The sequence below is a fragment of the Hordeum vulgare genome, chromosome 1H (genome assembly GCF_904849725.1).
Source record: "Hordeum vulgare subsp. vulgare chromosome 1H, MorexV3_pseudomolecules_assembly, whole genome shotgun sequence".
NCBI lineage: Eukaryota > Viridiplantae > Streptophyta > Magnoliopsida > Poales > Poaceae > Hordeum > Hordeum vulgare.
The window spans coordinates 211,929,036-212,001,124 of record NC_058518.1 but is presented as its reverse complement, the minus strand read 5'-3'; positions in this window follow the sequence as shown (position 1 = coordinate 212,001,124).

The following is a 72,089-nucleotide window of genomic DNA, read 5'->3' as shown; positions in this document are numbered from 1 at the left end:
ATTGTTTGCAAAAGTTAGATCTGAAGGTGGAAAGTGCAACAAAGTGAAAACTGTAAGGCTGAACATATGGTGTGGAGTAGATCTGGGGGCCATAGTGTTAACTAGAGGCTTATCTCAAAATAGCAAATATCACGGTAGGTGAACAAGTTATTATGGAGCGATTGATAGAACCGCGCAAAGTCATGACGATATCTAGGGCAATGATCTAGCATATATGCATCACGTCCGAGACAAGTAGACCGCTATCCAGCATGCATCTAGTGTATTGAGTTCAAGACGAACAGAGTAACGCTTTAAGCAAGATGACATGATGTAGAGGGATAATCTCAAACCAATGATTAAAACCCCATCTTTTTACCCTTGATGGCAACAACACGATACGTGCCTCGCTACCCGTTCTGTCACTGGGTGAGGTCACCGCACGGTATGAACCCAAAACCAAGCACTTCTCCCATTGCAAGAATCATAGATCTAGTTGGCCAAACAAAACCCACAACTCGAAGAGAATTACAAGGATATGAAATCATGCATAAGAGAGATCAGAATAAACTCAACTAAGATTCATAGATAATCTGATCATAAATCCACAATTCATCAGATCTCGACAAACACACCGCAAAAGAAGATTACATCGAATAGATCTCCATGAAGATCATGGAGAACTTTGTATTGAAGATCCAAGAGAGAGAACAAGCCATCTAGTTACTAGCTATGGACCCGTAGGTCTATGGTGAACTACTCACGCATCATCTGAGAGGTCATGGTTTTGATGGAGAATCCTTTCGTGTCCGAATCCCCCCTCCGGCAGGGCACCAGGACGTGCCCCAGATGGGATCTTGCGGAGACAGAAGCTTGCAGCGGTACAAAAGTGATTACGATGCTCCCCTCATTTTTTGGGAATATTTGGGAATTTATAGTCACAAGATCTAGGTCAGGGGACCTCCAGGGGCCCCACAAGCCTGCATGGCGCGCCCCCTGGCCGCGGGGTGGGGGCTTCTGGGGGCCTTGGGGCTCTTCTGGCTTGGCCCCCAAGCTCTCCGATCTTCTTCCGTTCGAGAAAAAAATCTTTTCGGGGATTTTCTTCCATTTGGACTCCGTTTCAAAATCTCCTCTGAAAGGGGTCAAAAACATGGAAAAAACAGGAACTAGAACTTGGCACTGAGTTAATAAGTTAGTCCTAGAAAATAAATAAAAGCCATGCAAAACATCCCAAGTTTGACAAGATAATAGCATGAAACCATCAAAAATTATAGATACGTTGGAGTGATCCATGGTGGGCGCCAGTTATCGTGGGAGTGATACTAACAATAATACCAGGGGTATGAATGAGAGGTGGAGCCTAGCTATGGCGCAGTGGATACACTCAGATGTACGAGTTCAAGCCCCACTTAGGAGTGGTAACAACCCTACGTCTCGAGCCCCAAGTCTAGCATTTGCTTATGCGGGGTGTGAGATTACAAAATGCTAAACCCTTGTTCATGAGCTGAGGTGCGGCTTATATAGAGTGTGCCACGACTGGCCGAGCGACATTTCAAGGGTGAGTTAATGCTAATAACTAGGGAAGTTACTCATAACAGCACCTCTAACTCCAGCGTTACTGGTAACATGCTTCTTCACTGCACTTCATGTGGTAGTTTAAGTCTGTAGCCGTACCAGTCCCTTCTCGTCCATGCCTTCCTGTAGTCCAAGTGTGAGGCATGTCCGACTGACATAAGATGATCCAAGTGGCCTTGAGCAAACTAAGTGAGAACCTATTTGCTCGAGTGAGACCGTGACTACGCCGGTGATCTTGGGGACATTGATGTTCATGTGTGGTCTTAGGCGGGCCCTAGGAGGTAGGTACGTGGGCATACCCTGAATGTACAACGTTGTCACGCACCACCATCGAGAGGTGGCTGCAGACACATCACCAATCGAACGGTCGCACTGATCCAGTCATTGATGAGCCAACATTGGGAGAACATGACAGCCTACCTTAAGAGGTTGGTCGCGTGGTGTTCACCCGCGAGCTGCAGCAAGTGTGCTGGCCTTCTAGCAAAGCCTTCAAGCCAGAGCTGCCGGACTAATACGATGGCGAGGTCAGTCCATCAGAGTGCCTTAGCATCTACACCTTAGCGGTGCAGGCTGCAGGGGGCGCGATGAGAAAGTGCTCGCCAACTACTTCCCGTAGGCACTCAAGTCCAACGTGAGGAGTTGGCTGATGAACTTGCTGGAGGGGTCTATTTCCTCCTTGACGGATCTGTGCTACCAATTCGTTGGTGTGTATCATGGGGGTAACAAGCTCCGAGGGTAGCCCAGTGATTTGCTTGTGATTCCCCATAGAGACAGCGAGACCCTCCGCAAGTACATCCAAAGGTTCAAGTGTGTACACCACAACATCCCCGACATCCACCCTACCGCCGTGGTCACTGCATTCCATACGAATGTACGCAATTTCTAGATGCGCGAGGAGACAAGTATCAACAAGATACATGATTTGTCAAGATCTATTCACTGGCTGAGATATTTGCACGGGCTGAGGAGGGAAGAAGGCTTCCCGGAGAGATCGCACACGTGGAAGTCGACTGAGAAAACGACGAAAACTCGTCCGCCTCCAAGGGGAAGGGTCGGAAGCGGAATGGAAAGGTAGTTATGGCTGTCGAAGGCACCAACAACTCCACTGCCGGCCAGAAGGCCAAGTCCGAGGTGACAGGCAAGGATGTTGCCGCCTGCTTCGGAGATGACGAGGCCGTGACAGGAGAGAAGACCAAAAGGCCATATTGCAAGATTCAGCTCACCAAGGGCCACGACATCACCGAGTGCCGCCAAGTAGAACAGCTTGTTGACAAAAAGACGTAAGAGTATGAAAGGCGTGACAACGAAAAGGGCTAGGACAATGTAGGTGGATCAAGCAAGAAGAACCGCAACGACCTCAACAGCAAGGCTAAGCAACAGAAAGAGAACCTGCTCAAGGCCAAGACAAAAACATTGATGTTGAACAAGGAGGTGACGATGAGGACGAACAAGGATTTGATGGACAGGAATTACAGAAGGTTGTTGATGCTATGTGTGTCGACCGATGCACATCTCTGCGCTCCTCCCACACGCAGCTCATGTAGTGGGCTTCTGAAGTCAATGCAGCAGAACCAGCGGCAGAGGCAAGGAAACCACTCAAATGATCCAACACTCCCATCATCTTGGACACAGAGAATCACCCTGACCGCACCACTGTTGTTGGGTATGTGTTGTTGTTGGCCTGGAAAACAATTAGCAACCTCAAGGTGACAAAGGTGTTGGTCAAAAGTGGGGCCGGTTTGAAATTGATCTCACCTGATTTGATCAAGCAACTGCATATTCCTGATACTGATTTCAAATCGATAAGGTGCCTCCAGGGGGTCAACCCAGGGGAATTGGAGCCTAAGAGGTAGATAAATCTCTCGATGACATTTGGGAACGAGCCCAACTTCAGGATGGAAAGGGTCACCTACGACGTTGCTAAGATGTCCATGCCATACAATGGGATCCTTGGCCAAACGGCGTTGGCGAAGTTCATGGCGGCATTCCATCACGCCTACAACATCCTCAAGATGCTAGGGCCGACAAGCATCATCACCATCCATGCAGCCAACAAGGACGCATTCCTCTGCATCAACAAGTTGTACCGAAAGGCAGTTGGAGCATCTGCCGACAAGGCACTAGGTCCTGCCGGCATAACTCCCGGGGGGAGAAGAACAAGAACAAGAATTCTCGCAAGGACTGTGACAAGGACTCTGACAAGGCACTAGCTCATGCCTAGTGTGTTACACACCCGTCGATGACTTGCCTAATACTTCCGCTGCTAGGAGCAAGAAAATAAAAGTGACCATCCCCAAAATGAAGCAAGTGGTCGCGTGGGAAGATGCCAAGGTCAACACTTTGACCATAAGTGTCACCCTCAACAGCAAATAGGAAAGCGTGCTCGTCTCCTTTGCGCGGGCGAATGTCGATGTATTTGCCTTGCAACGATATGATATCCCCGATGTTCCAAGGGAGGTGATCGAGCACCACCTTGCCGTCTATCCCCACGCATGCCCCCTCAAGCATAAGGTCTGAAAGCAAGTACTAGAGCAGTAAGAGTTCATTGTCGAAGAGATCAAGAAACTGGAAGCAGCAGGCCTGGTTAGAGCTGTCCGTCACCCAACATGGTTGGCGAACCCTATGGTAGTGGGCAAGGCTAACGGGAACTAGAGGCTTTGGATCGACTTCAGTGATTTCAACAAAGCTTGCCCGAAGGATCCCTTCCCTTTGCTGCACATCTACCAGATAGTGGACTCGACCACCGGCTACGAGCATTTGTCCTTCCTTGATACCTATTCCGATTATCACTAGATCGTCATGGCCAAGGAAGAGGAAAAGAAAACAACATTCATCACTCCTTGTGGAACATACTGCTTTAAGAGCATGCCATTTGGAGTGAAGAGTGTGTGGGGACCCCAACTTCTAAGTCGAGATCGCCGAATTCACGTGTACAATAATCCCAGAGAACAATGATCACTGGACACATGGATACTGAATAACAAGAGTCTTACATACATACACAACGTAATAATACAAATAGGGCCATTAAGGCCAAGTCATTACATAAATACGGCCTCGAAGGCCGACACACCAAATCATACTACAGGAAATAGGATAACTTGGTTGATAACATGAACCCATGCCATCTGCCTTAACCTACAGGCATTCTCACTAGGAAGCACCCTAGATCACATGCTCGTCCCCGATGAACTCCTGTTCGAACTCTAGATCTTCCATGCCTAGCCAATTAAATAACCAGTGGCAAGACAATGAGTACTTTGAATGTAATGGCAAGCAACCCATGATATGGAACAAGGCATAACGAAGTATGGCATAATACTAGTATGCTGATTTTCCGGAAAGCTTGTTTTTCCTAGTGCAACAACATGATGAATTCTTGGGCGACACGCACAACAAGACATAGCGGTAACCCATTGAACATGTTACATATATCAACATCAACTGAGGGTCGGACATCCCATGTCCATCCATCGTGCCAAGCCACCTGACTTAGCCTCATCATCGTATTGCCTTATGTCACCATCTCTTCTTATTTTACCCCCCCCCTCCACGCACACTTGGTTTATGTGGAAACCACTAAACGTAGTTTTATCAGCACCACCCAACTGTACTTGACTGTGGACACGGCTATTTGAATAGTTTCACACACTGTAGAGGTTGCACGTTGTACCCACAAGAATAGGGGAACTTCCTTGTCATCCATGACTCGCGCTATTTAACATACCCGAGGTAAGCACCCGAACAATGCCTTTCCCATGGCGACACTAAACAATGAGTCCATACCTCATGATGTACATCATATGAGCCTCTCTCTAGATCGTATCATCCATGAGGGCACACAACGTGTGACCAGAACCTGTAAAAACAGCATGGTCGCCAAATCCGGTACGACCCCGTCACAAGAGTGACCATGTCACTCCCTCCACTAGTAATGCAAGCTATGTACTAGTATCGACCAAGGTGATCAACAGAGCCTCATATCGTAAGGGGTATCGTGGTCGCACATGTAAGGTTGGGATGGTCCACAAATCTTAATCTAATCCCCTTTTCAGAATCACGCACACAAAACCTTTCTTTGTACACCACTTCTTTCTCAAGTGGTCATCCATCTCTACACCATCACCCTCGGGTATTAGTGGCACCCGACGTGGGTTTCGAAAAGAATTTGTAACACACCCTTAATCGTCTCCAAGCGTGTTCCCATCCCTTCTTGCGTAGCAACTACTAGCAACTAACTACATCCCACATGCACAACCCTCATAGGTGGTAGGTGTCATGACCAAATGCAAGTTTAAACTAGGTGTCCTTCGGGGATAACCCAACAAGGGGGTCTCTGGTCCAACAAGAATGCATGCCTAAGTAATGCATCATATGATATGCAACTAAAAGTTGCTTAGGCATGGTCAAAGGGCGGCTTGCCTTGGTCAGGAAAGTCTCCCGGTTCTTTGAAGTCTTTAGGTCCAACTCCTTTGTCAACCGCGTGATCTATCATCGCGATAGTAATAGCAATTATAAGAACCAGAACAAACACATACCACAAAACTCACTCTGAAAATGTTGACCTATTCTGTCAAATACTAATTTCACATCTAAAATATTTGCTCCTAATTTTGGAGTGAAGAAGGTTTTAAAACTATATTAACAAAGGCTGAAAATACTGAAAACAAGTTTAAAAAACAGCGTATAAAGTTTTTGTAAAAAATACACAAGTAGTTTTATTATATTCTACATATTTTTACAATATTTATGGTGGAAAAATAATTAAATTTGGGGGAATATTTCCCCCTATGGAATTTTTGGCAAAAGCCACAAAATAGGAAAACGAAAAGGGCTTAGTGCCCTAGGCCAGACTCAGCCAGCAACTGGGCCGGCCTAGCCACCCAACCAGCGAGCCAGCCATCCACCCCAGGCATGCGCACGCCCTCAGGTTTGAACCTCACGCGTGGGGCCCAATGACGAGTGACTGAGAGAGGGGGAGGAATAGAGGCTGAGACCAACAGGTGGGGCCACCCTTTCCGGGTCGTCTTCAACCTCGCGACAGAAGGAGGAAGAGCTCACCAGCGTCAGCTCTGTCAATGGCGAGCGGAGATGAGCATGGGAATGGAATCCTTACACTCCTGCCATTCGGATGAGGGTCGAGCAAGCGGTTGAAGTGGCCGGAGTCACGGTGACAAAGAGGTCGTGGCGTAGGGCGTCTGGAAGTGGTTGGTGTCGAGGCTCGGCGATGGAAATGAGTGGGGAAATAGTGGAGGCAAATCTAGAGCTTGTTGTGTTCACGATGGAGGTGGAATGGAGGTTGGAGCGGGCGTGTGTCCCGAGATCGACGGAGCCTCGACGCGGCGGCGCCTCGGTCGATCTCGAACACTGGTTCTCGGGGAGCTCGAATGGCGTGAATGGGTCGTCGATTGAAGGTGGGGAGGCGTTCAACGGGGGAAGAGAGAGTCCGGTTGGCCTGTATATAGGTGTGGCGCAGTCCATCGAAGAGTGGTGCACCGGCAAGGTCATGGCAACGGCTAGAGAATGGGACAAGGCTCTGGAATGAGCCCATGGTCTTTGTGGGTGATGTTTACGCCCGAATGAAGGATTGAGGAGGAGCGGGGCTGGCTTACACGCGTGTCATGGTGGCAAGCTCCACCTGAAGGCTTTGGGCATGCGCGGGAACACAACGCCAAGGGCAGGAGAAAGGGAGAGATGAGGGGCCCGACGCGGCACTAGCACCAGTTGTCGAGGCAGTCAAAGCCAGACAGCCTATGGGGGCGAGGCCTGGACGGGGATGGACTCCTTTGGCTTGGGCGTGCACTGTGGTGCATCCAGAGCGCAGTTTTGGGATGCCACGACATGGTGGCGCACTATGGCGAGCCCCCACCATGTCTAGTAGTGCTTGGGTGTTTGGAGATGCCCCTGGGATACTTTGGAGAACAAGGGAGACGTGGAGGTCAAAGCAAAAGTGAGAGGCGGTCTCTGCTAGTGATGAACCAGAAAAGGAATTGGGGATTTTGTCTTTCTCCACATTGAATTAGAGATGGGGATCGCAGGTGGAGATGTGGGGCTAAAACACATACCTGTGATTGAAATTTGCAGTATAGGAAGTAAGGGGATGGGATGAAAGTAGTTGTTTTACTAAATCATCAGAAGGTGTTTGATACTATTTTGAGCAAGTTAAACCTCACCAAATGTAGTGAGAACTAATATGATTAACTCATGGGTAAAAATCATAGGATTCACCAAGTTTGATCTCATTTGAGAAAGGTTGGCAATGTAGACATGGAAACCCCAAAAATGAGCAGAATCAGATTTCTGTGAACCAAGGTGAGTAAACCAACTCCCACAAATGCAAACATAGGTGTGGCATCCTTATTTGGGTGTTGGATCACTCCTACAAAGTTTGAGAGAAATTAGGAAAACTTGGCAATGTAGACTTGTTCCAACTTGGTTCTGGACAGGAAGGGTATTGTGTTTATTGGGTGAACCAAATCAACTTGGATGAGGACGACACTTTCCAGAGTCACCTCATATAATATCTGGGACATGCTAGAATTTTCCTGGGATTTATTGAGAATATTTCCTTTAAAAATATTTCAGAAGTTCCAAATAGGCAAAAACAGTTTTGAGGGGTTTTTCCCATTACATTGAACATAACCATCTGATGAAACTCGCATATATGGAAAATATATGACTTTTGGGTTTCCCTTAATTTTCTCAAATATTTTTAAGGTGGGAAAATAATTTTTCCCTATGAAATACCATTTCTGGCCTCAAAAAAGGGCATTTAAACAAAATAGGAAAATAACTTTTAAAATAATTATTTCCTGGTTTTGGGAAGTTATTTTAATAATAGAATCTAGGAAAAACCTTTGGGGTAAAACATCTCTCCTAAATTAGCGACTTGTAGTGAAAATCCCTATTTAGGGGTTATGAAGCTTTAAAATAAATAAAATGGTTTTTGCTAAAATAGTATTTTATTAAAATAGTTTCCGGTCCTATATACATGGCATGATCATTGGGTAAGGGTTTGGGGTCAATGAGAAGATTTTGGAAAGAAAGTTGTTTTGGTGAACTAAAACACAATCAAGCACTCAATCAAGTTGCAATCAAATCAATCATCTCAATCACTCCAAAAGTTTTAATTGGCTCTAAATTTTGTAAAACAGAAGGTGACAAAGTGGTACAAACACTGGGTGTGACAATCCTACCCCCTTATGAGAATCTCGTCCCCGAGATTCCTAGGCTAAGCGCTGAAAAAGATGAGGGAACTCGGTTCTGAGGTAGTCTTCACGCTCCCATGTTGCTTCTGCCTCGGTGTGGTTGCTCCACTCGACCATGATGTACTTAATGGTGTGGCTTCGAGTGCGACGCTCAGCTTTATCGAGGATGCGGATCGGTCTCTCGCGATAAGTAAGGTCTAGCTGAATGTCGATGGCGTGATGATCGATGTCCTTATAGAAGTCCGGGCGGTTGGGAACCTCGAAGCACTTTCGGAGTTGTGACACATGGAAAACGTTGTGCATACCCGAAAGCTCGGAAGGTAGCTCGAGCTGGTAAGCAACTTCTCCTCGCCTTGCGTTGATCTTGAAGGGGTCATGTATCTCGGTGCGAGCTTCCCCTTGACGTGGAAGCGCTTCGTTGCCTTGAGAGGTGTGATGCGGAGGTACACATAGTCTCTGGTGTTGAGTTCAATTTCATGACGGTGTGACTCTGGACCAGTTGAGGGGTGTGCAACACTTGTGTCCATACAACACTTCAAAACGTGCCATCTAAAGGTTGGACTGATAATTGTTGCCGTGAGATAACTCGATGAAGGGCAAACAGTCCTCCCATTTGCCTCCATATGCCAAAGCACAAGCGCCTTTCATATCCTCGAGTGTCTTATATACCCGTCCGTTTGTCCACCGGTCTGAGGGTGGAAGGCAGTGCTGAAGGAGATCTTGGTTCCCATGGCTTCTTGGAACTTCTTCCATAATCTTCAGGTGAGCTGCGTGCCTCGGTCGGACACGATTTCTTTTGGAACTCCATGAAGACTCAAGATGCAGTTGATGTAGAGGTTGGCTAGCTCTCTACCATCATAGGTGGTGTTGACGGGAATGAAGTGGGACACCTTGCTTAGGTGATCGACAATGACCAAAATGGAGTCATGTCCTTCGCTTGATCTGGGCACACCGATGATGAACTCCATACCGAGTCTGTCCCACTTCCATTTTGGTACCTTGAGAGGTGGTATCAGCCCAGTGGGTCGCTGTTGCTCATCTTTGACCCTCTGCCATATGTCGCACTTAGTGACATACAAAGCTATTTCCCTCTTCATGCCATGCCACCAGAACCATTCCCTAAGGTCTTGGTACATCTTGGTTCCTCTACGGTGAGTAGAATATAAAGTGTCGTGTGCTTCTTGCAAGATAGGTTCTTCTGTTCAGCTTTGTTGGGTACGAAAATGCGTCTCCCAAACCACACGACTCCCTGCTCATCTATGGAGAAACTTGGGGCCTTGTTGTCCTTGATTTTCATCTTGATACCTTCTATGCTCTCGTGTCACTTCTAGGCCTCCTTAATATCGTCCATCAGCATAGGCTTTGCTTCGAAGTTGGCTAGGAATCCTGGTGCGACTAGCTCCAACCTGAAGAACTTAAGCTTTTCATATAAGGCGGGTAGCCTTTCCTTGATTACACCATTCAAGATGCAAGCCTTCCTGTTCAAGCCATGTGCTACCGTGTTAGCCTTTCCTGGGTGCTATTGAATACTGAGCTCATAATCTTTAATTGATTTGAACCATCTCCGTTGCCTCATATTCAATTCTTTTTGAGTAAAAATATACTTCAAACTCTTGTGGTCGGTGTAAATATCACATCGCTTCCCTAGAAGGTAATGCCGCCATGTTTTCAAGGCATGAACTACTGTTGTCAACTCAAGGTCGTAAGTGGCATAGTTCTCCTCATGGGGATGCAGCTGTCGAGACAGATATGCCACCACCCTACCTTCTTGCATCATGACAACTCCGAGTCCGGTCCTTGATGCATCGCCGTATATCACAAACTCCTTGTGGATATCAGGAGAGGCCAGAATTGGGGTTGTCGTCAATATTTTCTTGAGCTCCTGGAAGCTTTCTTCGCATTTTGGCGTCCACTCAAACTCCTTTCCCTTCTTCAAGAGCTGCATCATAGGTCGGGCGATGCTAGAGAATCCATCAATGAACTTACGGTAGTATCTCTCGAGTCCCAGGAAGCCTCTAACTTCCTTCACATTGGTTGGTGATCTCCACTTCGTCACTGATGTTATCTTGGTGGGATCGACTGCTAACCCATCCACCGTCATTACATGACCCAAGAATCCAACTTCATGCATTGAAACCTCGCATTTGTTGAAATTGGCGTAATGTTGGTGCTCTCGAAGTTTTTCCAACAACTTCGTGAATTGTTGTGCATGCTCTTCTTCATACTTGGAGAAAATGAGTATGTCGTCAACGAAGACGAAGACAGACTTGTCTAGATACTCCATGAAGACTTTGTTCATGAGGTACATGAAGTATGATGGGGCATTGGTTAACCCAAATGACATGACCGTGCACTATACAGGCCGTATCTGGTTATGAATGCCGTCTTCGCAATATCTTCGGGTCGGATCTTTAGTTGGTAGTACCCAAACCTAAGGTCGATCTTGGAGAATAATTTGGCACCATTCAACTCATCAAACAGGTGTTCAACCTTGGGGAGTGGATACTTGTTCTTTAACAAGAACTTGTTTAGGGAACGGTGGTCAACAGGGAGTGTAATAGTTCCCTCCTTCTTGGACACGAATAGAATAGGTGATTGATACATCTCCATTGTATCTACTTTTCCAAACTCTTTTGGCCTTGTTTTGGACTCTAATTTGCATGATTTGAATGGAACTAACCTGGACTGACGCTGTTTTCAGCAGAATTGCCTTGGTGTTATTTTTGTGCAGAAAACAAAGTTCTCCAAACGTCCTGAAAATTTACGGGGAGAATTTTTGGAAAATATGAAAAATATCAGCGCCAAGTTCCACCAGAGGGGGTGGGCCAGTGGGCCACAAGCCCTGGCTCCGCCACCCCACAGGTGGCGGTGGGCAGGCTTGTGGGGCCCACACAGCTCTGCCGCCCCCCAACCTCAGGTGCATAAGTTCACTTTCGTCCTAGAAAAAATAAAAAGAGAAGATTTCGTCGCGTTTACGATACGGAGGCACCGCTACAACCTGTTCTTCATCTGGAGGGCAGATCTGGAGTCCGTCTTGGGCTCCGGAGAGGGAAAATCGTCGCCATCGTCATCATCAACCTTCTTCCCTCTCTAATTCCATGAAGCTCTTCGTCGTTCATGAGTAATCTATTCGTATGCTCGCTGGGCGGTGATGAGTAGGATGAGACCTATCATGTAATCGAGTTAGTTTTGATGGGGATTGATCCCTAGTATCCACTATGTTCTGAGATTGATGTTGCTACTACTTTGCCATGCTTAATGCTTGTCACTAGGACCCGAGTGCCATGATTTCAGATCTGAAATTATTATGCTGTCACCAATATATGTGTGTTTTAGATCCGATCTTGCAAGTTGTAGTTACCTACTATGTGTTATGATCCGGCAACCCCGGAGTGACAATAACCGGAACCACACCCGGTGATGACCATAGTTTGGGGAGTTCATGTGTTCACCAAGTGCTAATGCGTTGGTCTAGTTCTTTATTAAAAGGAGAACCTTAATATCCCGTAGTTTCCTTTTGGACCCCGCTGCCACGGGAGGGATGGACAATAGATGTCATGCAAGTTCTTTTCCCTAAGCACGTATGACGACACATGGAATGCATGCCTACATCACATTGACGAACGGGAGCTAGCCACATATCTCTCCGTGTTATAACTGTTGCATGATGAATATCATCCAAACAAATCACCGACCCATTGCCTACGAGTGTGTCCTACTGTTGTTGTTACTTGTCTTGCTCTGCTGCTGTTACTGTTGTCACTACTGCTGTTACTTGTCTTGCTCTGCTGCTACTGTTGCTACTACTGTCGCTTGCTACTGTTGCTACTTGGTACTGCTGTCACTACTGCTGTTCCTTGCCACTGCTATTGCTCATTACACTGCTGCTACCTGCTACAATCTTGATTCGCTTGTCGTTGACGGGAACTGAAAATTTCCGTTAACGAGGCAACTTGGCGCCATTGATACAATGTTTAGAAATAGTCTGCGGTGTCAACAGATCGTTTCTGACACCGTTCTTATCATACTACTTTGCTACTGATACTTTGCTTGCAGATACTAATCTTTCAGGTGTGGTTGAATCTGACATATTCAGCTCCTAATACTTGAGAGTATCCTCTCACCTCCTATAGGCGTACCAACAAATTTGGGTCGAATACTCTACCCTCGAAAACTGATATGATCCCACGCGCCGCTGGGCCGTCAACATCATTCTTCTAGTTTCAATTGCTGGAGAGTGCTAGCAGCATTCTTCTGGTGCCGTTGCAAGGGAAGGTCTGCTGTTACGGAGTCAGCATTATTCTGGCGCCGTTGCCGGGGAGGTATTGCTATATTCTCTGAGTTACTTGGGATTTATATCTGCTGATCACGATGAAGAATCTTAAGGATCCGAAGACCAAAGTCTTGCCCTCAACTACGAGGGGAGGTAAGGAATTGCCATCTAGCTCTGCACTTGATTCACCTTCAGTTATGAGTAAGGTTGCGACATCACCTCCTCCTAGAAATCTTGATATGTCGCCTGTGCTTGATGATGCTTATGATGATACTGCTAGAGATCCTATGCTTGATACTGCTTTGCCTGATACTGCTAGAGATGCTATGCCTGATGATACTATGCTTGATACTTATAGAGATGTTATGCTTGATACTGCTTTGCCCGATGATGCTAGAGATGCTATGCCTGATGATACTATGTTTGATACTGCTAGAGATGCTACGTTTGATACTGCTTTGCCCGATGATGCTAGAGATTCTATTATGCCTGATGATGTTATGCTTGATACTGCTAGAGATGCTACTTTTCCCGATGTTCCACTAGGGGTATTCCTTGATGCTCATATTGCTAGAGTTACTTCCAATGCTCGTGATGCTTCTGAAACTGCCGATACTATTGAGATAGAACCTGCTTTTGCTCCTGCTAGATCTAGCTCTCCTAGATATGAATTGCCTGATATACCTGAGGGTTACGTTATGGAGGGAGAGATAGCTGAGGATTTTCTTGCGTGTAAGGACGCATATGACGCTGAGAAATAACTTCTCAAGTGGAAGGAAAAATCTCTAAAAGCTAGGCTGAAATACGACCCGAAGATTGCCACTTCACCTATCTTTATCACCGATAAGGATTATGAATTCTATGTCGATCCTGAGATAATATCTCTAGTCGAATCTGATCCTTTTCACGGTTATGAATCTGAAACGGTCGTAGCCCATCTTGCCAAACTACACGATATAGCCACCCTTTTCACTAATGAGGAGAAGATTCGTCACTACTATATCCTTAAGTCGTTTCCTTTCTCTCTAAAGGATGACGCTAAAGCCTGGTTCACCTCTCTTGCTCCTGGATGTGTGAGTAGTCCCCAGGATATGGTCTATTACTTCTGTGAGAAATATTTCCCTGCCCATAAGAAGCAAGCTGCCTTGCAGGAAATATACAACTTTGCTCAACTCGAAGAAGAGAGTATCCCACAAGCTTGGGGGAGGCTCGTCCAGCTACAGAATGCTTTGCCTGATCACCCTCTTAAGAAGAACAAGATACTTCATATCCTCTATAACGGACTTACCGATGCCTCTAGAGACCACCTAGATAGTTGTGACGGTTGTGTTTTTAGGGAACGAACTATAGAACAAGCTGAGACCCTACTGAATAGCATCTTGATCAACGATAATGCTTGGACTATTCCCGAACCACCTCCTAAGCCAACTCCGAAGAAAAGAGGTATTCTATTCCTCAGTCCTGAAGATATGCAAGAAGCCAAGAAATTTATGCAAGAGAAAGGCATTAGATCTAAAGATGTCAAAAATCTACGACCTATCGAAGAGATCCATGGTCTCGATAACCCGATACAGGTAGTAGAAGTGAATTCTCTGCATAGGTTTGATGAGAGTGATATTCCTTTTGATAAACCTGCTAGCCTATGCTTTGATGAATTTGACAACTTTGTTGCCAAAAAATAGAGTTTCAATGATTATGTTAGCAGACATTTGGAACAAAGTACTCGTATGCTTAGCCATTTAAGTGCTTGTATAGACAGAAATGGCAATGATCTTAAGCTTCTGAGTAAACATGCCTCTATGATTACTACTCAGGTAGAACATGTACTTAAAGCTTAGAATGACCTGCTTAATGAATTAAATGACAACTCTGTCACAGTCATTACTAGAGGAGGCAAAATGACTCGGGAACCTTTGTATCATGAAGGTCATCCTAAGAGAATTGATCAAGATTCTCAAGGAATCAATGCTGATACACCTAGTCATCCTAAGGAGAAGCAGACGGATGATAGAAACCTACACGCTAGTTCACCAAATACTGTCACACCTGAAGAACCTAATGATATTTCTGCGTCTTATGCAGAAACACAATCTGGTGATGAACATGAACCTGGTGACAATATGGACAGTGATGTTCATAATAATGCTCAACCTAGCAATGATAAGGATGTGGAGATTGAACCTACGAGATACGATAAGAATGACTTTACTCCTAGGAAGCATGGTAAAGAAAGGGAGCCATGGGTTCAGAGATCTATGCCCTTTCCTCCTAAGCCATCCAAGAAAAAGGATGATGAGGATTTTGAGCGCTTCGTTGAGATGATAAGACCCATCTTTTGCAGATGCGGTTAACTGATATGCTCAAGATGTATCCGTATGCCAAGTACATGAAAGATATCGTGACAAATAAACGGAAGATACCAGATCTTGAGATCTCCACCATGCTTGCCAATTACACTTTCAAAGGTGGAACTCCTAAGAAACATGGTGATCCCGGAGTGCCCACTATACCTTGCTCCATTAAAGGAAACTACGTAAGAACTACCTTATGTGACCTTGGAGCTGGTGTTAGTGTTATGTTGCTCTTTATTTATCATAGACTTGAATTGGATAAGTTGACACCCACTGAAATTTCTATGCAAATGGCCGACAAATCAACTGCTTTCCCTATCGGCATTTGCGAGGATGTGCCTGTTGTGGTTCCTAACACCACTATCTTAACAGAATTTGTTATCTTGGATATTCCCGAGGACGATGCCATGGCTGTCATCCTCGGAAGACCCTTTTTAAACACGGCAGGGGCTGTTATAGATTGCAACAAAGGCAATGTCACTTTCCATGTCAACGGTAATGAGCACACAATGTACTTTCCAAAGAAACGATATCAAGTACATTGCATCAATACTATCGAAAACACTTCATTGATTCTTATTGGGAGCTTTGAATGCCCTATTCCTCGTGGCAAGATGAAGTATGATTTGCTTGTTGGGGAGATACATATCCCCATTAAGGTGACTTAGTGGCTATTTGAAAATTCTCCGTTCTCTCTTGCAATTCGAGAAGGTTTTGTCATGAGGACTTGATCAACCCCAATGACGGATTTCTTTCGATGACCATGAAATGGATGAATCAAAGAGTCACATACCTCTGTTTTGAGCTTTCATTTTCTGTTGCTTAGAAGAAAAATGATAGAATTAGTTTAGTTTTTCATGTTTTCTATTTTAGCGTCCCGGAGAAAAATACCTCGAAAATAAAAGTTCTCTGATGGTCCTGAAAATCTAGTATGATTTTTTCTGGATTTTTTGAAAATTACAGGGCCTCAGAGCTGGCCTGGGGGCCAGACCTGGCGGAGGGCAAGCTTGTGGGGCCCACAGGGACCCCCTCCACTCATTCCAGCTCCCAGCCTCTTCTTCCACCTCTAGAAAAAAATTGTTTCGCAGCTCAAACCCGTGTTCTTGCTCATTTGGCTGTGATTTTCGATCTTGCTCAAAGCATCATTCTCCGAACCATTTTGGGGAAATTACTCCTTGGTAAGTGACTCCTCCATTGGTCCAATTAGTTTTTGCTCTAGTGCTTTATCTTCGCGTATTCTTGCTACCTTGGTGACCCTGTTCTTGAGCTAGAAATGTTGATTTTAGCTGGTCCCAAGCAGTTTTAGCGCGTGATACAGTCTCTAGGCACTAGTAGGAGTAGTTGCTACAAGTTGGGTTAATCTTTATTCACTTTTATTTCGAAGTCTCTAAAAATTTCAGAATTTTTAGAGCTAGAAAAAGGTAAAGATGAGGAGGTTCTTGAGAGGCTCTTCAAGCCGTAACCCTAAGGAGGATGAGAAGAACCACCCCAAGTACGTAGTCCCTCAAGTCACAGAAGTTTGAGCATGCGAGTGGCCAGGTGATGAATTTTTGCGCGCCGCTGGGCTTTATGAAGACTTTTATTACTTGGTGGAGAACGCAGGTCTTACCGCGTTCGTTGAAGATAAGTGCTCATAATACCTCCTCCTCACCAATATTTTTGTTCAAAGCTTCAACTTTTATCCGAGGAAGAATCCTCCCATGGTTGAGTTCATGATATACGATGTTCCCCAGTGCATGGCACTACAGGATTTTTGCGATGTATGCAAATTACCTTATGTTGGGGATATCCGTGACCCTCGTCCACGGGACTTGGAGGATTTCATTGGTTCTATTGTTGTTGGAGAGGAGAGAGGAGTGTCTCATGCTAGAATTGCTAGCATACATTTTCCTGTGCTTCGGCACTTCTCACTATTTGTGGGAAAATGTTTGATTGGCCATGGGAGGCTTGATCACTTAGTTCTCCAGACTTTGCGGTTTTGCGCAAGGGCCTTTATAACGATAAGATTTACAGCCTAGGTGCTATAGTGGCCCAGCAGTTGAACATTAACCGTTCCAAGGGTGTCGTCTATGGAGGTATCTATGCTACCCATCTTGCCAGACACTTTGAGATACCCATTAGACTGGGAGAGGAAGGAGAGATGCTTCTCCCTGAGAAATATCTGGATTATGACAGCATGGTTCGCCATGATTTTCTGGATAGAGATGCTAGTAGACGGATGATTTATAACCTGGTATTTAGTCAGGGTACTCGAGAGACTATCACTTTGCCTGCTCCTTCTTTGTTCGATCTTCATGCAGGCAGGTACACTATTATGCCCTCGGACATCTATGCATATTGGGGCTTGGCCCAACCACAGGCGTCCGTGCCCGAGCCACCAGTCGAGTACCAGACGCCAGCTTATCAGTGGGAGCCGCATGAGCTCACACAGCAGTGGCATCCACAGTCTGCTCCGGAGTATCCTGGAGCTGGTGATTTCCCACCATGGGAGTAGACCAAGCTAGGTCAAAAGCCTAAACTTGGGGGAGTACGTGTTCTCATCGACTTTTACATTCATGCTTATGCTTTCACTTTGTTAGTCGGTGTTTACACTTTGCCACTGTATTATCCATGCTAGTTTATTTTTGTTTTCTTGTTTTCTTGTTTTGTGTCCTTTTGAGAAAACCCAAAAAGGTTTTTCTTTCTTCTTTTGCTTGTTGGGAGCTTTCCCGTGTAAATAGTTTTCTTTTTCTTTGGGTCAAGGTAGAAAATATTGGTTACAATGTTTAGTGGCTCTTGTATGCATACCTGTTTAGCTTTCAAAGAGCCATATTACTTTGTCTTCTCCTTTGTGTTTGTCTGCAGATTCATCTTAGTCCAATGCACGAGCACTATAATTATTGTTCACATCGTTCGATCGTGCAAGTGAAAGGCAATAATGATGATATATGATAAAGTGACTGAGACAGAAAAGCTGGTATGAACTCTATCTATTTTGTTTTTGTAAATATGACTAGCTTGTCGACCTAGATTTAGATTTGTTGTGAGAGAACCATGTTTGCAATGAGAACTTAGAGATCATAATTTCTGATGCCATGCTTATTTAGCTGAGAGTTTATAATGGTTTGTCTTGAATGCCAACATAGATTTTGAGATGACTATGATGTAGTATGATAGGATGGTATTCTCCTTTGAATGTTTCAAGTGGCTTGACTTGGCGCATGTTCATGCATGTAGTTGAAACAAAATCAACATAGCCTCTATGATGTTTGTGTTCATGGTGATTTATATCTTGCTCATGCTTGCATTCAATGTTAGTCAAACTCATTGCATCTTGATGACTGTTGTCGCTAGCTAGTTGGTCGCTTCCCAGTCTTTTGCTAGCCTTCACTTGTACTAAGCGGAATACTACTTGTGCATCCACTTCCATAAGCCAAAAAGTTTCTCCATGAGAGTCCACCATACCTACCTATTTGCGGTATATACCTGCCGTTCCAAGTAAATTTGCATGTGCCACTCTCTAAACCTTCAAGAAATAATCTGTTTTGCATGCCTGAACCGCTCATGTGGTGATAGGGGGCTATTGTTATCTTCCATGCTAGGACTGTTATCCTCGACATGTGTTTATTCACTGTCATTCACGAGAAAGGGGCTGGTAATTGGAATGCCCAGTTCCACGCTTAAATCGAAAACATTACTGTAGAACAAGACTCCCCCGGATTGATGTTAGTATGGACGGTACCCGAGGATTCCGCTAGCCGTGGAGTGTGATTGATTGGTGGTGGGGGAGTTAAAACTTTACTTTTCTGTTTGGGAACCGCCTATATCATGAGTAGCATGGAAGATATTGAGAACTCTTGGTCATTGCGTTGACAATGAAACCATGCCACCCAAAATTATTACCTTTGTTTTCAAAGCTTGACCTCTGGCACCTCTGCAAATCAATGCTTCCCTCTGCGAACGGCCTGTCTATTTATTTTTCCTATCGAGTCATCCTCCTCTTATATAAGCACAAATTAGGGAGCACCTCTGTCATTTTTATGCTTTGCTTTTGATTGATATTGAGTATGACTATGACTAGATCTTCATTGCTATGAATTACAATGTTTAGTCAGCCCTTGATCTTTGAAAGTGCTCTGCATTTATGTTTTGCGGTCTCAGAAAGAGCTAGCGAGATACCACCTATTCATATTGCTCCATTCTTGTTTTGATTGAAGTGTTGGTATTTGAAACTCATTATTATTTGCTCATTAGCTGATTATGCCATTGATATTAGTTTACCGTGAGGCCTTTGTGTCACTTGCTTATGTGGTTAACTTGTGATCTTGCTAAAATTCTGGTTATGAGTTAGACATAGTTGCAACAACAAGATCAAACAGAGTTTGTCAAACTTTTTCTTTCTCTCTCAGTTTTTCAACTGAGTTGCTTGAGGACAAGCAAGGTTTTAAGCTTGGGGGAGTTGATACATCTCCATCGTATGTACTTTTCCCAACTCTTTTGCCCTTGTTTTGGACTCTATTTTGCATGATTTGAATGGAACTAACCTGGAGTGACGCTGTTTTCAGCAGAATTGCCTTGATGTTATTTTTGTGCAGAAATCAAAGTTCTCCAAATGTCCTAAAAATATACGGGGAGCGTTTTTGGAATATGAAAAATATGTGCGCCAAATTCCACCTGAGGGGGTGGGCCAGTGGGCCACAAGCCCTGGGTCCGCCACCCCCCGCCCTCTGGTGGCGGTGGGCAGGCTTGTGGGGCCCACACACCTCTGCCGGCCCCAACCTCAGGTCTATAAGTTCACTTTCGTCCTAGAAAAAATAAAAATAAAAGATTTCGTCGCGTTTACGATACGGAGGCGCCGCCACAACCTGTTCTTCATCTGGAGGGCAGATCTGGAGTCCGTCTTGGGCTCCGGAGAGGGGAAATCGTCGCCATCGTCATTATCAACCTTCTTCCCTCTCCAATTCCATGAAGCTCTTCGTCGCTCATGAGTAATCTATTCGTAGGCTCGCTAGGCGGTGATGAGTAGGATGAGATCTATCATGTAATCGAGTTAGTTTTGATGGGGATTGATCCCTAGTATCCACTTTGTTTTGAGATTGATGTTGCTACTACTTTGCCATGCTTAATGCTTGTCACTAGGGCCCGAGTGCCATGATTTTAGATCTGAAATTATTATGTTGTCACCAATATATGTGTGTTTTAGATCTGATCTTGCAAGTTGTAGTTACCTACTATGTGTTATGAGCCGGCAACCCCGGAGTGATAATAACCGGAACCACTCCCGGTGATGACCATAGTTTGAGGAGTTCATGTGTTCACCAAGTGCTAATGCGTTGGTGCGGTTCTTTATTAAAATGAGAACCTTAATATCCCGTAGTTTCCTTTTGGACCCCGCTGCCACGGGAGGGATGGACAATAGATGTCATGCAAGTTCTTTTCCCTAAGCACGTATGACGACACACGGAATGCATGCCTACATCATATTGACGAAGGGGAGCTAGCCACATATCTATCCGTGTTATAACTGTTGCATGATGAATATCATCCAAACAAATCGCCGACCCATTGCCTACGAGTTTGTCCTACTGCTGCTGTTACTTGTCTTGATCTGTTGCTGTTACTACTGTCACTACTACTGTTACTTGTCTTGCTCTGCTGCTACTGTTGCTACTACTGTCGCTTGCTACTGTTGCTACTTGGTACTGCTGTCACTAATGTTGTTCCTTGCCACTGCTATTGCTCGTTACACTACTGCTACCTGCTACAATGTTAATTCGCTTGTCGTTGACGGGAACTGACAATTTTCGTCAACGAAGCAACTTGGCGCCATTGATACAATCGTTAGAAATAGTCTGCCGTGTCAACAGATCGTTTCTGACACCGTTGTTATCATACTACTTTGCTACAGATACTTTGCTTGTAGATACTAATCTTTCAGGTGTGGTTGAATCTGACATATCCAGCTACTAATACTTGAGAGTATCCTCTCACCTCCTATAGGCGTACCAACAAATTTGGCTCGAATACTCTACCCTCGAAAACTGCTACGATCCCACGCGCTTGTGGGCCGTCAACAACATTCTTCTACTTTCGATTGCCGGAGAGTGCTAGCAGCATTCTTCTGGTGCCGTTGCAAGGGAAGGTCTGCTGTTACGGAGTCAGTGATCCCCAAGGAGAGGCACTAGGGCGAATAAATCATTTTCTGAACTGCTCAACCACTTGTTTCTTCAATTCTGCCAACTCCTCGAACCCCATACAATATGGCTTCTTATTTATTGGTCTTGATCAGGGCATCAGTTCAATAATGAACTCGATGTCTCGTTCCGGAGGAATCCCGGGCAATTTGTTAGGAAAGACATCTGGGTACTCACATACCACCAGCACCTTGTCCAGCTTAGTTCCCGAAACGTAATTAGCTTGAGGGCTTGAGTGGAGGTGGGTTTGGGAATTTACTTCACCTCGACTCCTTGGTCGCTGATCATAGTAATAGTCCTCTTGGCACAGTCCAACACATTTTGGTACTTGGCTAACCAATCCATACGAAGGATCATGTCCAAGCCTTGCGACTTAAGGACGATGAGATCTTCTATGATGTCTACCCCGTTGATGCTGATCCCAACTCCTTTACACCCTATATTGGTACTCAAAACTGCACCCGGGATTTGTACACACATATGACCATTCAGGAATGTAGGCTTTAAGCCACTCTCAATCGCAAATTTTTGGGTGAAAAAAGAATGTGAAGCACCACAATCAAACAGTACTGTTGTTGGAGTTGAGTTGACAAGGAACGTACCCAGTATGCAATCTGGGTCTTCCTGGGCTTCCTCTGCGGTGACGTGATTCACACGACCCTTGCCTTTGTAAGGCGGGTTGCGGGGGGCTTGGTTCCTGGTTATTTCTCCACAACCTTGTCCTTGATTTGGTGCATTGAGGCACGATGTATCAGGGTTCTTATTGGGGCACTGCTTCGAGATGTGTCCGGGTTGACCACACCCAAAGCAGGTGACCTGCCGGAAGTTGTTGGTCTTGCCGCCATTGTTTTTCTAGGAGGGTTCTATGCCGGCTTGGAGTTGGCATACCGCTGAGGCTGATAGCTTGGCCTTGCCGGGGCTGATTGCCACGGGCGAGTGTTCTAGTTGCTGGAACCATCGTTGTTGATCAGCTTGAGCTTGTGCGTTACTTCCATGGCATGAAGCTTATCTTCAAGAATGAGGGCCATATTCACCAGATTGCAGAAGTTTCGACAATCACAGTCAACCAGTTGGTATTGCAGCGACTGGTGAAGCCCTTCCATGAAGCGTTCTATCTTGGCTGCCTCAGTCCTGACATCATCAGGTACGTACCTCGATAAGAGGTTGAACTTCTGAAGGTACTCCTTAACTGAGCCACTTCCTTGCTTCAGCGTGTGAAAATCCCACTTCTTGATAGCCATCATCCTAGAGGGAATGTGGGCAGTATGGAATCCTTCCTCAAACTCAACCAAGGTGACCACATGCTCACCTTGCATGACTTTGAATCCATCCCACCAAGCTCAAGTGGTACCTCCAAGACAGTGAGAGGCATATCGAACCTTCTCATGGTCATCAGTGCAGTTGACTAGTGCAAGGATGTCCTCGATGGTGCGGATCTACTCATTAGAATCCAAAGGCTCGGTTGTCTCAGTGAAAGTCAGGGGAGAACTCCTCATGAACTCCGACAGAGTGGAGTGACCATTGTCGTTTATCGGCATTATCGGAATGGGTGTATCCAGACCTTCCTGCTTGCGGCCCAGGGCCGGTCCGCTTCATCGACCGAAAACAGGTAGGCCGACATCATTCAAGGCAAGTCCCCCACCTGACGAGGGACCAAGCCTCGCGAGGAGGAACAGTATCAAGACCCGCAGGGGGCCTCCTCAGGACCACTCTAGAGCGGCGGAAATTCTGAGGCGGGACCCAGCCTCAGGAGAAGGTGACGTGGGGGAAGAACAGGCGAGTAGCGGACAACAGGAAGGTGCAGTTTCCCCTTCAGTGCAAAGGGGCAAGGACGCGCTGGTCCCCAAGGCATCTCCCAAAGGTTTCCATTCTGGTGCAAGAATGCCACCTCCGCCCGCCGGCAAGATGGACGTCATCCCTCGGCCAGCCCCTGCTGCATCGGCGGCCACTGTGCAGGCGAAGACTACTTTTCGATAGGGAGAGCATGTTTCCCTTCCCCCTTTGAAATTAGCCTTTGTGGGATCCCTTCCCGCTGAAACGATAAGGGAAGAGGACTGGGGCCGCCACTATATATAGAGGATATGTTACTTCGTAGAGGAGAGGGATCCATTCATTTCACCCAGCGGCGCCACAAAAAGGCCATCCAGCCTCCGGAGGCTCCCGAGCACTGTACTAGTACATCCACCCACCTCCAAGAGAGGCAATCCACCAAAGCAGGAGTAGGGCATTACACATCTCAACGGCCCGAACCTGGGTAAATGGCCGTGTTCTATGTCTTCCTCAGCATCGAGTGAGTTCTCCGCCTTGTCCATTGAGTAGCAAGCTAGGTGAGGTGAACCCAAGAGAGATCTTCGCACATGCCCCTGAGTTTGAATATTTAGGGTTTTGCGTAGTCTGAAATCCAATATTTGGCGCGCTAGGTAGGGGCGTGTCAAGGTCTTCTCGGGGCTTCATCTTCCCTAAGCCCCGCTGCTCCGATGGTCGGCGACCAACAAGATTCCTCGAGCCTCGTCGAGTTGGCTTCTAACCGTCATACCCCGGCGGCCGGAAGCACGTGTATCGGCGTTATGGTACCAGGCGGCTCGTACAAGATCGTCAACATCGTCTCCACTGCCACAACCACCAGCTCCGCCAAGGCGCACGGCGGCTGGGAGGCGCCCCCGGCATCCACGACACGCCGCATCAACTTGGGGGACTTCAGCACCCACGACACGCTGCTGATGGCAAGCCAGATGCTCCACGAGCAACCGACGGAAGGGGGCTTCGAAGCATGGGTGCACCACATCATGGAACTGATGGCCATCGACCAGAAGGCCATCTGATCCCACTCTTCCCCAAGACCACAGGAGACAGGCAGCGGGGGCTCACACCCTATGCCGGCCCTCGGGCCTCCAAACGGCGCGGCCCCACCGGCGCTGGACGGGACCGAGAGAGATGCGTCGCATGCCGCCCTCCTCCTCCAGATTCAAGCGGTCGGCCTCGAGGCGTAGCATGCCGGCAGCCACCAGGGATGTGAAGGGAATGGCGGGACGTTCAATGCGCACACCGGCACGCATCACCAAGACCAGGACGGCCCCCGACAACCTGGGCGGTCAGACGAGAGCGCTCCCTCACGCGCATCCAGCCGAAGGCGGAGGCGTCGGCATGGGCGAACTACGATGATGGAGACACGTCAGCGTACCAAGGGAGGAGTGTGCATTGATCAATGCTAGGACCAAGCAACGGTGGCAACAGGAACAAGCGACTTCGCGCGGAGGCCGTCGCAGGAAGATCTTCGAGCAACACGGCCGGGGGGATCCCCCTTGCCGCTGATAGGGACCGCCACCGTCGGGATGCTGAACAGCTTTGGAGGTCGATCGAACGCCTACATTGAGCCTTACGTACCGGAGTATGTGGTACCACCTGACCATCTCGACAAAGAAGAGCCTCAAGCGTCCACTTCAGGAGTAAGGAAAGCCCAGAGGCCCCCAACGCCCCCAGGCCGCGGGGCATGACACCAACCGCTGCCCCTAAGGGGGAATTGCAAAGAACCGGACCCCAGGCCTCAAGAGGACAAGTCATCTGAAGCAACGAGACACAAGTGGCGCGGGCCACCTGCGACAACCATGGAGCTGGAGCAGGCGCCGAGGGCCGGGCATCACGAGGCGCCCCTCATACGCGAAGAAGCTATGCGATGTAATTTTTTGGGTTCACTGCTCTAGGGAGTGCCTTCCAACCATAGGAACTACAAGTGTTCACAACATAATCTCTATAACTTCTGCTACAACCATTCGGCGACCTCACATCTTGCCTTGATTGCATCTTCGTGCGATCTATCCCCCCCCCCCCCCCGCCCCTGCTCAGGGGCTCCGGCCGGTGCAGGACGCCCCGTCGCGGGACCTGGGGAGGCCTCATGACTGACCAGGGCCACAATCAACAGGAGGAGATGGGGGCCGCTTGAGCGTCAAAAGGTGGCTCCTGAGCATTGCGCCTCAGGGGCCTTACCGGTCATATGGCCACCTGCCACCCTTGATATCGTCGACGGACATTTGGTCGTTATCAGGGGTGGCAGGGCTTGACCCCGTAGCTATGTTCGTTCATTCGGTCGCATGCAACGGTGGTTGGGAAATGTGCAGAACTGGATCTTGCGGTTGCAAAGCCGCTCGAATGTTAAAGGAGGCTCCTGAGCATCATGGCTCAGGAGCCTTACCGGTCACAAAGCCACTTGGCCACCCTGGTGCCGTCCAGGAACATTCGCTCGGTATCAGGGGAACGAGGTCCTTGCCCCGTGAGGCGCCTCACACCGGTAGGGAAATGTGCAGGACTGGGACATGTCGATGTAGAGCAATAGAAAAGCCCTCAACCGGTCCTAGGAGAAGGAGTGTGCAAGACATGCCTCAACATGTCGCACCTCTCCATCGTCCTTCAATTCTTCCGGAACCTACTTCATCCCGTGACACTCTCACGTAATAACGAGCCGAGGCTGTATACGCCCAGGGCCCCCCGAGGACGCGGAAGGGGTCCACCCCACGCCTAGTGGAATCCCTATGCTCCACGCTGGGAAGGAGACGGTGAAACTCAACATAGTCCACCAATTACTTTTGTAAACAGGCGCCTATGCCTCGGGGGTAGGGACACTCGCGAGGCCAAAGTGTCCTCGCGACCTCCCAGATACACCCCCACCGTGACACTCTCACGTAATAACGAGTTGAGGCTGTATACGTTGAGGGGCCCCCGAGGACACGGAAGGGGTCCATCCCACGCCTAGTGGAAGCCCTACACTCCGCGCTGGGGGAAGACGGAGGCAATCAACTCGGTCCATGACTATGCCCGCAGCTGGCAAGGAAACCCACATAGTCCACCAATGACTATGCCAGCCCAGGTGCCGGACGCGGCATTTGCTTGTTTCTTCCTGGATATTAAACTATCTTCTGTTGGACTCAAATTTGTCGATTTCAAAAGTTGATATTTGAAAAACAAAAAGGGGCATGTTTCATCTTGCGCTTTCTTGGCTTTGAAGCCTCTCTTTCTGGATTATCTGAGGAGCTCCCCTAGGCACCAAGGAGCATGAACGCAAGGAGTTGCCGTGCCGGGGGCAAACTTTTTCAGCTGTCGACCCCCGCTCGGGGGATCGGATCGAAGCACGATACCACCACAAAGAGTCTCATGAGGCCTCGGGGCGTCCTAGGGCGATGAACAAAGGAGCGGGAAGAGGAATCGCTCAAGCGCCAAAGGGGGCTCCTAAGCATCAAGCCTCAGGAGCCTCACCGGACATAGTGCGGGACCGGGACCTGCAGACATAAAGTGCCGATAGGGTGTCCACCCCGTCCCACCTACAAAGCAAGAGCAGCTCAGGAGGAGCCACCGACGGGACCGGCACAAACCCACGAGCTAAGTACCCCGCAGGCCCACATGGGGGTCATTTGGTTTCACGCCAAACTAACAATAAATTAAAACATGCATACTAACGAAGGGAAGCAGAGCCTAAGGATTCAGCTGCGGTGATGAACGAGGCCATGAACCAAGCGTGCAGCGGCACGAGCGGTGCCTCGGGTGGACGGGGCCTCCTGAGGGCCCTGGACGCCGTTACCCCCGAGCAATGGCTGGGCAGCGACGGGCCCTATGCTTTGAAGCCAAGCCGCAATGACCACCAACAAGCAAACTATCAATTCAAGAGCAAAAGGGAAAAAGGCGGACGACAAAGGTAATAACACAAAAGCTTAATGCCTGACAGTGCAGAGTTCTTGATCCTACATCGCAGGAGCAGGTAAGCAGAAGTTGGGGGACGCCTAAGGGGAGAGGTTGCCGACGCTGCCCTTGGCGACCGCAGGCTCGGCGTCGGAGCCCTCCTCATCACTAGAGAGGGGCACCCGGACGTACTGCTCCACCAGGACATCCACGTACGGGCGGACTTCGTCCCGGAGAAGACGACATGACTCAGCGGGCATCGGCTCGACGATGTGTTGGAGGTCGAGCTGCGGGATAAGGCAGGGCAGGTTGGAGAAAGTGAGTGTCAAGGCAAGGCCCAGAAGCTCGCGCGCATCGGCCCTCTTGTCCTCCTCCATATGGGACATGCCAGCCTCCAGCGTCCCCACCACCTTTTGGAAGAAGGCGAGGTAGCCCCCTTCGCTTCTCACATTCGGCAGCGCCGGGGCGTCTCCCACGAAACGCCGCGCCGCGCCTGCCGCCGTGCTGGCGATGCCCTCGAACTATTTGGTGCGCTGGGATGCCATCATCCGGGCATACGCCGCCTCGTCCTGGGCGTCCTGAATGGCGTCCTTCGCCTCCTGTACCTGCTGATGTAGTGACGCCAGCTCTAGCTTGGTTTCCGCTTTGCCCTGGTGGGCGGCCTGGAGGGCGGCCTCAGCCCTCTCGAGCTGGGCCGGCAGCCCCTCCACCTCCTCCTGAAGCTCGCCAAGCTTGGGTTTCTTGGCGGTGGGTGCACTGGAGAAGGGGAGAGATCAACCACCAAGCAACGGACGGAATAACCAGGAAAAGAGGCGCAGGGGAGGGACTTACTCATCGGCTAGAGCCTAGCGGCGACGGACGCGCGGAGACCCTAAGGGCCCTCCAATGCTACTCCCGGTGGCGGACGGGGGCACGGACTGAGTCACCGCTTTCCCCTGCCAGGTTCGCCTCTCGGAGACGCCATAGAAGACACAGAAACGAAGAGGAGAGGAGTTTTTCTCGATGGATCAAAAGGAAGCAGAGAGGAAGCACAAGATTGCAGTGCCTCCCCCTTAGCAGGGCGGCGCACATTTATAGGCGAACCAGGCCACCAACCGTCGTGGGGGCGCGAGCATGACGCGTCCCATGGGGGTCGCGAGGTGGGCCTGCGGGAGCGTTGCCACCCACGTCGCTTCACCTGTCAACCGAGCGGTCACATCCGTGAGGGCCGTTGGGTGAGGTCAGGCCGCACCGATACACTTCAATGGGAACAATGATGGCATGCACGGTACTTGGAGATCACGCCATCGTGGTCTCACGCACCCCGAACGCTTCGAGGAGCGAGAGCGTCACCACATAGATGTTGGACACGTGTGCCGCCTCGCTCGCAGGCAAATAGGGCCCGCGACGCTTCAGGCCGCCCTCAACGCTTCGCCAAGAAGCCAACCCAGGAGCGCCTTTGGCCCGGGGCTACCGTCGGCGTTCTAGGAATGGGGTACCTAGACCTGCCTGTCTGCAGCCCAGGGCCGACCCGTTCCATCGACCGAAAACCGGTAGGACCGGCATCACTCAAGGCAAGGCCCTCGTGAGGGACCAAGCCTCTCAAAGAGGAACAGTATCAAGACCCGCAGGGGGCCTCCTCAGGACCCCTCCGAAGCAGCGGATATTCCGAGTCGAGACCCAACCTCAGGAGAAGGGTGATGTGAGGGAAGGACCGGCGAGCAGCGGACAACAGGAGGGTGCAGTTTCCCCTTTAGTGCAAAGGGGAGAAGGACACATGCAGGTCTCCAAGGAATCTCCCAAAGGTCTCCATTCTAGTGCAACAAGGCCACCTCCGCCCGCCGGCAAGATAGACGTCATCCCTGGGCCAGCCCCTGCTGCGCCGGCAACCACTTTGCAGGCAAAGACTACTTTTCGATAGGGAGAGCATGTTTCCCTTTCCCCCTTCGAAATTGGCCTTTGTGGGATCCCTTCCCGCCGAAACGATAAGGGAAGAGGATCGGGGCCGCCAATATATATAGAGGATAGGTTACTTCGTAGAGGAGAGGGAACCATTCATTTCACCCAGCTACGCCACGAAAAGTCCATCCAGCCTCCCACCCACCTCCAAGAGGGGCAATCCACCAAAGCAGGAGTAGGGTATTACACTTCTCAATGGCCCGAACCTGGGTAAACGGTCGTGTTCTGTGTCTTCCTCACCATCGAGTGGGTTCTCCGGCTTGTCCACCGAGTAGCGAGCTAGGTGAGGTGAGCCAGAGAGAGATCTTCGCAGATGCTCCTGAGTTTGAATCTTTAGGGTTTCGTGGAGCCCGAAATCCGACACTGTTCTAGCCCTATTGCGCGTTCTTCACCAGGACTTGAGCCACCTACTGGATATCGGCATTGTTGGCTTGGCGTTCCTCTCAGAGAACTTGAAGAAACTGAGCCATGGTGAGGTTCTCCGGAGGAGGTGGCGGCGGGGAAAGCCGCCTTGTGTCTGCTCCTGGCGATCTCTCGCTTGAGCAGGCCCACCGACTCCTGGCTGCTAGCTAGAGTTGCTAGTGCTGGGGTGGTCAAAGGTACAAGCGCGGGTTGCAGTCACCATCTTTTTTGGAGCAGCCAAGTCAACAATAGGAATAGATGAATGAACAACACAAGAGGGGAACGTGCCTAAATAGGGAAGGGGGTTTGTACGGTGCAAGTGTGTCAAACAAAAGGGCCAAAAGACCCAACACATAGTCATTAAGTGAGACAAGCGATGCAGGCATTTACATGTTGCATAAGATACAAACAGAAAAGCAAACAATAAGCACACATGGTTTCATCTGAACCATCATACGGACTCGACTTCGCATGAGGGGTTCCTAGCCTGTCCTACCCTAAAGGTCCTTGGACTCAAGTTGTGGAGTGCTCGATCTCGTACTCGCGCTCCTCTAGGTCTTCCTTCTGGTCATCATCCACGCAACATTGTCTCCTGTCTAGGGTGTCGGGGACCAAGGAGGCCCATCATGACGACGCTTCGTCGGGGGAGCGGTGAAGAGGTCTCGATACTCCTTGGCACTCATGCAACGACTACGAATGGGGTGACCTTAAGCGGTGGCATTACTCGTCTATATGTGATAGGAGGCTGTCCCTCGGGGGCTCGATCCTTCTTGATCTTGCCCGACTTCATATTTGCTTGGCGGAGTAACTCGCGGAGGTGGTGAAGTTCCTGGCGAAGCTTCACTCACTCCTTATCAGGTTGTGTGACAGATTATAAGCTGAGAGGCTCAAGAAGGTCTGGTACCTGAGCAGTGTTCCTTCTTCCAAGGATGGGGTCAACGTCCAACTCCCACCAACCTCATCTTTAACAAAACGCAAGTGACGGGTAGCCGGTTCATTGGCCATCTCAGGTAGGATGTCGCGAAGGTGGATTAGTGCCTTCGGCACCACTGTCTCATCTGCCAATACCAGAGTTTCCATCTGCGGTCCTTGAGAGAACCAACTAATCAGGAAGTCATTTACCTTCACAACCACATCAACATGGTACTCCTTCATGGGGGAATTGACCCAGTACTCTTGGTATAGAAAACCTGGTGATCGACGTACTCGACACTTCTTCAGGTTGTCCTCCAAGAGTTGGGGAAAGCCAGACTCTAGGAAGTTCCCACGTACAACGACCATCTACAAGGTTTAGGGAGAGGTGTCAGTAAAAGGTGTTTCAACGGTATAGAGGAAAAGGTGAGGGATGCGTAAAACCCTAAGTGCAAAGGATAGGTGTGGTTTTTGAGAGGGGCTTCGTCTCATCTTACGTCCATGCTATCGAAGGCTTCCTACAGTGAGGATGGCTCTGATACCAGCTCTGTGGGGACCACGACTTGTAAGTCGAGATCGCCGAATGCATGTGACCAATGCTCAATGAACACATAGATACTGAATAACAAGAATCTTACATCCATACATAACATCTGAATACAAATAGGGCTATTGAGGCCAAGTCATTACATAAATACGGCCTCAAAGGCTAACACACCAACACATACTAATGGAAGCGGATAACTTGGTTGATAACATGAACCCATGTCATCTGCCTTAACCTACAGGCATTCTGACTCGGAAGCTTCCTAGATAGCATGCTTGTCCCTGAAAAACTATTCTCTGAACTCCGGTTCTTCCATGCCTAGCCAATTAAATAACCAGCGGAAAGCCAATGACTACTTTGAATGTACTCGCAAGGAACCCATAATACGAAACACGACATAACAAAGTATGACATAATACTAGTATGCTGATTTTGCGGAAAGCTGGTTTTTCCTAGTGCAACAACATGATAAATTTCTTGGGCGACATACACGAGAAGGCATAGCGGTAACCCGATTAATAGGATACATATGTCAATATCAACTGAGGGACGGACATCCCATGTTCACCCATCATGCCAAGCCACCTAACTTAGGTTGATCATCATATTGCCTTATCTCACCATCTCTTTTTATTTTAACCACCCCCCCAAACACACACACTTGGTTTTTGCGGAAACCAATAGATGTAGTTTAAGTAGAACCACCCAGCTTCCCTTAACCATGGACGTGCTATTCGAATAGTTTTACACTCTTCAGAGGTTGCACGTTGTGCCCACAAGACTTAGGGAACATTCGTGTTATCCACAACTCGTGGTATTTAACGTACCCGAGGTACGCACCCGAACAATGCCTTTCCCATGGCGACACTAAATAAAGAGTCCACTCGGTGGTGCCATCCCACATGATGTACATCATACAAGCCTGCTCTAGATCATATCATCCATGAGGGCACGCAACTGTGTGCCCGGAACTTGTAAAAACAGCATTGTCGCCAAATCCAGCACAACCCCTTCATGAGAGTGACCATGTCACTTCCGCCACTAGTAATGTGGGCTCTCCACGAGTATCGACCAAGGTAATCAAGAGAGCCCCATCCCATAAGGGGTATCATGGTACCAAATGTAAGGTTGGGATGGTCGACAAATCTTAAATCTAACACCATTTCGGAAACCACGCAAACAAAACCTTTCTTGGTACACCACTTCTTTCTCAAGTGGTCATCCGTCTCAACACCATCACCCTCGGGCATTAGTGGAACCCGACAGGGTTTTCGAAAAGCCTTTGTAACACACCCTTCATCGTCTCCAAGCGTGTTCCCATCCCTTCTTTCATAGAAACTACTAGCAACTAACTACATCCCACATGCACAACCCTCATAGGTGGTAGGGTCATGCACAAATGCAAGTTTCAACAAGTTGTTCTTTGGGGACAACCCAACAAGGGGGTCTCCAATCCAACATGGATGTGTGCATAAGTAAGGCATCATATGATAGCAAGTAAAAGTTGCTTAGGCATGGTCAAAGGGATCCTTGCCTTGGTCAGTAAAGACTCCAGGGTCGTCGAAGTCTTTGGGTCCAACTCCTTCGTCAACCACGCACTCTTCAAATGTTAACCTATTCTGTAAAATACTAATTTCACATCTAAAAATATTTTCTCATGGTTTTGTAGTGAAAAAGGTTTTGAAAACTATTTTAACAAAGGCTAAAAATACTCAAAACTAAGTTTTAAAATAAAACTGTATATAAAGTTTTTGTAAAATTTACACAAGTAGTTTTATTAAATTATACATATTTTTACAAGATTTATGGTGGAAAATAATTAAATTTGGGGAATATTTCTCCCTATGGAATTTTTGGCAAAAGCTAGGAAATAGGAAAAAGAAAAGGGTCAGTGCCCTAGGCCAAACTCGGTGAGCAGCTAGGACGACCGAGCTAGCCAACCAACCAGCTAGCCCAAGCGCGCGCTTGCCGTGTGGTTTCAAACTGACGCCCGGGGCCCAGTGGCCAGTGACTGAGAGAGGGGGAGAGGAAGAGAGACTAAGACCGATAGCTGGGGCCACTCTGTCAAGGTCGTCGTCAACCTCGCGAGAGGAGGAGGAGGAGCTCATCCGTGTCAGCACCATCGAGGCCGAGGGGAGATGAGCATAGGAATGGACTCCTTGCACTCCCGTCATTCGGATGAGGGTGGAGGGAGCGGCTGATGTGGTCGGAGTCGTCGGTGACGAAGAGGTCGCGGCAGAGGGCATCGGGAAGTGGTTGGTGCTAACATTGAGCGATGGGGGGAAATGGTGGAGGTCAAGCTTGAGCTTGATGCGGTAACGATGGAGGTGGAATGGAGGCCGGAGTGGGCGTGTGTCCCGAGATCGACGGAGCCCCAACATGGCGGTGTCTCGGTCGATCTCGAGCACTGGTGCTCGGGGAGCTCGAATGGGGTGAATGGGTCGCCGATTGAACATGGGAGAGGAGTTCCGGAGGGTGAGAGAGTGGTCGCGGTGGCCTTTATATTGACGGGGCATGGTCAAAATAAAGGGTGGTACGCGGGCGAGGTCATGGCAATGGGTAGAGGAGGGGAGAAGGCTCGGGAATGATCCCATGGTCTTCATGGGTGAGGTTTACGCCCGAATGAAGGACGACTAAGGAGGAGCGGGGCTGGCTTAGAGGCGCATCGCAAGGCAAGTACCCCATAACTTCTTCGGGCGTCCACGGGCACGCATCGCCAAGGGCAGGAGAAAGGGAGAGAGGAGGGGTCCGACGCGACGCTAGCACCGGTCGTTGAGGTAGTGAAAGCCAGACAGTCTGTGGGGACGTGGCCTAGTCGGGGCTGGCCTCCTTTGGCTCGGGCGTACACTATGGCGCATGCACAGCGCAATATTGGCATGCTTGTGCACTCTGGCGCGCATCCACCGTGTCTAGTAGTGCCTAAGCGCTTTGGAAATGCCCCAGGGATACTTTGGAGCCGAGGAGAGACGTGGAGGTCAAAACAAAAGTGAGAGGCAGTCTCTGCAACTGATGAACCACAAAAGGAATTGGGGATTTTTTGTTTCTACACATTGAATTAAAGATGGGGATCTTAGCTCCGGATGTGGGGCTAACCCACATACGTGTGATTGAACTTTGGAGTAAAAGAAGTAAGGGGAAGGGGTGAAAGTAGTTGTTTTACTAAATCACCAGAAGGTGTTTGATGCTGTTTTGAGCAATTTAAACCTCACCAAATGTAGTGAGAATTAACAGGATTAAATGATGGGTAAAAATAGTAGGATTTACCAAGTTTGAACTCATTTGAGCAAGGTTGTAATGTAGACATGAAAAACCCCAGAAATGGGCTGAATTAGATTTCTGTTACCAAGGTGAGTAAACCAACTCCCACAAATGCATGAATCGGTGTGGCATCCTTATATGGGGGTTAGATCACTCATGCAAAGTTTGAGAGCAATTGGGCAAACTTGGCAATGTAGAGTTGTTCCAAGTAGGTTCTGGACACGAAGGGTTTTTAGTTTATTGGGTGAACCAAATCAACTTGGATGAGGATGAAAATTTGCAAAGTCACCTTATATAATAAGTGGGACATTCTAGAATTTTCCTCGGATTTATTGAGAATTTTCCTCGGATTTATTGACAATATTTCAAAAGTTCAGAATAGGCACAAAGAGTTTTGGGTGGTTTTCCCCATTAATTTGAATATGACCATGTGATGAAACTCACATATATGCAAAATATATGTCTTTTGAGTTTCTCTAAATTTTCTCAAATATTTTTAATGTAGGAAAATAATTTTCCCCTATGAAATACCATTTCTGGCCACAAAAACGGCATTTAAATAAAATAGGAAAATAATTTTTAAAATGATTATTTTGTGGTTTTGGGATGTTATTTTAACAATAAAATCCGAGAAAAACCTTTGGGGTAAAATTACTCTCCTAAATTAGGGACTTGTAGTGCAAATCCAATTCAGGGGTTTTGAACCTTTAAAATAAAAAAGGCTTTTTGCTGAAATAGTATTTTGTTAAAATAGCATCTGGTCCTATACACATGGCATGATCATTGGGCAAGGGTTTGGGGTCAAGGATGGAATCTTTTAGAAAGAAAGTTGTTTTGGCGAACTAAAACACAATCAAGCACTCAAGCAAGTTGCAATCAAGGCAATCATCTCAATCACTCAAAAAAATTAATTGGCTCCAAAATTTGTAAAACAGAAGGTGACAAAGTGGTACAAACGCAGGGTGTGACAGAGTGCAAGATCAACATTTACGAGGGTTGTCCAGATCGGTATTGGTCCACAGCTGCACAGGAATGTAGAAGCCTATATATATGACATTGTGGTAAAGACCAAGGACAAGGCGAGGATGGTCTTCGAAAGAAGAGTTCTTCTTATCTAGCCATACAGCTACTCTTGTCTACTTTTGTTCCACAAGTTAAACCTAAGAACACTAGTAACAAAGGCAAGAAAGGTTCCTTATCTAGTAACAACAATGCTAAAGTTAAATCAAATGATTTTGTTGCTAGTAGATCTCTTGATTCCACTAATGATTCTCTTAGCCAAGTTACACTTGAGCAATAAAATGACTTATTTAAAGGTATTATAGAGAGAGGTGTCTTCAAGAGTCTTGCGGGAAGTAAGCAATTTTAGGAAATTGTGCGCAAGCAAGGAGGACATCAGAAGAAACAAGGTGTTCGCTACTTCAATTTCAACAGAGACGTTTGGGAAGAAGGTCTATATCCCATTCCCAAGTTTGTTCCTCATGAGGAGAAGTATGATCCTACTCATCCCAAGGAAACAAGCTCACAAGACAACCTCCTACCACAAGACCACAAGGGCACGGGAAAGCTTCAAGAGGACATTGACTCATTCGAAGAAGAGCCCCAAGCTAAGGTTGAGTGGATTCTCAAGTACACTACTAGTACTACCCCATCTAGTGCTACCATAACTCCAAGGATTCCCATCAAATTGATGTGGGTCCCCAAGAGGAAGAACTAGAAAGTTCTTGAGGCGTGAGTCCGCCAATGAAATTCACACTTATTCATTTCGGCAAGAACTATATGCAATCAACCTCAACCATATGCAGTAGTTGAAGGAGTCACACATTCCCTCATAGGTAAGTAAGGGACAAGGTAATTAATGTATCTTTGAACATCATCCCACATGTGCATCACTTAATGTCCATTGATATACTTGCATATGTTCCTTGTGTTTGGGACTAACCAATGGAGCTGAGAAGAGTAAGAAGCAACAAGGATTTCTCCCAACTCAAGATGATCTTCATCAACATTGAGCATCCACCTCTACTTCACCTATTTGAAGTCTTCTACGGCAAAACCGGGTTAGTCTATCCCTCCTAAGGCGGAATATCATATCAAGACGGAGCTTTACTCTACATGTTGAGTATAAGCATCTTCTAAGGATATGAACACATTAATGGTTATGTAAAAGTGGCAACCTCACTTGTGCTTAATCGATGAGTATGACCTATGATCAAGTATTCTTACTTGGCTCCTATGTCAATATACTCATATATAGATGACTTCGTCATCCCCAAAGTGCTTGATAGATGCTAGAATGTTAGTGCATGTTCATTTTTTATTGTGTGAGCATGTTGGTCTGCACATTTTGCTCATTCAAGGGCATCCAGTTGTTGTCATTTGGCTTTTGGATTTATCTTTGGCCAATTGGATGGACAAGAATGCCTAGGATCCTCCTCTAGCTATCAATGCTTTCTTGTCTCAAGTTCTATTCATGCTTCATCAAAAACTTGAACAAGCATTTCTCGATCCTCTGTGTGAAGGAGCACTCAAAATTCTGTATTGACAAAGGCTGCATTCCAAAAGCTCTTTGAGAATCTTGGTGAAACCAACCCCAAAAACTCAATTCCATCTCATTCCCAAAGTTGATCAGTGTTATCCATCTCGGTACCAACGATATCATCTTCTCGGTTACACCGAGTTTCCCTGTCAACTAACAATAGAGGAAGTCGGTGGCACCGAAATTCTCATATCGGTGACACCGATAGTGACGGGTATAAAGTCTAGCGAACCGAGCGTTTTGAAAATACCTCTTCAAACGCCTCAACCCCAAACCCTAATCAGCCGCACCTGGACCCCCGGTTATCGCCATTGCATCCTCGAGCACCTGTGTCGTTGGGATTCACCGCCGCCGATGAATTCTTCGCCGTCGTAGTCGGACCGTCACCATGCTAGGCTACGGCTCCGTTTTTCTCTTGCGCTCCATTGTTCCAATTCATACGCATTGGAAATTTTTATCCATAATCCACCATGTGCAAACCCTCCTCTCCACCAGAAGATCCCGTAGCATAGTGAATGATGAAATTTTCAATCTGATCCTCCGTAGCATGCATCTCAGTGATACCAAGTTGGTGAACTCGGTTCCACCGATTTCTGTTTTAGGGTTCCTGCGAAACATCTCGGTGAGACCGAGTAGATCTTTTTGGTGACACCAAAAACACTACAAATTCTCTGTTATGTGAATGATTCATCTCGGTGACTTCGAAATGCCCAACCCGGTGCTACCGATTTATATTATGCATAATATCATACCCTAAGTTTCTGAATTCAATTTTGGAAAATCTTCTGTGTTTTGTGATGCTCAATCCTTCTTCCCTTCTATATCTGTTTCACACGGCTCCTTGCATGTTGGTATGTTGGTTGCTAGTCTGCTTTGACTATGAGGATGTCAGTATATAAAGATAGCCAAAACAATTTCGACACTCTTACTTATCAAAAAAGGCTACAAATGATTCCCTATACTTGTGGGTTATTAAGACCTTTTTTGGTGCCGTTGCTGGGAAGCAGTAGTGTAGCGTTTGATATTCTTGTGTGTGCTTGTTTGGTTTATCACTAAGTATTTTTTGTTTTCTGTTATAAGTTGTTTTATATCTTTATTTATGGATATGCAATAGGAATCACAAAAAAATAGTTGTACTTGCTACTCATGGAGATGGGCAACCTCCTAAAACCCTCGATGTTCGTTTTGTGAAAAACATTAAATACTACTTTGATAATCCTAAGAAATCCCATTCTACTTGATAATGGGAGTCATTTTGGATCAACGTGCGTACTTTAGGGATTATCTCTTGTCTCAAAAAGATAAACACATATGGGATCAGATTAAAATGTTGCATTGATATGCTTAGAATTTATGCTTGAGATGTGATTATACTTGTTGCTCTAGGATTAAGGGTCTACAACTTCTCTTTGAATGTGAATTTAATGATAATAAAACCTTGTCTCCTTACGATAAAGGTATATATGATCAATATGATGTGGAACAAATAGAAGAATTTTTTGCTTTTAAGGGTGCTTACGAAATTGAATTATTCTTTGGAAAGACTGATAACTATGATGGTGTTGTTTACAAACCTGAAAATTTTGCCATACTTCAATGTTGCTATGACAATTATGAATAAAATTCCTATATTAATGAATTTATTGAGAGAATGTGTGCTTCCTTGAAAGAGATTAATATTTTGCAGGAATTTATGGAAGAAGAAATTGTCGAAATTGTGAGCTCACTCGATGAAAAAGATGAGGAAGAGAGCGAAGAACAAAAGGAGGAAAAGTGGATTGATCACCCGTGTCCACCTTTTAATGAGAGTAACTGTTCAACTCATACATTATATAATTTCCCTTTTCACATACTGAAGGTTGGATGCTATGATGATTGCAATGATCCCTTGGATTCTCTTGAAATATCCCTTTTTGATAAACTTGATGCTTGTTGTGCTTGTGGCCATGATGACAATATGAATTATGCTTATGAAGATGAACTTTCTATAGTTCCATATGTAAAGCATGAAATTATTTCTATTGCACCCACACATGATAGTCCTATTATCTTTTTGATTCTCTCAACTGAACTATATGGGAGAAGTTTGCACTTATTCGGGATTCTGTTGATGGGTTGCGTTTTACGATTTTTTTTTGACCGGGTACTGTAGGGAAAAACCCCCACAGCCATTTTCTGTATTGCAACTAAGAAAACTGTATGTACAAGAGGTGGTATGGAATGTACAAAGAGAGGGGGGGGGAACAGGGAGATACACACCTCAAGGAGGCAAAAAGGAAATCCACTTAAGGAGATCATCCCTGAAACTAGCCTTAATTCTATGAGCTAATAAAGAAATATCATGGATAAATCCAGCTCTCCATTTCCTGAACTTTGGCTGTGCCTGGTTGAAAACTTTTGCATTTCTGGTGGTCCAGATATTCCAACAGGCAGTGAAAACCACCTCAGCAAAGAACGGATGGGGGGAGTTCTTTCGAGCTGCAGCAGTAGCCGTCCACATAGAAGACCCCTGCCAACTGATCTGTAAGTAGTTCCAAACCCTGATACTGAACACGCATGTGAAAAATAAATGATCTCTGTCTTCCTTGACTCGGGCATGACATAACACACAAAGATTAGTATCAGAAACTTTCCAGTGACGCCGTTCCAGCATGTCCTGTGTGTTCAGCCTGTCCATAATGAGCATCCAGGCAAACATCTTAACTTTCATGGTACAGCAACTTTTCCATATCCAGTTAAGCAGAGGGTTAGGCACAATACTGCTATGAACATGAGCATAGTAAGCCTTGGGTGTATAACCCTTAGCATCCTTGCGCCATACCCATCTGTCAAAGGCATGGTGATCCAGATCTAGACCCAGAATTAAAGATTGGATAGCAGTCAGCTCCTGATAAGCTTGAGCGGATAGTGGGAGGTGAAACAGAGAGAGCAGACAATCTTCAGAAAGAGCAGCAAAAACTTCTTGAGCTGTGCAAAAAGGATCAGCTACAAAGGAGAACAATCGCTGGAATCAAACTGCCAAAGGCATAGTGGAGTTGCCAAGTAGCCAGGAATCAGACCAGAACAAGAATGAATCACCCTTACTAGGCAAGACATAAGTAACAGCTCTGAATTGGTCAAGACGCTTGCATATGTCCTTCCACCAAAAAGAGCCACAAAGTGCAGTGCCCTGAGGTACAGTGTGGTGGTAGTAAGTGTTCCGTTGCGTTTTACTATAACACATGATGATTTTATTGATTATAATATGTATGTGCTTGCTTATACTACTTGCAGTTGTTATGAGAGAGGAACCATATCTTCATCTATCTATGTTTCCAATATGATGAAATTGCAAGAAACTACGTATGCTATGTATTGGCCTTTACTTGATGTCCATGAATTGTTCTTTTATAGCATGCTAATGCATAGGAAGAGAGTTAGACTTTGTTGCTACAAGATATATATCACTCTTTGCTCACTACTAAATTAAAAATCATTGTTGATTTTATTTGTCTTTGATATACCTTGGGATCCGGCTGGATCAATTACGTGAGCACTGTATGCCTAGCTTAATGGCTTTAAAGAAAGCGCTGCCAGGGAGACAACCCAGAACTTTTAGAGAGCCATTTATTTCGATTATGTGCTTTTAAAATAATTGAAAAAAAGGTGGGTAACCTAAAACATTTTAAAAAATAAAAGTGAAAGTGACAAGGACGAGCACTGCTGAAGTAGGGGCTAGCTTTGAACTTTCTTCATGCCCATGGAAAGCTTGTGAATCTTGATTACAACAACTTTTCAACAAAAATAATTATAGATTGCTTTAGGATGTTTACCCAACAACAATAATTACCCAATGTATTACAAAATAATGTGCCAATATATTACTTTAGGATGTTTAGATTGCTTGTTTGATTAGTGATGTGTAAAAACAGAAACTTTGGTGTAGTGTTTGAATTTTCCTATTTTACTAGAACGTCAAAAAAATCTCGAAGTTTGAAACAGTATTTTTATACAAATTACTTACCACATCCTAATTTTTCAAATGTTTCAAAGTTACAAAATTATACATTTCATCTACATCTTTCTAGACTATCATGTTTTCACATATTGTTGTTATAGTTGCTTTATGTGCTTATGTTTGAATTCTTTTGAGCCCCATTGACATGGGAGCCATAGAATTGTGATAGAATACAGTAGGTAATGTTGTATTATAATTACACAACAATGTTATAGTAGGACATATTGGGATTTTATGTTATTTGTACTAACCTTTCTAATATAAGTTTTATCAAGTTTTCGAAGTTCGAGGAGGTGTCCATATGAAAAGAATAAGGACAGGTGTGAATTCAAGCTTGGGGATGCCCAAGGCACCCAAGTAAATATTCAAGGAGACTAAAGCTTCTAAGCTTGGGGATGCCCCCAAAAGGCATCCCATATTTCTTCTTCAACAATTATCGGTATGTAAATCCATGGTTGATTTATAGAATGCTCCTTGCGCTTCACTTATATCTTTTGAGTATAGAACATGTGATTCACTTATATCATTTGAATTTGGATGCATGTTTCTCTACATATACAAAATCGTTATTTGTAGAACGCTCTTTTTCTGCACTTATATTTGTTAGAGCATGGTCTTTTATAGAAAAAATTATACTCTCATGCTTCACATATACCTATTTAGAGAGTCAATAGGAAATGGTCATTTACATGGTTAGTCATAAAATCGTGCATAAAACTTTTAGATCATTGAAGATGATATGTTTGATTCCTTGCATTAGTTTTGCAATATTAAGATGGTAATATGTGGGGATACTAGTAAATGATTCTGGTCTATAAGAATCTTGATGTTAAGGTTTGTGATTCCTGAAGCATGCACGTATAGTCTCTAATTGTGCGATGAATTTGGAGCATAATGTATCCTTCATTGAAATCCTTTGTGATGTTATAATCGGGGGGTAGTTAAATCCTACCAACCTCCCCCCTAGGGGCATGCGAGTAGTACTTTGCTTCAAGAGAGCTAATAAAACCTTGTGATTAGTATGTGAGTTCTTTATGAGTAATGTGAATCCATAGATGTACGCACTCTCACCACCTCGTATTTGCTAGCCTCTTCAGTACCCTGCATTACCAATTCTCACCTCGAGGATTGGCGTAAACTTCATCAGTGCATCCAAACCCGCGACATGATACTCTCCCTTGCACATAAGCCACCTTGTATCTTCCTCAAAATAGCCACCATAGCTACCTATCATGGCATTTCCTTAGCCATTCTCAGATATATTGCCATGCAACTTCCATCATCAACATACACATGACTAGATCATTCATTGTCATATTGCTTTGCATGATCTAATATAGCTAGCATGATATTTCCATGGCTTGTCCATTTTTTGATATATTTGCTACGCTAGATCCTGGTACACTGCCAGACGCATTCATATACAGTCATATCATATCATCATTAAGTTTTTATATCAAGTTGCGAGTAAATAAAAGTGTGATGATCATCATTATTAGAGCATTGTCCTAGTGAGGAAAGGATGGTGGAGACTATGATTCCCCCACAAGTCGGGATGAGACTCCGGAGGAAAAACAAAAAAATATGGGGGAAGTCAAATGAGCCCACCAAGAAAAAATGAAAAGAAGAAAAGAAGGGAAAAGATAGTAGGGACTTTCTACTATCCTTTACCACACTTGTGCTTTAAAGTAGCATCGTATTCTTTATATAGAGCTTATCCTATTTTGTCATTCTCATATACTAGTGGGAATTTTTTGATTATATAACTTGGCTTGTATATTTCGATGATGGGCTTCCTGAAATGCTCGAGGTCTTCATGAGAATGAAAGTTGGATGCACACCCTCTTAGCTTCATTTGGGATTTAATACACTTATATCCCTTAGTGCATCCCTTGCATGGTAATCCTACTCCTCACATTGATATCTATTGATGGGCATCTCCATAGCCTGTTGATACGCCTAGTTGATGCGAGACTTTTCTTCTCCACTTTTACTCCTTTGAAACATACCACCATACTCTATTACACCTATATGATATGTCCATGGTTCATGCTCATGTATTGAGTGAGCCGTAAAATATTGAAGCACGTTAAAAAGTACGATCCAATTTCTTGGTTTAACACCGGGGTGCTCATGATTTGTACTTTATGCTAGGAAGACCACGCATGACACGCTATATGATTTTCTAGGGATAATATTCTTTAGCATTGTTATTTTGGAAGGACATGATTGTTTGCTATTAAACCTGAGTATGGATGTTTTTTTGTCAAATGATAGACTACTTCCTTGAATCACTTGTATCTTAATATTCATGACATGATTAGACATTAGTTAGAGATTATAGGAGGTAACATTCCACATCAAAAGTTACCTTTTTATCATTTACCTACTCGAGGACGAGCGGGAATAAAGCTTGGGGATGCTGATACGCCTCCATCGTATCTATAATTTTTGATTGTTTCATGCCAATATTCTACAACTTTCATATACTTTTGGCAACATTTTTTATTATTTTTGGGACTAAATTACTTATCCACTGCCCAGTGCAAGTTCTTGTGTTTTATTTGTTTTTTGTTCCCCAGAAATTCCATATCAAACCAAGTCCAAACGCGATAAAAATTTGTGGAAAGTTTTTTTGGAATATATGTGAATTTTGGGAAGAAGTATCAACGCAACCCGGTTCCCGGGGAGGCACAAGCTAAGAGGGCACGGCTAGGGGGTGGTCGCGCCCTAATATCTTGTGCCTACCCCTTAAGTTGGTTGGGGCCCTACTTTCTCCACACAAAATATAATTTTCTGATAAAAATCCCGTGAAAATTTCAGCCCGATCGGAGTCACTTATCTCCGAATATTTAAGAAACGGTCAAGGCCCAGAAAACATAAGCGAAAACATGAGAGAAATAGAGAGAGATTAAATCTCAGAGGGGATCTTGCCCTTCGGGAGCCATGGCGGACATGGACCAGAGGGGAAACTCTCCTCCCACCTAGGGGGATACCAAGGAAGAAGAAGAAGGAGGGGGGCTCTCTCCCACTCTCTCTCGGTGAAGCCGGAGCGATGTCAGGGCAACCATCATGACAACTATCTACACCAACAACTTTGCCACCGTCACCACCAACTCTCTCCTCCCCTATGCAGTTGTGCAAAACCTCTCATCCTCGTTGTAATCTCTACTTAAACATGGTGCTTAATGCTATATATTATTATCCAATGATGTGCAGCTACCCTATGATGTTTGAGTAGATCTCTTTTGTCCTATGGGTTACTTGTGGTGTTGTGTGATTGATATGAGTTGTATTTTGATATGGTCCTGTCCTAAGGTTCCTTACGTGCCGCACACACGTGAGTGATTCACACTAGATGGTGTTGCAATACATTCATGATTCACTTATAGTGGGTGGCTAGAGTGACAACAGCTTAAACCCGAGTAAGGGGATTATAAATATATGATAAAACCCTACCGGACTGGGAGGGTTAAGAATGGAGATATCGATGTCGTCCTCCTCGGTTGACCAAGTCTTATGTGTCTTAAACAACACATTCCAAAATTTCTCGTGTGTAGTGCGGAAAAGGTTCCGCATAGTGGCCAGATCATCCAGATTGTGAGCCCATGTTGGAGTGGCCCGATGTTGACAGGGGAGGAGGTGTCGATGTAGCATTAATTGGACTACATTGGTAAGCTCGATTTCCTTCTCAAGTAATACGGAGATGTGCTTTGCAACTCCTTCACCTTTGCGGCCTCTCCCCAATCTAACGAGAGCCCAGGACACTAGTCGGGTGGGGGCCATATCTGTATGTCGGAGGTGTTGCCCCTTCCGCATCACGTGGCTCGTCGATATAAAACCACTCCTTCTACCATGCTTTGACGGTGTCCATGAAGGTACCCTTCTACCATTGAACCCGCGCAAGCTTGGTAAACATTGCCCCCTACATTCCGCCTGCTCGTTGTTGATCAATTTGGGATTGATGTTGACGACCTTTAGCCATAGGACGAAGTGGGGGTGGACCCGCAAGAAGGCCTCACAAACTATGATGAAGGCTAAGATGCGTAGGCAGGAATTTGGGGGAAGAACATGAAAGTCTAACCCATAATAAAACATTATGACCTGAACAAAGGGGTGGATAAGAAAACCTAGATCTCAAAGAAAATGGGGAATGAAAACCACCCTCTCGCCGTCTTTTGGCGTGGGGATGACTTGGCCCTTCCCTAGAGCACGATGGACGATGTCTTCCGACCAATAGCCGGAGCTCTTCGACTCCTGGATATCCTTTTCACTAAAGCAGGAGGCCTCCCACTTGCCTTTTGAACCTGATCTGACCATGGCCGGACTAGGAGAAAGGTTCGAGGAAGTGGAGAGTAGAGAGCTTGAAGGCAGGAGCTTTGGAAGCTAGGAATGGCAATGGCGGTGCAAGATCTAGAATGCATGAGGAGGCTGTAGTGATGGTTTTTCCTTTTATAGAATGTTAAAATACCAAGAGCCCCACTACTAAGCCATAAACTTTTCCATTTCCTGAGAAAACCATGTAATCATGCGCATGCGGGATAACCCAAAACATAAACCATATCCCTAGAAGAAGGGGACACGATCTCCATAATGGAAGGTGCATTAAAGGTTGTCTCGAACCGCGTTTTTATAAGAAGTAATAGGCCTTGACCAACCGCGACCTTTTGTTAGAAAGGGTGTCACGCAAAAACATTGTTCACGGTCAAACGGTTAGCTTGGAAGTTAAATTTCATCTTTTGGAAGAGGGCAAGTCATCGGTAATCGAACTATTATCGGCTAAATGTAAGAAAGGGAGAATTCGCCCCGCAAGCCAAAGACTTTGGACACATAAAGTTGTTGAAGGTCGAGAATACGGCGTTGGAGGCTAGTTCGGGGGCTACTGATGGAGTCACGGACTAAGGGTTCCTCGGGCCGCTTACCTATTTCCATGGACTGGACTCCTCGGTCGTTCTATCGGCATTGGAATTCGAATAAATAAAGTGATGTTGTATTCAAGATGGACTCTTCCCAAGACTTGGCGTCTACTCTATGGCCATGTAGTGATATGCATGTTCCCTCCTTGATGTATAACCGACATCGTGTAATCCTAGCACCCCTTGTACCTATATAAACCAGAGGGATTTAGTTCGTAGTGTAGATTAAGCTCATTACTCCTAGGGTTTAGACCACTACATACAATCTCAAAGTAGATCAACTCTATATTCGATACTCCACCATAAGTGTAAACAACAGCATGACGTAGGGTTTTACCTCCATCGATAGGGGCCGAACCTGGGAAAACATCGTCTCCTTTGTCTCCTATTACAATCGATTCAAGATCTACAGTTCGGACCCCATACCTGAGATCCTCCGGTTTTGACACCGACAGTCGCTTCGTGGGCTGCACGCAAACTCCCCATGGTACCCCGATTTCCACTTGGCCAACAATTCTGCCCGGGCATCCCCTCACAGGGTAAACCCAAAGTCCTGGGCGGATCAGTGAACGACGCTCACACCCAAGCACAACTTGAGACAGCTGATTGGATGGCCCTTGGGGAAGTCGACAAGGGGACAACATGATCCAGCTATAGCGGCCGAAATAACCCAGGGTAGGTAGAACACAACAAGACAGGGGACCCAGACAACAAAACCCACATAAAGCAACGCCCTAGAACTCACTCGCGCAGGGGCCGACATCACCCCATGATGGTGGACCTGAGCGCAACATGATGGTCCATTCATCATTTACTGCCTCGCCGGGGTGCCCGAGTCCAAGACACAGGGCTTAAGATGGCTCGAAGGTGACCTTACATCACATATGATTGTAGCGATCAAGCTAGCCCACCATCGGTCGTGCAGGCCAGAACTTCTTCACACAACAGAAAGCACGTGGTGCCTCAACCGTGTGCGTGCCAGATGCCGCCTAATGACGGTGGCCCGGGGTATGCTGGTGAGTCCAGCCGTCATGGACAATCCAGCACCGTCGGATGGGTTCGATCTATTGGGGTAGATCGGACGGCTCGGAGTGCGCCCGGGTAGCTCCTGACGCAAGCCGTCGGCCAACAGATGGCTAGGAGGATCTTCTCACATGCGAAGAGACTAGGAAGGCGTGTATTCAACCATCCTTTATAGGAGTAGTATTGGAATGCTTATAAGGCTTCCTAGTGATGAGGGAAAGAGGGACGACTTTTTCATTGCTCACCTTGTGGATGATTGGTTGCATCCGTGTATCAAATATTTGATTTATAGCAGTTATTATTGCTTGTGGAGGTTGCCTTTCTATCAGGGAGAGGCTAGACAGTAAATGGATAGTATCACATCACACACAGTCTTGTGTAGAGCTAAGTGTCACCCATGCATGCATCTTTGAAAACATTGTTGTCAGGATTCATTATAAAAATGTATATATGGAAAATCAATCGGTAGCAAGGGTTCAGTAATGCATGTAGTTCAAAAGATACTTCAATACTGGTAGCAAGTATTCAGTAGTGCAAGTGCTCCCAAAGAAACTTCAGTATTGATTAGGAGAGTCCCCTATTGACGATCTAGACTTATATAAACTTGATCTAAAAGTCGTTCATTTTGTTCTATATGCCTTTTTCTAGCACAAATGGAAAAAATTAGAATAAACAACAAAAAGAATCATTACAAAGAGGGAATAATTAAATTTGGTGTACAAATCTTGAATATCGAGGAGAGGATTATCTTGAGTTGAAAATAATTCATTGTAGCTTTCATGGACTGCTTTAGGCCAAAAAATGTGTACTTAGGCCTAGCCCACTAGGCCAAGAAACGGTAATATGGTTTACATGTGTATACCCATGTTGAACATGCAGAAAACTTTAGCATTCGTGAAGAGAGTGACTTAAATTGGGATCTTTCCATAGATACATTCCATGGAAGATTTGCCAATTTTGTCACGTATTTTTATTTTTGAGAGGCTTGAGCAGATGAGAGGTTGTATACCTTAGTGATGTTCTTGTTGGTTCTGTCGATTGGCATTTATATTCTATACTTGTGATTATTGTGCACAACCCATGAAAGCAAAAAAAAAGTTTGTCAGAGTAGAAACAAAGGAGGAACTATGAAGAAAAGTGAAAATAAGGACTTGTTAGCAGCCGTAGTAAGGGCGGTTAATTGACGATCTACTATCTTTATCCTATATATCCTTCAAAAAGCTTAAGATACCCTCCATTTTTGTATACAAGGCCACAAACACTAATCGAGGCAAAATTGATGGGGTTTGCCTCGTAATAGCAACCAAGGACATTAACATCACTTGCAGGCATGTAGGATTGAGAATGTTGGTTTGCATGCGCTGCATTAATCAATCAATGAAGAGTGAGTGGGTTGGCTTGTTGTGCGTTGATGAGAAAATACACATTAATTAACACGTCAAACAAGGAAGAAAGCTCAATTTCAATGATGGTTTAAACTGACAGTAATGTTTACCTTGGTACGTGTAATATGGGTTTGTGGCTATGTATACAAAAACGGAGGGAGTAAGTTTAAATGAAAACATAGAGTTTTGTAGCTTTGTATAGAAACAGGTATATATGAATTTCTGCGGGGACATTAAGGTCGTAATTTCCTTTGCTTTTTGTAGAAATTGGAAAGCTCTTATCTGAGAATTATAAGGTCCTTTTGATATGACACAACATTTTTTTTCATAAATCCAGCATAAGTTAATTGCTAAATTACTCAAGATAATTATACAATATGTATTCAATATAACATTCCTACACAAAAAATTAACACTTCCTATATATGTGTGATGTGTATATAGTTGTTGTCTAAAACCATGTAATATAGTTATGAATGCATGTGAAAATCCCATGTACAACGAGATAGCATCAAACAAATAAGAGCCGTGGATAAATACATTAAGAGTCCTTGCATATATTTTATACCTAATATAAATAAGAACCTATAGGATCTGAAGTATGTCTAGAGGGAGTGATTAGACTACTTGACAAAATAAAACTTAGTATTTTCACAATTTTAGTTATGGGCCAGTTTTAGCAAGTGTAGCTTGTCAAGCACACCCTACACATGCATATTTACGAGTATTGCAGTGGAAAGTTAAGACATGCAAATGTAAGTAGAGGGAAGGGATGTGAAGATCAAACGCAAAGGTTAACACGATGATTTTTCGCGTGGTTCTAATAGGTGGTGCTATCGTACATCCACATTAGTGGAGACTTGAACCAACAAAGGGTAACGGTTGAGAGAGTCCACGAAGAGCTCCACCCATAAGGAGTCCAGGAAGAAGCGGCCTTCTCTATTCCACCATGGCTTACATCCACACAGGACTAGCTCACTCATTGTAGATCTTCATGGAGTAGGTGACCTCCTTGCCCTTAAACCTTCTTGGTTCCGCTCCACAACACAAAGTAGGAGGCTCCTAAGCTACACCTAACCAATATAGGAGGCACCACCATAAAAAACGTAATAGATGCGGTAGAACGACGAACCCCTTGCTCTTATGCTTCAAAAGATAGTCTCCTCAACACTCAATCACTCTCTCATAGATTTGGCAAGGGAAAAAGAGATTGATTTGGTGGAAAGCAACTTCGGGAAGCTAGATATCAAGTTTCTAATGGATGGATTGGAATATCTTGATCTCAACACATAAGTAGGTGGCTTTATCTCAGAAAAATGGATATGGAAACTATGTGTGTGTGTTCGGAGTGCTTCCTCTATGAACAGAGGTGGTGGAGGGGTATATATAGGCATCTCCAAAAATCGAACCACTACAACATTATTGCCAACTGAGTGACACCGACATGAATCTCGGTCGTACTGAGTTCCACTAAATGTGAAAAATTTCGAATTCTTGGTGAGACCGATAGAGTAATCTCTGTAGTACTGATAAGGTGACCTAGGGCAGTTTCCAAATCTCAGTGAGACCGATTTCGAAACTCGGAAATTCCGATTCTTGAAATCGACGGACTAGAAAGTTGGTCAGTGATTTTCAGTAGCACCAAAATGAAAGTTGGTGGTACCAAGATTCTAGGGTTTGGCAAAGGTTGTGTCTGTGAAAAATTGGTAGGGCTGAGTGGAAATAGTTGGTGGCACCGATTTTGATCTTTAGGCTTCGGACAGAGAATTTTGTCGAATAATGGCTGGTTATTTTTCGTGGCTATCTCTAAGAACCTTAGAAACCAATTCATCATAGATACATCATCCCCATTTAATGGTATTGGCATTCCTACGAACTAAAAAGTGATTTCTCACAAATATAAAATGCAGAGTCTTGTAGGTTGAAGCTTGGCCAATCCTATTCATTTCCTTGCATCAAGGGGTTCTCCTCACAACCTTTTAGCCAATGCATCTTTTAATTTTTCAGAAATCTGCTCGGATAGAACCATTAGTTAAATGACACATATGTTGTTACTAATTACCAAACCCACCTTAGGGAGTGTCGGAATTGGGGCTTCACACACCCAAGAAGAGGTTCAAACTCTACGGTGCTCTCGCACTCCTACCCTAGTTTACCTCTCAACTTCACTGAGGCTCTCCGGTGGCACGAACTAAGGGAAGCGAACTACAATACACGACAGTTAACCCAGGTTCGGGCCACCTTGTGGTGTAAAACCCTACTCCTGCTTGTATAGATTGCCCGAGGTGGAAGAGGAGTACAAAGGAGGATTCTTGGCCAAGTCCCACACACTGAGCCTCGGATCCCTCACTACGGAGGTCGGGCCTCTCTTTTGTACTAGCCTTGGTCCTCTTCCCCGAAACCACTGTTGGCGGGAAGGGTAGCCACAACGGCCATTTTGAAAGGGGACAAGACTGCGGCCTCTCCTCACAAAGGTGGTCTTCACCTGCAAAAGCCTCTCTTCATGACACGTTGGTGGGATCAAGGGTGACCTTCATCCTGCCAAGCCCCCATCCTTAGTCCTATTGCATTGGTCGGGCAAACTTTCGGGGGTTGCTTTGGGAACCCGCAGCTGGCTTCACTCCCTTAACACCAAACAAGACAGCCTCTCCGTTTGTGCCCGTTGGCACTGACCCGGGCGTCGTGCGACATTGCTCACGTCATCCACATGAGGAGGATGAACCGCGCGACCTCGGCATGTCGCCCTCGCTTAGTCTTCTCCTTGAGGGGAGGAGCGTTAGGAGGTGCCTTCTTCCCATGAGCCTCGCGGGGAACGTCCTGGGGAGAACCCCACGATCCGCCCCTCACGAGGAGTGGCCCTCACTAGGGCCGAACCCTTGGGCCTCCCGATCTAGTGCCGAATGGACGGCACCTCCGCGTTCCGCACACGTACGGCTCGATGATAATCCCCGCCTTCTTGATCCAGCAAGAGGGGCGGATAGGTAGATGAGTTCTCCACCACGGCGGCGTGGTGGTGGTGGTGGTGGTGGACTAATACAGCAAGGCTTCGCCTAAGCACCGGCGAACTAGACTAGAGGAGAATCAGATCTAGAGAGAAGTAGAGGGAGCACGTGGCAATTAGGGTTATCCCTCACCTCTAAACCTCTAGTATATATAGGAGGGAGGGAGGGGAGGAGGCAGCCTCAAACCCTCAAGGTTTGGCCGAAATTGGAGGTGGAGGAAGCAGCCTCAATAACCTCATCAAGTTTCCACCATGCTCCCACTCAATTATTTTGAGAGAAACTTTCCCTTGAGAAAGGACCCGTTTCGAGAAACAAACATTTTGCTTCTAGATCTGAGATAGGAGGTATACCCAACTATTTTGGATGTCCTATGAAGATGCATTTATCTGCTTTGGGTTCGATCTTATCAGGCTAAAACTTTTTCACATAAGCATCGCAGCCCCAAATTTTTAAGAAACGACAGCTTAGGTTTCTCCAAACCATAGTTCATACGGTGTCATCTCAACGAAATTACGTGGTTCCCTGTTTAAAGTGAATGCGGTTTTCTCTAATGCCTCACCCAAAAACGATAGTGGTAATTCGATAAGAAACATCATAGTATCCACCATATCAAATAGGTTGTGGTTACGACGTTCAGACACACCATCGCTATGGTGTTCCAGGTGGCATTAGTTGTGAAACAATTTCCACAATGTCTTAATTGTGTACCAAACTCGCAACTGAGATATTCATCTCTACGATCATATCATAGACATTCTATCCTCTTGTCACGATGATTTTCAACTTCACTTTGAAATTACTTGAACCTTTCAATAATTCAGACGTGTGTTTCATCAACTAAATATACTGAAACCATTTGTAAAGTAAGAACATAACGATATCCACTGCGTGCCTCAGCGCTCATTGGACTGCACATATCAAAATGTATTACTTCCAACAAGTTGCTTCCTTGTTCCATCTCACTGGAAAACGAGGCCTTCAGTCATCTTGCCCATGTGGTATGATTTGCATGTCTCAAGTGATTCAAAATCAAGTGAGTCCACATGATCCATCTGCATGGAGTTTCTTCATGCGTTTATACTAATAGGCATGGTTCGCATGTCTCAAACGTTTAAAAAACGAGTGAGTCCAAAAATCCATTAGCATGGAGCTTCTTCATGCATTTTATACCAATATGACTCAAGCGGCAGTGCCACAAGTAAGTGGTACTATCATTACTACTTTGTATCTTTTGGCATCAATATTATGAACATGTGTATCACTACGATCGAGATTCAATAAACCATTGAAAGTATTTATTCAAGCAAATAGAATGACCATTATTCTCTTCAAATGAATAATGGTATTGCAATAAACACGATCTAATCAAGTTCATGCTTAACCAAATAACAATTATATTAGGTTCAACACTAATCCTGATGGTAGAGGGAGCATGTGATGTTTGATCACATCAACCTTGAATTTTTTTCCAACACACATCATCACCTCACTTTAGCTAGTCTCCGTTTATTCCGTAGCTTTTATTTCGAGTTACTAACACTTAGCAACCGAACCGGTATCTAATACCCCGGTGCTACTAGGAGTACTAGTAAGGTACACATCAATATCACGTATATCCAATATACTTTTGTCGACTTTGCCAGCCTTCTCATCTACCAAGTATCTAGGGTAGTTCCGCCTCAGTGACCGTTCCCCTCATAACAGAAGCACTTAGTCTCGGGTTTGGGTTCAACTTTGGGTTTCTTCACTAGAGCAGCGGCTGGTTTGTCGTTTCATGAAGTATCCCTTCTTGCCCTTTCCCTTCTTGAAACTAGTGGTTTTACTAACCATCAACAATTGATGCTCCTACTTGATTTCTACTTTCACACTGTCAAACATCGCGAATAACTCAAGGATCATCATATCTATCCTTGATATGTTATAGTTTATCTTGAAGCTCTAGTAGCTTGGTGGCAGTGACTTTGGAGAACCATCACTATCTCATCTAGCAGTTCAACTCCCACTCGATTCAAGCGATTGTAGCACTCAGACAATCTGAGCACATGCTCAACGGTTGAGGTTTCCTCCCTTACTTTGTAGACAAAGAATCTTGTCGGAGGTCTCATACCTCTCAACAAGGGCACGAGCATGAAATCCCAATTTCATCTCTTCGAACATCTCATATGTTCCGTGATGTTTCAAAACGTCATTGGTGCCTCAATTCTAAGCCCTTAAGCATTACGCATTAAACTATCACATAGTCATCAAAAACGTGTATGTCAGAGGTTCGCAGCAATGAGGACAATCCTCAGTTTACGGACCCAGACCGCATAATTGCTACTATCATCTTTCAACTAAATTTTCTCTAGGAACATATCAAAAACAGTAGAGCTACAACATAATTTGCAAAGACCTTTTGACTATGTTCATGATAACTGAGTTTAACAAATCATATTACTAATAACTCCCACTCAAACAGACATCCCTCTAGTCATCCGAGTGGAGCATAATCCAAATCCACTAACTCAAGTGTGATCATCATGTGAGTTGAGTATAGTTTCAGGGGTGAACATCTCCATGTTGATCATATCAACTAAATGATTTATGCTCGACCTTTCGGTCTCTTGTGTTCCGAGGCCATGTCTGTACATGTTAGGCTCGTCAAGTTTAACCCGAGTGTTCCGCGTGTGCAACTGTTTTGCACCCGTTGTATGTGAACATTGAGTCGATCACACCCGATCATCAAGTGGTGTCTCGAAACGATGAACTATCGCAACGGTGCACAGTCGGGGAGAACACAATTTTATCTTGAAATTTTACTGAGGGATCACCTTATAATGCTACTATCGTCCTAAGAAAAACAAGGTGCATAAACCGATTAACATCACATGCAAATCATAAGTGACATGATATGGCCATGAACTTGTGCTCCTTGATCTCCATCACCAAAGCACAGGCATGATCTCCATCGTCACCGGCGCCGCACCATGATCTCCGTCATCATGATCTCCATCATCGTGCAGCCATCGAGGTTGTCACGCTATCTATGCTATTACTACTAAAGCTACAACCTAGCGATGTAGTAAAAGTAACTACAAGCACAAACATTAGTTTGAAGACAACCCTATGGCTCAAGTTGATTGCCGTAGCATCTCGTGCAATTCGATATTTAACTATTACAACAAGATCATCTCATACATCCAATATATCATATCATGTCTTTGGCCATATCATATCATAATCATACCCTTCAAAAACAAGTTAGACGTCCTCTAATTTGTTCTTGCATGTTTTACGTGGCTATTATGGGTATCTAGTATGATCGCATCTTACTTACGCAAAGCCACAACAGTGATATGCTAATTGCTATTTAACCTTCTCCAAGGACCGCCTCGGTCAAATCTGATTCAACTAAAGTTGAAGAAACAGACACCCGCCAATCATCTTTGTGCAACAAGTTGCATGTGAGTCGATGAAACCGGTCGCTCGTAAGCGTACGAGTAAAGTTGGTCCGGGCCGCTTCAATCTAACAATGTCGTTGAATCAAGAAAACACTAAGGAGGGCAGAAAATTGAACATCAACGCCCACAAACTCTTTTGTGTTCTACTCGAGATATCATCTACGCATGAACCTAGCTCATGATGCCACTGATGGGGAACGTTGCATCGGAAACAAAAAAATCCTACGCAAACGCAATACCTATCCATGGTGATGATCTACGAGAGGGGAGAGTGAACCTACACACCCTTGTAGATCGCTAAGGGGAAGCATATATAACGTGGTTGATGTATTGGAACATATTTGTGATCCAAATCTCAGCCCGTCCCGTGATCTCATCATGATGCCTCCCGCGATCCCATCACGATCCATCCCGATCTAGTGTCGAATGGACGGCACCTCCACGTTCAGCACACATACAGCTCGATGACGATCCCCGCCTTCTTGATCCAGCAAGAGGGGTGGAGAGGTAGATGAGTTCTCCAGCACGCCGGTGTGGTGGTGGCGGTGAACTAATCCAACAAGGCTTTGCCTAAGCACCGCCGAACTATACTAGAGGAGAAACAGATCTAGAGAGAAGTAGAGGGAACACGTGGCAATTAGGGTTATCCCTCACCTATAAAACCTCTAGTATATATAGGAGGGAGGGAGGGGAGGAGGCAGCCTCAAACCCTCAAGGTTTGGCCGAAATTGGAGGTGGAGGAGTCCCACTCCAATCCTACTAGGAGTAGGATTCCTGCTCTACAATTGGAAACCCTTTCCACCTTTTCCACCTTTGGGTTTCTTTCCTTCCCACCTCCAATCCGCCTTCGGCTTTAGTGGAGGCTTCAGCCAACCAACTAAGGGATGGTCCACGTCCTCCCACAGCCCATGAGACCCTTTGGGCTGGGTGGGCCCACCTGGTGGACCCTCGGAACCCATTCGTCACTCCAAGTACAGTGTCGGAAATGTCCGAAACTTTTCCGAAGTTCAAAACCCACTTCCCTATATATCAATCTTTACCTCCGGACTATTCTTGAGCTCCTCGTGATGTTCGGGATCTCATCCGGGACTACAAACAAATTTCGGTTACCAAACACACATAACTCAATAATACTGAAACGTCACCGAACCGTAAGTGTGCACACTCTGCAGGTTCGAGAACTATGCAGACATGACCTGAGACACTCCCCGGTCAATAACCAATAGCGGGACCTGGATGTCCTTATTGTCTCCTACATATTATACGAAGATCTCTATCGGTTGAACCTCTATGTCAAGGATTCATTTAATCTTGTATGTTGTTCCCTTTGTCCTTCAGTATGTTACTTTCCCGATATTCAATCGTCGGTATCTCCATACCTAGTTCAATCTCATTAACGGCAAGTCTCTTTACTCATTCTGTAATACAAGATCATGTAACTAACTCCTTAGTCACATTGCTTGCAAGGCTTGTTGTGATGTTGTATTATCGAGTGGGCCCCGAGATACTTCACCGTCACACGAAGTGACAAATCCCAGTCTTGATCAATGCCAACCCAACAGAAACCTTTGGAGATACCTATAGAGCACCTTTATAGTCACCTAGTAAAGTTGCGACGTTTCATACACACAAGGTATTCCTTCAGTGTTCGGGATTTGCATGATCTCATGGTCATAGGAACAGAAACATTGACATGCAGAAAACAGTAGCAATAAACTGACACGATCATATGCTATGTTTATAGTTTGGGTCTCTAATGATGTGATCCTGTTATCAAGTGACAACACTTGCTTATGGCCAGGAAACCTTGACCATCTTTGATCAACGAGGTAGTCAACTAGAGGCTCACTGGGGACAGTGTGTTGTCTATGTATCCACACATGTATTTGAGTTTCCAATCAATACAATTCTAGCATGGATAATAACCGATTATCTTGAACAAGGAAATATAATAATAACCAATTTATTATTTCCGCTAGGGCATATTTCCAACACCTCAAGGCCCACAGCATGCACTGGGCCCTGGGCCACAGGCAGGCGGGCCCGGGGACCCCCGGTCCTAGAGCCCCGATAGTATCCCCCGAGGTCGTGGCATTTACGGCCCAGTGGTCTGGGGCGAGACGATGTAGGCTCCCCCCTCATGGGACAAGCCAGACGTGTGGCGCGCGATGGGACGCGGGGCACGCCGCCTTTTTACAGTGCTTTGGCATCCGCCCTGGCTAACATAAAGCAGGCACACAGGGTGGATCCATCATTACTCACATCCATGTTGTTCCCACCATTCTGCATCTTCTCCATCCACGCAAGGATGCGCTAGATCCACTCTCCGAGCAAGTCGCATTTTACCCTTTGTGGCTCCGGATGATGGATGGCTCGTGCCGGCAAGAAAGGGAAGCTCGTGACATCCACCGCGACCGCCATCACTACCGGGCCTGCTCTTATGCCTTCACTGCATATCGAACACGGAGGAACTGGGTCCGGTGCTCCCGATCATGGCCGGTGCCACGAACGAGTGGGGAGCTAATAGCATTCGGTCGGGCTCAGTAGCGCCGAGCGGCCTGGTGAACATTGCATACATGTTATTCCTCCACATCATTTACGTCGGGCTTGTCCCGATGTTGTCCGACTTCTTCTCCGCCTTCCTTTCCCATTACCAGATCCGGGTTCTAAACCTTCAGCCCAACTCCGTCCTCCTCCTAGCCATCTTCTCCTTTTACTACGAGGCCTTCGTGGGCGTGAGTCCCTCGGTGGCCCTCCTTTATCACTTCTTCAGCTTGTAGTTCACCTCCGAGGGCCAGTGCTCCGCATGTGTCTCCTTTGTTGATGTCGCGGGCGCGGGTACTCGCCTGAAGGCGGGGAAGAAGGTTGATTGCTATCGGAATCACTGGGTCCTCTTAGACGCGTGCCGGGGGAGCTCGCTCCTCACGACCCATTTGGTTCCACCCGAGCAAACCCCTAAGTGGAGCCACAAGAAGTTCACCGACCCAAGGGCGAAACCCATACATGAGTTAATCGCCTCCCTCGCGGAGGCCCGCCTAACAAGGGCGATTATTATCATGGAGTTCTTGGGGCATCGCATCGTGCCGCTTCACGCGCATCACGTCCCTTGTGGGAGTTCGCCGCTGGTGGCGACCCCATGTGCCTCCACGTCAGCGACGTGACGCAAATCGAGCTGGAAGGAGCCTTGGGGGATCTGTTGGGTCCCTGCCCTGAGGACCTCCCGCGGGCCACATCAACATTGTATGCGTGCGATGACATGGATGGAATGGTCTCGTAAATGCCCGCCTTCGACGAGTAAGGTCTCGTTGGGCCGCACAAGGACTCCCCTGTCACGGTCTCGTCGTCAGGCAAGGACAACATCGACCAGGACTCGGAGGCGACGGAAGGGGAGGAAGACATTGGTCGGATTCTGTCGCCCAACCTCCATCCATCCTTATGCAGTCTTGGGGACGATGCTGCTACGAACGAGCGGTGCCAGGCGATCCCCCTTGAGCCCACGGCCTTAGGAGACAGAGCGAGGCTAGGCCCCGCATCGGCCGAGGCTACATCTTCGGGCGTTTCCTCCACACGGTGAGGAGATGGGATTGTCGGGGCTGCGGCGTCCCTTCCTCCGACGTTGTCGGCCAAGGCCGCGGTGGTCTAGCCCCCGGCTCCAACTATCAGGGTCGCGGTCCCCGCCTGGGCCTCGGAGGCAGGGCGGTTGCCCTCGTAATTGTGTTTCGAATGCCGGGTGCGGGGCAAGACCCAGAACCCCGGCACCCCAAGTAGAGGGTGTAGGGCCCGTGGCACCGGGGGACTTCCGGGACACCAAGGCGCATTTGGATATGGAGCGCGATAGATTGGCCACGGTGTCGGGCCCGTGGCACCGGGGGTACCTGATACGTCTCAAACGTATCTATAAATTTTTATGGTTTCATGTTGTTATCTTGTCATCTTTGGATGTTTTATGTACCTTTTATATCTTTTTTGGGACAAACATATTAATTTAGCGCCAAGTGCCAGTTCCTGTTTTCTGTGTTTTTGGCTCATTTCAGATCTGATTTTGGAACGGAGTCCAAATAGAATAAAATCCCCGAAATGATTTTTTCCCGAACGGAAGAAGATCAGGGGGCCTGTGGGCCACGCCAGGAGGGCTACACGGAGCCCACAAGCCCCCACTCCGCCACCAGGGGGAGGCGGCGATGGGCAGGCTTGTGGCCTCCCTCGCGCCCCCCTTACCTAGATCTTGTGCCTATATATTCCCTAAAAATCAGAAAACAAATCAGGGGAGCCTCGAAAATACTTTTCCGCCGCCGCAAGCTTCCGTTGCCGCGAGATCTCATCTGGAGACCCTTCCCGGTGCCCTGTCGGAGGGGACTTTGGAGTTGGAGGGCTTCTTCATCATCATCATCGCCCCTCCAATGACTCGTGAGTAGTTCACTTCAGACCTACGGGTCCGTAGTTAGTAGCTAGATGGCTTCTTCTCTCTCTTCGATCTTCAATACAAAGTTCTCCATGATCTTCATGGAGATCTATCTGGTGTAATCTTCTTTGGCGGTGTGTTTGTCGAGATTAGATGAATTGTGGATTTGTGATCAGATTATCTATGATATATATTTGAGTCTTCGCTGATTTCTTATATGCATGATTTGATATTCTTGTAAGTCTCTCCTTGTCTTGGGTTTTGTTTGGCCAACTAGATCTATGATTCTTGCAATGGGAGAAGTGCTTGGTTTTGAGTTCTTACCATGTGGTGACCTTTCCCAGTGACAGTAGGGGCAGCAAGGCACACGTTGAGTAGTTGCCATCAAGGGTAACAAGGTGGGCTCTGTCGTTGATATGAGATTGTCCATCTACATCATGTCATCTTGCTTAAGGCGTTACTCCGTTCTTTTGGACTTAATAATACACTAGATGCATGCTGGATAGCGGTTGACGTCTGGAGTAATAGTAGTAGATGCGGAAAGTATCGGTCTACTTGTTTTGGACGTGATGCCTATAGATATAATCATTGCCATAGATGACGTAACGAATTTCCGCGGTTCTGTCAATTGCTCGATAGTAATTTGTTCACCCACCGTCTACTTGCTTTCATGAGAGAAGCCACTAGTAAACACTACATCCCCCGGGTCTATTCACATCTATCGTTTACACCTCTGCTTTTACTTTGCTTTGTTACTTTGTTGCTTTCAGTTCTCACTCTGTGAACAATCTATAAGGGATTGACAACCCCTTCATAGCGTTGGGAGTAGGTTCTTCGTGTTTGTGCAGGCACTTGTGATACTCCTTCACTGGATCGATACCTTGGTTCTCAAAACTGAGGGAAATACTTACCACCGCTGCGCTACATCACCCTTTCCGCTTCGAGGGAACACCAACACAAGGCTCCAAGGCCACGGGGAAATCCTTTGCATATTTTCCTAGGAAGTCCCTAAAGGCGTAGCCGTAGCAGAAGGATTCCTGGTGCCGTTGCAGAGGAGAATCAAGACAAGAACAGTCTCCCGTCAGCACGTGTTTCTGGCGCCGTTGGAAGGTCTTTTGTTGCAGTAGCAGAAGTATTTTTGGCGCCGCTACCGGGGAGGAGAAATTTATCCAAGTAGGTCTCACAAACTCATCTCCTGCATTTACTTTTTTGCCAGTTTCCTCTTGTTTTCCTCTCCCCCACTTCACATTTTCCGTTTTCATTTGCCTTTCTCCTTTGTCGTTTTCTTTTGCCTTTCTCCTTTGCCGTTTTCTTTTGCATGTTTCCCTCTCTCTTCCTCCTCGTTTGTGTGTGAGATAGCCTATCAATGGCTAGACCCACCACTCCAAATGATACCCCTGAAAATGAAGTTCTCAATTTCAGGCAGAATGAGGAAGAAAATTTGAAGGACGCTTGGTACAGGATTTGCAATGCTCAAAGTAGATCTACTCGTAAGCAATCCACTACCGTCCTTCTTGCAGTTTCTATGTTGGAATTTCTCCTTGGAATAGGTATATCCTTGATACCATTGTAGGCGGGAACATTTTGGGGAGCCATACTGTTGACTCCTATAGAGCTATCATGAATTTGGTAGGCTCCCCCCTCTCATGGTTAATAGAACTACCTTAACCTTGGAACACATGATGCAAAGGCTTGACGCTATTGAAAACAAAATTGCCACAGTTGAACTTATTGAGGGTTTGGATGGAAAGATACACAATCAAATTACTTAGTACGGATCCAAAGTGGGAAAATTTTTGAAAAATTCAAGGGAGAAGGAACTTATAGTTAATGATTCTTCTAGAATTGGCAAACTAGAAGATGTCATAACCAACTTGGGTTCCGCTTTTGCCGCTGTGCAAAATACTCCAAATCTCACTCTCAAAAAGACCGACAAGCATGTTTTTGTTCCTAAAGCTAGTGGTGAGACATCCAATAAAGATGAAGATCTTAAGATGATAAATGATCACACTACTTATGGTTTGAGCACCAAAGATGACTATACGTGAGTCCATCACCTTTTCCCTAGCTAAGGGCGTTAAACAAAAGCGCTTGTTGGGAGGCAACCCAACGAATCTATCCTTTTCTTTCTGTTTTGTGTTTTCCACACTTTCATAATTCTGTTATGACTGTGTTTTTTGTGTTTCTTTTTGCGTTTGTGCCAAGCAAAACTGTTACGATTAGTCTTGGGGATGATCGTTTGGTCATGCTGGAAAAGACAAAAACTTTCTGCTCACGAAAAGAATTTTCATTTTGTGTCTGTAAGAGCTTTTGAGTTGATTCTTTTTTCTGCTGATTTCTACGCAAATTCTTAAGACTGTCGTAATTTGTCAGAAGTTTTGGAGTACCAGAAGTATACGAAATATACAGATTGCTACAGACTGGTCTGCTGTTAACAGATTCTGTTTTTGTTGTGTTGGTTGCTTATTTTGATGAAACTATGGATAGTATCGGGGGGTATTAGACATGGAAGATTGAAAATACAGTAACCCAACATCAGCACAAGTAGAATTTAAGTTTTCTACAGTACCTAAGGAAGTGGTGGTTTGCTTTCTCATACTAATGTTATCACGAGTTTCTGTTTAAGTTTCGTGTTGTGAAGTTTTCAAGTTTTGGGTGAAGTTCTTATGGACAAAGAGATATAGAGTGGCAAGAGCTCAAACTTGGGGATGCCCAAGGCACCCCAAGAGATTCAAGGATGCCGTAAAAGCCTAAGCTTGGGGATGCCCCGGGAAGGCATCCCCCCTCTCGTCTTCAATCCATCGGTAACATTACTTGGGGCTATATTTTTATTCACCACATGTTATGTGTTTTTGCTTGGAGCGTCTTGTATCTTAGGAGTCTTTTATTTTTGTTGTGTCACAATCATCCTTTCTGCACACCTAGAGAGAGACATGCACTCACAATGATTTTGTCAAACTTCACGTATATCTTTTGGTAGACAATTCAGCTCACATGTGCTTTACTTATATCTTTTGAGCTAGATACTTTTGCTCTGTGTGCTTCACTTATATCTTTTAGAGCACAGCGGTGCGTGGATTAGTAGTTGATCTGTGCTTTGGAAGTAGTCTCAAAGGGGTAGTTATCCAAAGGGATACGAAAACTTCCACCTTCATGTGCATTGAATAGTTAGAGAAGTTTGATTCATCTCATTTAGTTTTGAGTTCTGGTTGTGGTAATATTGAAGTTATGCTAGTAACGTGTTGTGGATCTAGAAATACTTGTGTTGAAGTTAGTGATTCCCGTAGCATGCACGTATGGTGAACCGCTATGTGATGAAATCTGAGCATGATTAGTCTATTGATTGTCATCCTTAGCGTGGCGGTCGGGATCGCGCGATGGTTTATACCTACCAACCCTTCCCCTAGGAGTATGCATTGAATGCTTTGTTTTGATTACTAATAAAACTTTTGCAACAAGTATATGAGTTCTTCGTGACTAATGTTGAGTCCATGGTTTACATGCACTTTCACCTTCCATCATCACTGTCTTCTTAGTGTCGTGCAACTTTCGCCGGTGCACAAAACCCACCATTAGCCTCCCTCAAAGCAGCCACCATACCTACCTACTATGGCTTTTTCGAAGTCATTCTGAGATATATTGTCATGCAACTACCACCATGACATGTGCCACCACGTCTACATTGCCATGCACGATCGTAAGATAGCTAGGATGATGTTTCCACTAATGTCCATGCCATGCTAGATCATTGTCACGGTACACTACCGAAGGCATTCCATATAGTGTCATTGTTGCTCTAAGTTTTGAGTTGAAAGTGTGATGATCATCATTAATGGAGCATTGTCCCATGTGAGGAAATAAAAGAGGCCAAAGAAGCCCACCAAAATATAGAAAAAAAAGAGGCCAAAGAGCCCACCAAAAAAAATAAAAAAATGAGAGAAAAAGAGAGAAGGGACAATGTTACCACTTTTCCACACTTGTGCATATTAAGCACCATGATCTTCATGATTGAGAGTCTCTCGTTTTGTCACCACCATATAGCTAGTCGGAAATTTTCATTATATAACTTGGCTTGTATATTCCAGTGATAGGCTTCCTCAAAATTGCCTTAGGACTTCGTAGCAAGCAAGTTGGATGCACACCCACTAGTTTTCTTTAAGAGCTTTCACATACTCTTAGCTCTAGTGCATCATTTGTATGGCAATCCCTACTCATTCACATTGATATCTATTCATGAGCATCTCCACAGCTCATTGATATGCCTAGTTAATGTGACTATCTTCTCCTTTTTTTGTCTTGCAACCTCCACCACACTCCACACCATCTATAGTGTTATAACCATGGCTCACGCTCATGTATTGCGTGAGAGTTGAAAAGGTTTGAGAAAGTAAAGGTGTGAAACAATTACTTGGCCAATGCCGGGGTTGTGCATGATATAAATTCGTTGTGCAATGATGATAGAGCATAGCCAGACTATATGCTTTTCTAGGGATAACTTTCTTTTGGCCTTGTTATTTTGAACGTTCATGATTACCTTGCTAGTTTGCTTGAATTATTATTGTTTTCACGTCAATAGCGAACTATTGTTTTGAATCTAATGAATCTAAACATTCACGTCACATAAGAGGAGTTACAAAGGACATCTATGCTAGGTAGCATGAAAGCATCAAAAATTCATTCTTTATCACTTCCCTACTCGAGGACGAGCAGGAGTTAAGCTTGGGGATGCTTGATACGTCTCAAACGTATCTATAATTTTTGATGGTTTGATGTTGTTATCTTGTCATCTTTGGATGTTTTATGTACCTTTTATATATTTTTCGGGAATAACTTATTAATTCAGTGCCAAGTGCCAGTTCCTGTTTTTCTGTGTTTTTGGCTCTTTTCAGATCTGATTTTGGAACGGAGTCCAAACGGAAAAAAATCCCCAAAATGATTTTTTCCCGAACGGAAGAAGATCAGGGGGCATGTGGGCCAAGCCAGGAGGGCTACAGGGAGCCCACAAGCCCCCACTCCGCCACCAGGGGGAGGCGGCGGTGGGGAGGCTTGTGGCCTCCCTGGCGCCCCCCTGACCTAGATCTTGCGCCTATATATTCCCTAAAAATCAGAAAAATTCAGGGGAGCCTCGAAAATACTTTTCCGCCGCCGCAAGCTTCCGTTTCCGTGAGATCTCATCTGGAGACCCTTCCCGGCGCCCTGCCGGAGGGGACTTTGGAGTTGGAGGGCTTCTTCATCATCATCATCGCCCCTCCAATGACTCATGAGTAGTTCACTTCAGACCTACGGGTCCATAGTAAGTAGCTAGATGGATTCTTCTCTCTCTTGGATCTTCAATACAAAGTTCTCCATGATCTTCATGGAGATCTATCCGATGTAATCTTCTTTGGCGGTGTGTTTGTCGAGATCTGATGAATTATGGACTTGTGATCAGATTACCTATGATATATATTTGATTCTTTGCTGCTTTCTTATATGCATGATTTGATATCCTTGTAAGTCTCTCTGAGTCTTGGGTTTTGTTTGGCCAACTAGATATATGATTCTTGCAATGGGAGAAGTGCTTGGTTTTGGGTTCTTACCATGTGGTGACCTTTCCCGGTGACAGTAGGGGCAGCAAGGCACACATTGAGTAGTTGCCATCAAGGGTAACAAGGTGGGCTCTGTTGTTGATATGAGATTGTCCATCTACATCATGTCATCTTGCTTAAGGCATTACTCTGTTCTTTTGGACTTAATAATACAATAGATGCATGTTGGATAGCGGTCGACGTGTGGAGTAATAGTAGTAGATGCAGAAAGTATCGGTCTACTTGTTTTGGACGTGATGCCTATAGATATAATCATTGTCATAGATGACGTCACGACTTTGCGTGGTTCTATCAATTGCTCAACAGTAATTTGTTCACCCACCGTCTACTTGCTTTCATGAGAGAAGCCACTAGTAAACACTACGTCCCTCGGGTCTATTCACATCTATCGTTTACACTTCCGCTTTTACTTTGCTTTGTTACTTTGTTGCTTTAAGTTCTCACTTTGCGAACAATCTATAAGGGATTGACAACCCCTTCATAGAGTTCGGAGCAGGTTCTTTGTGTTTGTGCAGGCACTTGTGATACTCCTTCACTGGATCGATACCTTGGTTCTCAAAACCGAGGGAAATACTTACCACCGCTACGCTACATCACCCTTTCCGCTTCGAGGGAACACCAACGCAAGGCTCCAAGGCCATGGGAAATCCTTTGCAGATTTTCCTAGGAAGTCCCTAAAGGCGTAGCCATAGCAGAAGGATTCCTGGTGCCGTTGCTGAGGAGAATCAAGACAAGAACAGTCTCCCGTCAGCACGGGTTTCTGGCGCTGTTGGAAAGTCTTTTGTTGCAGTAGCAGTACCCGGGCTCGTCGGCGTGAAGGCCCAAGCGCGTCGCAGCTAGGCAAGCCTCACTCGGGCCATCGGCAAGCTTGACATGGAAGACCCTCGCGAGGTGAGCATTTGAAGATTGTCGCCAAGGGCCTCGAGAGGGCGTCCGTCGCGAGGACTCGTCCCGAGGCTACCCCTGAGACTCTCATGGGGTGGGCCCGCCAAGGGCAACCTCGCAGGGTCCCATGACCCTGCGCCTTCATGTGGATAATGCAGGTTTTCCAAGCGGCACAGGAGCGGTGCCAGTAGGCACGAACACGGAGGATTTCCTCTTTCGTGCTAAAGCCAGGCCAGCTGGTGTGCTCCCAAAGCAACCCCCAAAAGTTTCTTGATCGGTGCAAGAGGACTAAGGCTTGGGGCTCGAAAAGATGGAGGTCACCCCCGAGCCCACCAGAGCGTTATGAAGAGAGGCTTTTGCAAGCGAAGACCACCTTTTCTGGGCGGACTGTAGTCCTGTCCCCTTTCAAAACGGCCGTTGTGACAACCCTTCCCGTCAATCTTTTGGGGGGGGGGGAAGAGGACCAAGGACAGTATAAAATAGAGGCCTAGCATCTGTAGTACAAGATCAGATCCTCATTTTCTCTGCTAGGGAAAGAACCCACCTTTGTATTCATCTTCCACCTTAAGCAATCCTAAACAAGCAGGAGTAGGGTATTGCACCGCAAGGTGGCCCGAACTTGGGTAAATTGTTGTGTGTTCTAGATCACTTCCCTTAGCTCGTGCCACCGGAGAGTCTCCATGAACTTGAGAGGTAGAACAGGGTAGGAGAGCGAGTGTACCCAGAGTTCGAACCTTTTCTCTGGTCTGTGGAGCCCCGATTCCGACATTTTGGAGGCCAGGTAGGGGAGCGCAGACACTTTTTGGCTCCAGATTCGCTTCAGCTTCACCGACCCCATGGTCGGCGCACACTGCACGCGCTCTGGGAGCTCGGCGCTGGATGGCCGTTACCGGCCCACCAGTTTTCTGGCCACCACTGTCGTCGCTCGCGAATGAAAGGGCCCTTTGTGGCCCCCAGCGCGGCAGGGCAGCCGACCGCGCCCCGCCCTAGCAGCATCCGCCTGAGCCTGCATTCATGTGGGAGATCTGAATACGCAAGACGCGGTGCTCTTGGCGGGCAAGCTGCTCCGCCATCGCCCGATGGACGAAGGGTATGACGCCTAGGCAGACCACATCGGCTAGCTCGTCGCCTAGCTAGGAGGACCTTGGCGCCCTATGCCTCGCTTCGTCCCCCGGTGCCAGAAGTGGGGGGCTCGGCCAGCGACATGCCTCCACCACCACGTGGCGATCCGCTTGGGTCTGAGCTCAAGGGGCCCCGGGCGTGGCACGCCCAGCATCGTGCTCTTGCTCCTCCGGGTCCCGGTGGCCGGCTCTAGTCCACCGTCGGGCCCTCGCACGGGCATGCCTCAAAGAGTTGGTGGGATGTTCTATGTTCACCACAATGCCCGCACCCACAACACGGAGGACTCCCGGGTAGGTGAGTCTAGAAAGGACGAGCATGCTGCCCGACGCCTGGCCCGTGTTTGCGCCTACACACCGACGAGAGCCGCGGATGGCGCCAGCACCGCATGACACGCACCTTCAACCGGTGCTCACTTCCCTCTAGCATAGGGGGCTACATGTGACGCCATCATCAGGCTGGGCTCAGGGGTTTCTGCATGGGAGTCGCCTGGCTTGGCCGACATGACTGAAGGGCGCCCAAGAATGGTATATAGGCGCACCTCGGCCTGCAGGCATGGCGCCGGGCACCAAGGACGTGGGTGATCAACGTTCAGGAGATCGGCAAGCAGCAGGAAGTGGGGTCATGCGCACCCCGTGATGTGCAGATCCCGTACCCTCACGAGGTGTTGAAGCTTTCGGAGCCTGTCGTCCTTCCCTTCCATAGGGTGGGCCTTGGTAGCATGCATCATCAAGCGGCCTAAAGCTCCCGTGGCAGCATGGCCGCCAGGTGACTTTTTGGGTTGCTTTACTCAAGCAGTTCCCTGTATTTTGTCTCGACTCGAGTGGGCGATTTCTAGACGTGTAACAAACACGATTAACCTTCACTTGAGATGGTATAGTTTGTCTGGACTTTAAGCTCTGGTGCTCCGACACCGCCGGGGGCTGACGGGCCCCTGCAACCGCCCAAGGAAGGATCGATGGTGAGGAGTTAGGCATGGTGTCTCTGCAGGACTTGTCCTCACAGCGCCGATAAATCTAACTGGCCGAGCTCTGGCTCACGTGTTGGACACCATGCTAGCCATATCGCCAAGGTCCGTAGTGTCGTGCCCTCTCTACAAGTTGTCCCACACAGATGAAGAGGACACGACTCGGCTCATACTACCCCTGGATGGGCGCCTCACGGCTTCACACGGCGACCCTCCAGATGACGTTCTCTCATGGCTACGCGGGGTGTGAACGGCACACATGCTTGGGCCATGGGGGCACACAACGACGCTCATGGGGGTACGCGGGGTGTGAACGACACTCAAGCTTGGGCCTGAGGAACGCACGTGAATACCGGGTTAGGAACTCCTAAGCCTTGTGCCTGGGGTATCCGGCCAACTATCGCCGCCCGTGACCCTCTCACAAAATAATGAGTGTTGGGGATGTACACGACCCGGGGGCCTCCTATGTGTAACTCCACGACGAGTTGCATTGTAGCTGCGGTGGAGGATCCCCGTCCATGCCCTAGTGGAAGTCCCTATGCTCCGCGCTGGTGGAAGAAGACGGTCGAAGAAAACGCCTCGCGGGTCGCACTCTTTTTTTAGGTTGGCCCGTGCTAGATACGGCAGCGGATTATCTTTCTAAGGTTGACCCATGTTGGATACGCGAGCTGTTTTCATTCGCCTTTTTCTTCAACCTATGAATGAGCCCACCAAGCTTATCCGTGTTGGATACAACAACCACATCGCCATTTTTGGACTCGCGAACAAGTTAGCCTCGGGTTTTTGGTAAAAGCTTAGGTCTTCTAGTTTTTCAGGTTTTCCTTGTTTCCTCCTTTTCTTACCATGACTGCACCCAGTAGAAGCCCCATACCTCGCCTTGGGGGACAATGACGATAACAGCAAGGGAACGCCCTTGCAGCACGCGCCCGCCAGCCTGCCCTGGGCCTCGCGCTCGTGGGAGCTCGACACGGTGCCTTCGCCTGGGTCTGCCCTAGCGACGTTGGGAACCTAGATAGATGGGTTGTAGCTCACGACCACACTCCATGCATGCGTCACCTCATCAAGGCCACGGGGGCATGTACTTCTCGCACAATGCCCAGACACAAGTGGACGAGCATGCGCCATCAAGACAAGGCACCTCCTTTGTGGGCTTCCCCTCCAAGGGCCTCGTGGGACAGGGCCCACAAGCGGCGGCCCCTTGCGTGAGCTACCTGGCTGAGAAAGATAGGACCTTGAGGGGGTGCCTCAGCAACCTCCGTACCCACGCTCGGGGGCTGGGCCTCGGCAACGCGAAGCGTCAGGATGATCTTGGAGATGGTCTAAGCCTGGCAGAGAATGATGGGGAGAAGTTCATTTTCGATCCAAAATAGCATTCCATTTTAAGTATGAAGGACATAATCTCTCTTACACGCCCTGCGGGTCCAACATGTTGTGTTACATGAAATAAAAGACGATGCAAGATAAACAAGGATGAGCCCTTGAAGCACCAGTGCCAAGGACCTCAATGCCGGAGTCCCCCTCCTCCTTCGCGTAAGCGCCCGGGGAGCCATTGGAGTGGACGTCGCCCCCGCTTCCGCTTAAGGAGGAGCTGTTGCCGCTGTCGTTGGTGCCAGAAGGGATGCTACTACTTCTGCCACCACCCTCCATGCAGCGGTCCAGGCGACCGTCGATACTTCCGTAGACCTTCAGGAAGAGCGTGGTGGCCTTGTCGAACTTGAAGTGGAGGTCGTTCCCATCCTGCAAGCCTTGGACGAGGGCGAACGAGTTCCACCCGCACATCAGGAACAAGAATCCAAGGGAGTTGAATTCTGTCGCCACCCAGGTGGGCCCGTTGAAGCAGCCGTCTGGTTGCAGTCACACGCCCAAGGGCGCGAGCTCCTCCATCTCCTCCACAAAAAAGTCTGGGAGCCAGAGCAAGGTGTGGGGCCTGTCCTCCATCCGCATGATGAACTCGCAAGCCGCATCGATGGAGTGAGTTCGCGACTTGGGAGGCCGGGCGCCTACGCCGCCCTGCTATCCCCGTCCAGGGCCGCCCCATCCGCTGCGCACGTGGAAAAAACCCCTCCCGAGGCTTCTCAGACCGCCACTGGCCGCCAGCGGGGAGCACCCGTGTCACCCGGGAGGTAACTCGAGTGTGGTGATGGGTACGCAAGCACGGCCCCTTCCTCTTGCCGGCCGTTGCACACCCGCTCACCTCTCATTGTCGTCTCCTTCTCGGCGGCAGAGGACCTCTAAGCTAGCGCCATCACTGCCGCGACGATGAGCAGGGATGAAGAATAAGGGCGAGGAGGTCGGGGCAAGAGGCCCCTCCCCCTGCCCTTATCTCGAGCCTTCGAGCGGGCATTTTGCCTACGCCGCCTCGCACGTATTCGACAGGCAGAAGGTTAATAGGGGCAATAATGTCCCTGCGGCGCGCGCAGCCTTTATGTCACCTCGAACGAGTGTCGAGGCGACATGAGAAGCGGGTGTTGGAAATATGCCCTAGAGGCAATAATAAAATAGTTATTATTATATTTCCTTCTTCAACATAATCGTTTATTATCCATGTTGGAATTATATTGAATGGAAACTCAGATACATGCGTGGATACATAGACAACACACTATCCCTAGTAAGCCTCTAGTTGACTAGCTCGTTGATCAAAGATGGTTCGGGTTTCCTAGCCATAGATAAGTGTTGTCACTTGATAACGGGGTCACATGATTAAGAGAATGATGTGATGTACAAGACCCAAACTATGAATGTAGCATGTGATCGTGTCGTTTTATTGCTACTGTTTTTCTGCATGTCAAGTATATGTTCCTATGACCATGAGATCATGTAACTAACTGACACCGGAAGAATAACTTCTGTGTATCAAACTTCGCAACATAACTGGGTGACTATAAAGGTGCTCTACATGTATCTCCGAAGGTGTCCCTTGAGTTGGCATGGATCAAGACTGCGATTTCCCACTCCATGTGACTGAGAGGTATCTTGGGGCCCACTCGGTAATACAACATCACAAACAAGCCTTGCAAGCATTGTGGCTAAATAGTTAGCTACACGTATCTCCGAAGGTTTCCGTTGAGTTGGCATGGATCAAGATTGGTAATTGTCACTCTGTTTGACAGAGAGGTATCTCGGGGCCCACTCGGTAATACAACGTCACAACAAGCCTTGCAGGCATTGTGGCTAAATAGTTAGCCACGGTATTTTGTATTACGGAACGAGTAAAGAGACTTGCTGGTAACGAGATTCAAATAGGTATAGAGATAGCAACGACCGAATCTCGGGCAAGTAACATACCGAAGGACAAAGGGAATGTGTGACACCCGATGCCGACGTTCTAGAAGATTCCCCTTCTTTTCCGTTTCCGTCGTGTGGCTTATTTTCTTGTGGCATCATCATCGCATCATTCGCATCATCTGCATTGCATCGCATGTCTGTTGCCGTCCGTTTTCAAAACTTGCATCCGTTGTTAGTTGTCGGTTCACGTCGTTGTCCGTTCTGAGCCTGACCGCACACGCACGCGCCCGCGGCATCGTCAGAACCCTGTTTTAAAGGTGGTTGAAAACTTTCTCTGATTGGGTTGAGATTTGACGTGCGGGGTTATTTTAATATAGCTAGGCCGCCTGTCGAATTTCGTCGTGATCAGAGTCCGTCTAGTACCCGAACGGTCGACCGTAGCGGCATCGTATTCGGTCTATCGTCGGACGTGTCCCGGTGTTTTAAATCGCGTTGCCGCGCCGCCCGTTTTCCCTCTCGTCTCCAGATAACCACTCTACACAACCCACTAGTTCCACCTAGCCACTTCCTCCGTTCTTGGTCATCGGATCGCGATCAGACGGACAAGGTCCACCACACCAGAGACCAATCCTATATAATTAACACCCCCCTAGAGAGAGCCCTCTCACTTCAATAGGGTTTCCCCTAGACATTTATGCAGCCACCCCCCTCAAAAACTCCACCTACTAGCCCTCACCCTTCTAAATCTCGCAGCTCAAACCCTCTGGACAAGTCTGGCCATTGGATTCACATCTAATGGCTCAGATTCGCCCAAAAACCCACCTACCGGACATGTCTGTGGTCAAATCGGACATGTCCGGGCGACCACAGGGGATCCTCCCATGCCCGCAGAACCTCCCGTGCCTACAACTCCTCCCATGCTCGAGCCCCTCCTGCCCGCGCCGCCGCACCTCCCCGTCGGGCCCACCTCCGGCCGCCGCTCGCTGGAGAGCTGAGGCGGCCGCCTCCCCGAGTCGCTGCCGGTGCCGATCTGCCGCTGCCTCGGACTCTAGCTCGCGCCGCCGCCGTTCATCACGCCGCCATGGGCGCCTGCTCCCGCCGCCTCGTCTGCCCGGATCCGCCGACCCAATCAACTCTCCTCAAGATCCGTCAGCCGCCGCCCTCGCCTCGCCAAGATCCGGCCTCGTCGGGGCGCCGCCAGCCCCCATGTCCTGTCGAGCGGGAGGAGGCGGGGGGCGGGGGGGGGGGGGGGGGGGTCGCCTCGCGTGGTGCTGCGTGGGCCGCCGCCGCCCTGCCTTGGCTGTTGGGCCTCGCC